At 52.5% G+C, this 69242-nt stretch overlaps 3 protein-coding genes and 1 long non-coding RNA gene across 12 annotated transcripts; 2 read left to right on the forward strand and 2 right to left on the reverse strand.

Moving 5' to 3' along the window:
* Nucleotides 1-14392: 14392 nt before the first annotated feature.
* LOC118920415 (uncharacterized) lies at nucleotides 14393-29688 on the reverse strand. Of its 3 annotated transcripts, XR_008998400.1 has the most exons (4): nucleotides 29594-29688; nucleotides 29410-29482; nucleotides 29148-29221; nucleotides 28213-28295 (listed from the first exon to the last, which is right to left on the reverse strand). It is a non-coding gene; the product is annotated as an uncharacterized LOC118920415 (long non-coding RNA). The 3 variants fall into 3 exon arrangements; XR_008998399.1 differs by lacking the exon at nucleotides 28213-28295 and adding an exon at nucleotides 14393-14994 and having other exon boundaries at nucleotides 29410-29664; XR_005027900.2 differs by having other exon boundaries at nucleotides 29410-29664.
* Nucleotides 29689-39713: 10025 nt separating this feature from the next.
* On the forward strand, nucleotides 39714-41001 carry OTOS (otospiralin). Of its 7 annotated transcripts, none has more exons than XM_057504348.1 (4): nucleotides 39714-39842; nucleotides 40107-40206; nucleotides 40321-40385; nucleotides 40741-41001. In XM_057504348.1, exons 1-4 carry the CDS (start codon nucleotides 39740-39742, stop codon nucleotides 40923-40925), a joined length of 453 nt encoding a protein of 150 aa, XP_057360331.1. In that variant the 5' UTR covers nucleotides 39714-39739; the 3' UTR covers nucleotides 40926-41001. The 7 variants fall into 7 exon arrangements, with proteins under 7 accessions (XP_057360331.1, XP_036756819.1, XP_057360332.1 ...); XM_036900924.2 differs by having other exon boundaries at nucleotides 40321-40350; XM_057504349.1 differs by having other exon boundaries at nucleotides 40324-40385.
* Nucleotides 41002-43574: 2573 nt separating this feature from the next.
* COPS9 (COP9 signalosome subunit 9) lies at nucleotides 43575-48175 on the forward strand. Its single transcript, XM_036901212.2, has 3 exons — nucleotides 43575-43719; nucleotides 45421-45493; nucleotides 47931-48175. Exons 1-3 carry the CDS (start codon nucleotides 43657-43659, stop codon nucleotides 47966-47968), a joined length of 174 nt encoding a protein of 57 aa, XP_036757107.1. The 5' UTR covers nucleotides 43575-43656; the 3' UTR covers nucleotides 47969-48175.
* Nucleotides 48176-66849: 18674 nt separating this feature from the next.
* On the reverse strand, nucleotides 66850-67955 carry LOC118920332 (olfactory receptor 12-like). Its single transcript, XM_036900970.2, has one exon. The coding sequence runs from the start codon at nucleotides 67953-67955 to the stop codon at nucleotides 67008-67010; it is 948 nt and encodes a 315-aa protein (XP_036756865.2). The 3' UTR covers nucleotides 66850-67007.
* Nucleotides 67956-69242: the final 1287 nt, after the last annotated feature.

Genomic DNA, 69242 nt, shown 5'->3' on the forward strand with positions numbered 1-69242 from the left:
GCTACAATTTGCACTTCTCCTAATTCTTGATTGAGTTCCAACAGTATAGATCCAGTCAAATTTGTTGTTTTACTGTATGCACAGGCCAGCTTAGATATCTCCTTCCTCATTCCCATGGCAAGTCCAGGAGCTGGTGGGATGAGTGCATCTACAGCTGTAGCAGTGCGTGGATCTTTGTTGGGGTTTTTTGATGATCATCTTCTGGCATGAGTCTTCCAGAGAGTGCTGATATTGGAAGTTCTTTTTCATACCGTATCTTAGTTCATTTTCGGGGTAGCCCAATTAGGCTTTGATCCTCTGTATAGACACAAACAGACCCTTTGCCTACACTTTTATATGCCCTTTATACCCTTGTGTAGAACTCGTTGGAGGTTACCACACAGGAACTGCCCTTTTTTTTTTTTTTTTTGCTTTGTTTTTCGTATCACTAATCTACACTTACATGACGAATATTATGTTTACTAGGCTCTCCCCTATACCAGGTCTCCCCTATAAACCCCTTTACAGTCACTGTCCGTCAGCATAGCAAAATGTTGTAGAATCACTACTTGCCTTCTCTGTGTTGTACAGCCCTCCCTTTTCTCCTACCCCCCCATGTATGTTAATCTTAATACCCCCCTACTTCTCCCCCCCTTATCCCTCCCTACCCACCCATCCTCCCCAGTCCCTTTCCCTTTGGTACCTGTTAGTCCATACTTGAGTTCTGTGATTCTGCTGCTGTTTTGTTCCTTCAGTTATTCCTTTGTTCTTATATTCCACAGATAAGTGAAATCATTTGGTATTTCTCTTTCTCCGCTTGGCTTGTTTCACTGAGCATAATACCCTCCAGCTCCATCCATGTTGCTGCAAATGATTGGATTTGCCCTTTTCTTATGGCTGAGTAGTATTCCATTGTGTATATGTACCACATCTTCTTTATCCATTCATCTATTGATGGACATTTAGGTTGCTTCCAATTCTTGGCTATTGTAAATAGTGCTGCAATAAACATAGGGGTGCATCTGTCTTACTCAAACTTGATTGCTGCGTTCTTAGGGTAAATTCCTAGGAGTGCAATTCCTGGGTCAAATGGTAAGTCTGTTTTGAGCATTTTGATGTACCTCCATACTGCTTTCCACAATGGTTGAACTAACTTACATTCCCACCAGCAGTGTAGGAGGGTTCCCCTTTCTCCACAGCCTCGCCAACATTTGTTGTTGTTTGTCTTTTGGATGGCAGCCATCCTTACTGGTGTGAGGTGATACCTCATTGTAGTTTTAATTTGCATTTCTCTGATAATTAGCGATGTGGAGCATCTTTTCATGTGTCTGTTGGCCATCTGTATTTCTTTTTTGGAGAACTGTCTGTTCAGTTCCTCTGCCCATTTTTTAATTGGGTTATTTGTTTTTTGTTTGTTGAGGCGTGTGAGCTCCTTATATATTCTGGACGTCAAGCCTTTATCGGATGTGTCATTTTCAAATATATTGTCCCATACTGTAGGGATCCTTCTTGTTCTATTGATGGTGTCTTTTGCCGTACAGAAGCTTTTCAGCTTAATATAGTCCCACTTACTCATTTTTGCTGTTGTTTTCCTTGCCCGGGGAGATATGTTCAAGAAGAGGTCACTCATGTTTATGTCTAAGAGGTTTTCGCCTATGTTTTCTTCCAAGAGTTTAATGGTTTCATGGCTTACATTCAGGTCTTTGATCCATTTTGAGTTTACTTTTGTATATGGGGTTAGACAATGGTCCAGTTTCATTCTCCTACATGTAGCTGTCCAGCTTTGCCAGCACCACCTGTTGAAGAGACTGTCATTTCGCCATTGTATGTCCATGGCTCCTTTATCAAATATTAATTGACCATATATGTCTGGGTTAATGTCTGGATTCTCTAGTCTGTTCCATTGGTCTGTGGCTCTGCTCTTGTGCCAGTACCAAATTGTCTTGATTACTATGGCTTTATAGTAGAGCTTGAAGTTGGGGAGTGAGATCCCCCCTACTTTATTCTTCTTTCTCAGGATTGCTTTGGCTATTCGGGGTCTTTGGTGTTTCCATATGAATTTTTGAATTATTTGTTCCAGTTCATTGAAGAATGTTGCTGGTAGTTTCATAGGGATTGCATCAAATCTGTATATTGCTTTGGGCAGGATGGCCATTTTGACGATATTAATTCTTCCTAGCCACGAGCATGGGATGCGTTTCCATCTGTTAGTGTCCCCTTTAATTTCTTTCAAGAGTGACTTGTAGTTTTCAGAATATAAGTCTTTCACTTCTTTGGTTAGGTTTATTCCTAGGTATTTTATTTTTTTTGATGCAATTGTGAATGGAGTTGTTTTCCTGATTTCTCTTTCTGTTGGTTCATTGTTAGTATATAGGAAAGCCACAGATTTCTGTGTGTTGATTTTGTATCCTGCAACTTTGCTGTATTCCGATATCAGTTCTAGTAGTTTTGGGGTGGAGTCTTTAGGGTTTTTTATGTACAGTATCATGTCATCTGCAAATAGTGACAGTTTTACTTCTTCTTTACCAATCTGGATTCCTTGTATTTCTTTGTTTTGTCTGATTGCCGTGGCTAGGACCTCCAGTACTATGTTAAATAACAGTGGAGAGAGTGGGCATCCCTGTCTAGTTCCCGATCTCAGAGGAAATGCTTTCAGCTTCTCGCTGTTCAATATAATGTTGGCTGTGGGTTTATCATAGATGGCCTTTATTATGTTGAGGTACTTGCCCTCTATTCCCATTTTGCTGAGAGTTTTTAACATGAATGGATGTTGAACTTTGTCAAATGCTTTTTCAGCATCTATGGAGATGATCATGTGGTTTTTGTCTTTCTTTTTGTTGATGTGGTGGATGATGTTGATGGACTTTCGAATGTTGTACCATCCTTGCATCCCTGGGATGAATCCCACTTGGTCATGGTGTATGATCGTTTTGATGTATTTTTGAATTCGGTTTGCTAATATTTTGTTGAGTATTTTTGCATCTACGTTCATCAGGGATATTGGTCTGTAGTTTTCTTTTTTGGTGGGTTCTTTGCCTGGTTTTGGTATTAGGGTGATGTTAGCTTCATAGAATGAGTTTGGGAGTATCCCCTCCTCCTCTATTTTTTGGAAAACTTTAAGGAGAATGGGTATTATGTCTTCCCTGTATGTCTGATAAAATTCCGAGGTAAATCCATCTGGCCCGGGGGTTTTGTTCTTTGGTAGTTTTTTGATTACCGCTTCAATTTCGTTGCTGGTAATTGGTCTGTTTAGATTTTCTGTTTCTTCCTGGGTCAATCTTGGAAGGTTATATTTTTCTAGGAAGTTGTCCATTTCTCCTAGGTTTCCCAGCTTGTTAGCATATAGGTTTTCATAGTATTCTCCAATAATTCTTTGCATTTCCGTGGGGTCCGTCGTGATTTTTCCTTTCTCGTTTCTGATACTGTTGATTTGTGTTGACTCTCTTTTCTTCTTAATAAGTCTGGCTAGAGGCTTATCTATTTTGTTTATTTTCTCGAAGAACCAGCTCTTGGTTTCATTGATTTTTGCTATTGTTTTATTCTTCTCAATTTTATTTATTTCTTCTCTGATCTTTATTATGTCCCTCCTTCTGCTGACCTTAGGCCTCATCTGTTCTTCTTTTTCCAATTTTGATAATTGTGACATTAGACCATTCATTTGGGATTGCTCTTCCTTTTTTAAATATGCTTGGATTGCTATATACTTTCCTCTTAAGACTGCTTTTGCTGTGTCCCACAGAAGTTGGGGCTTAGTGTTGTTGTTGTCATTTGTTTCCATATATTGCTGGATCTCCATTTTGATTTGGTCATTGATCCATTGATTATTTAGGAGCGTGTTGTTAAGCCTCCATGTGTTTGTGAGCCTCTTTGCTTTCTTTGTACAGTTTATTTCTAGTTTTATGCCTTTGTGGTCTGAAAAGTTGGTTGGTAGGATTTCAATCTTTTGGAATTTTCTGAGGCTCTTTTTGTGGCCTAGTATGTGGTCTATTCTGGAGAATGTTCCATGTGCACTTGAGAAGAATGTATATCCTGTTGCTTTTGGATGTAGAGTTCTATAGATGTCTGTTAGGTCCATCTGTTCTAGTGTGTTGTTCAGTGCTTCCGTGTCCTTACTTATTTTCTGCCCAGTGGATCTATCCTTTGGTGTGAGTGGTGTGTTGAAGTCTCCTAGAATGAATGCATTGCAGTCTATATCCCCCTTTAGTTCTGTTAGTATTTGTTTCACATATGCTGGTGCTCCTGTGTTGGGTGCATATATATTTAGAATGGTTATATCCTCTTGTTGGACTGAGCCCTTTATCATTATGTAGTGTCCTTCTTTATCTCTTGTTACTTTCTTTGTTTTGAAGTCTATTTTGTCTGATATTAGTACTGCAACCCCTGGTTTCTTCTCACTGTTGTTTGCTTGAAATATGTTTTTCCATCCCTTGACTTTTAGTCTGTACATGTCTTTGGGTTTGAGGTGAGTTTCTTGTAAGCAGCATATAGATGGGTCTTGCTTTTTTATCCATTCTGTTACTCTGTGTCTTTTGATTGGTGCATTCAACCCATTAACATTTAGGGTGACTATTGAAAGATATGTACTTATTGCCATTGCAGGCTTTAAATTCGTGGTTACCAAAGGTTCAAGGTTAGCCTCTTTAGTATCTTACTGCCTAACTTAGCTCACTTATTGAGCTGTTATATACACTATCTGGAGATTCTTTTCTTCTCTCCCTTCTTGTTCCTCCTCCTCGATTCTTCATATGTTGGGTGTTTTGTGCTGTGCTCCTTCTAGGAGTGCTCCCATCTAGAGCAGTCCCTGTAAGATGTTCTGTAGTGGTGGTTTGTGGAAAGCAAATTCCCTCAGCTTTTGTTTGTCTGGGAATTGTTTAATCCCACCGTCATATTTGAATGATAGTCGTGCTGGATACAGCATCCTTGGTTCAAGGCCCTTCTGTTTCATTGTATTAAATATATCATGCCATTCTCTTCTGGCCTGTAGGGTTTCTGTTGAGAAATCTGACGTTAGCCTGATGGGTTTCCCTTTATAGGTGACCTTTTTCTCTCTAGCTGCCTTTAACACTCTTTCCTTGTCCTTGATCTTTGCCATTTTAATTATTATGTGTCTTGGTGTTGCCCTTCTTGAATCCTTTCTGTTGGGGGTTCTGTGTATTTCCGTGGTCTGTTCGATTACTTCCTCCCCCAGTGTGGGGAAGTTTTCAGCAATTATTTCTTCTAAGATACTTTCCATCTCTTTTACTCTCTCTTCTTCTTCTGGGACCCCTATAATACGGATATTGTTCCTTTTGGATTGGTCACACAGTTCTCTTAATATTGTTTCATTCCTGGAGATCCTTTTGTCTCTCTCTATGTCAGCTTCTATGCGTTCCTGTTCTCTGATTTCAGTTCCATCAATGGCCTCTTGCATTCTATCTATTCTGCTTATAAACCCTTCCAGAGTTTGTTTCATTTCTGCGATCTCCTTTCTGGCATCTGTGATCTCCTTCCGGACTTCATCCCATTTCTCTTGCGTATTTCTCTGCATCTCTGTCAGCATGTTGATGATTCTTATTTTGAATTCTTTGTCAGGAAGACTGGTTAGGTCTGTCTCCTTCTCTGGTGTTGTCTCTGTGATCTCTGTCTGCCTGTAGCTTTGCCTTTTCATGGTGATAGGAATAGTTTGCAGAGCTGGGACAAGTGACGGCTGGAAGGACTTCCCTTCATGTTGGTTTGTGGCCCTCCTCTCCTGGGAGAACAGCGGCCTCTAGTGGCTTGTGCTGCGCAGCTGCGCGCAGACAGGGTTTCTGCTTCCTGCCCGGCTGCTATGGAGTTAATCTCCGCTGTTGCTGTGGGCGTGGCCTGGCTCGGGCAGCTGCTCCAAAATGGTGGAGTCGTTGGAGGGGGAGCTGCTGGGAGGCTATTTATCTCCGTAAGGGGCCTGCCTGCTCCCTGCAGCCCAGGGGTTAGGGTGCCCAGAGGTCCCGGATTCCCTACCTCTGGATTAAGTGACCCGCCCTGCCCCTTTAAGACTTCCAAAAAGCACCCGCCAAAACAAAATGACGACCACAAAAAAAAAAAAAAAAAATTTTTTTTTAATTAAAAAAAAAAAAAAAGGTGGTCGTTCGTTTTTCTTTATTCTCCGGCGCCAGCCTCAGGCCTCTGCTCACCGGTCTTGCTACCCTGTTTCCCTAGTATTGGGGTCCCTATCCCTTTAAGACTTCCAAAAAGCGCTCGCCAAAACAAAACAGCAAAAAAGCAAAAAAAAAAATGGTCGCGCGCTTTTTTTATGTCCTCTGTCGCCCAGCCTCCAGTGCCCGCTCACTGTTCTTGCTGCCCTGTTTTCCTAGTATCGAGCGCCCTGCGCTCTGGCCCGGATGGCTGGGGCTGGGTGTTCGGCAGCCCTGGGCTCCGTCTCCCTCCCGCTCTGCCTGCTCTTCTCCCGCCGGGAGCTGGGGGGAGGGGCGCTCGGCTCCCGCGGGGCCGGGGCTTGTATCTTACCCCCTTCGCGAGGCGCTGGGTTCTCTCAGGTGCGGATGTGGTCTGGATATTGTCCTGTGTCCTCTGGTCTTTATTCTAGGAAGGGTTGTCTTTGTTATATTTTCATAGATATATGTTGTTTTGGGAGGAGATTTCCGCTGCTCTACTCATGCCGCCATCTTCTGCCCCTCCAAGTAGCTTTGTTTTAAACAACCGTATTGGTGTATTCACTTTCGGATGCAGTATGGACAGTCCTTGCTTTGGATGGTAAGTTTATCCTCCTAAAGGGGATTTCTATTTCAAGGACTAGCAAGGAGGTCTCTCCTGGGTGGGGACCGTCTTTGCTCAGAGCAATGCGCACATGCACCCCTTGCCATGTGGGGTGAGAGTGGGCTCCTTGCATGCTTCCCCCAGCTCACCCCTTGCACCCGCCCTGGGCTCCCCTTGAGCTATGTGCAGGTACGCCACACACAGAGGCCCCTGCCCTGGCGTTGCTTGTGCTTCTGCCAGCACCAGGGCCCTTGCGAGGGCAGGGCCAGCGTGGGGAGGCCCCAGGTGGTTATCACCATCCTAGTTACAGCCTGGGTGTTCCCTGGGGGCTCTCAGAACCAGAGGTGCTGGCTTACATGCTGGGCACACGTAAGGAAAGGTTGGTGCTGGCTGAGACTGCTCCTGCACAGTGTCTGGGGGACTGTGGTGGGGATGGTGCCCGCTCTTTCCCTCCCTCTCTCCCTCCCCCTCCCTCCCTCTCTTCTCTCTCTGCCTCCCTCTGCCCCCACACCCACTCCTCTCTCTGCAAACGAGTGCAGCCAGTAGAGCCCAGGAGGGGTGACCGGCTGTGCACGCCTCACACAGCATGGCTGAGATGCGCTGCTCTGAGCAGGAAAGTCCCTTCTAGAGGAGGAAGTCGAGTTGGCCTCTGTTTCGGCCACCCTGCAGGGCCAGTGTCCAGCAAGCAGTGTGGGGAGAGGGGCTCCTGCACCCATGCTAGGGGAGGGTGGCTGTCCTAGTAACGCCTCAGCCCACCAACCCTGCAGCACCCCACCCACAGGGGAGGCAGGTGGGGCCTCAGGTGGGCTGGTAGCTGGACCCTGCCAGCCCTGGGTGTGTGCAGATGGCCAGGGCAGTACACTGTGCTAAGGGCTTATTTCATCCCCAGGAGTGGCGAGGCCTTGAGGAATGTTGAGCAGGACAGGTGAGTGACCGCATTTCTATGTAAAAGAAATGATGAGAGGAAAGAGGCCAGAGCTGGGAGAATGGTGGGAGTTGTGGATGGGGAGCAGGTCTGAGTCTGGGATGGTGAGAATGGGGTGAAACCCGGTCAGTTTGGGAGCCAAGACTGGCAGTCCCAGGCCAGGAGCCCAAGGCCAGGAGAGAGCCTTGCACAATCCCAGCCGTTCCTTCCCCAGCGGCCCAGAAGGCGCGGACCAGTGTGCGTCTGGGGGTCGGGGGGTGGCTGACCCCTGGGTCGCAGATTGCAGGAGCCCTGTGTGAGCACCCAGGGAGTGTGGCACAAAGCCTTTGGGCTGCTGCCTCCCGTGCCACCTGGGGACACCCGAGCACACAGGGCAGCAGGGAGTTCCACTGGCACGTGGTGCACAGAACATTCCGGAAATCACACACACCCCAGATGGCAAGCAGGTTTCCAGGACCCAGCCTGGCCACGCTGCAAACCAGCTCCAAATGACAGGAATTCCTGTGCCCCCGGCACTGTCCCCAGGCGTCTGCCCCAGCAAATGGCAGGTCTGGTTTGACCATTTGTCTGGGCTTTGAAGGTGCAGGTTTCCCTCCTCACTTTTTGGGAAGAGTGAGCCTGGGGCTGAGCCAGCGAGCTGGGAAAGGACAGACAAAGGGCAGGACGCCCTTGGTAGCCCCTGTGGGGGGTGGCGGCTCTGGGGGGACAGGACTTTTGCATGAGCTCCCGCCGCAGCCTAGGTAACAGCAGCACCCGCCCGGTGTGGTTGGCGTGCTGGCCGCCTCTCCATGACCCTCTGGGGCTGCCTTTGGTAGACTTCCCCATCCACCCAAGGGCGTCACGAGACGGATGGCATGCTTTCGGAGAGATGACAGCAGTCTGGCCCTTGGCACCCAGCAGAGGGCACACCGACCCCTGCCAGGCCTCCTCTGTGCCCAGGTGGGAATTCCTCACTGGCGGAAGCCCCCATCACCCAGCACAGCCAAGGTTCTGGGTGGACCCCTCTCTGTCCTCAGCACACATGGCCCAGGGAGGCAGGGGCATCTTGACCACCATCTCCCCATAGCTCCTGATGGCCACGCAGACCCTGCCCTGTGCTGAGGGGCTCGTGAGTACCGTCCGTGAATTGTGAGGAGGCCCCCACGATTCCCAGGGTGGCCATTGCTGGGAGCCACCCACCAGCCACACCCCTGCCTTCCTAGTCACCCTGCTGGACCCCCGTGCAGGCCCCCACCCACTCTGCACCCCCACAGGCCCCGGCACCCTCACTCACCCCAGTGACCCCCGGAGACCCTCTGGCCCTCCCCTCTGGCGTCCTGTCACCCTGGTGTCTCAGGCTCTGCCCTGCACGGTGCCAGCCCTCGGCAAAGAGTCACGGGGCAGAAGGGCCCAGCTCTTCCTGCCTTCCAAAGGTCTCAGTTAGGGCAAGTGAGCTCGCTGGGCTGTGGACGGATGTGGAGGCCGTGGTCAGACATGGGCCATGGGCAGATGCCTGGTGGGGGGTGGATGCAAAGGACAGGGTCCCAGTGGACACTGGTGGCTTGACCCCCAGTCTTCTGTTCTCAGATGTTGGCTGAGACCACAGAGGCAGCCTGGAGGGCCAGACAGACTGAGGTCAGTAACCTCTGGACAGCAGAGGGGACTGGGCACAGCTAGCCCACTGTACCACCACTGCCACCAGGGCACAACTTCCCTGATGCAGAAAACCCTCCTCACTCAGCTGGTGACGTTACCAGGCTCTCATCACTCCCGTTTACAAGAGGTCCTTTGAGAAAGAGCTGTGCCTTTTATTAAAAAATAATACTTGCTCATCATGATTTTTAAAAAGTCACAAATTTGGAAAGTGCAAGAAAAATGGAGAAGGGATGCACTGACCTCTCACAGGCCAGAGAGACGAGCTCACTGCCTTTCAAATCTTTGCACTGAATATATGGAGATGGGATTTTTTCAAGGATGGGGTTGTGTTTTATCCCATCTTTTCTGCCAATTAATGTTTGCATTTGTGCTTGGAAATTATCTTGGATAATTTTCTATGTTGATAAATGTAGATGCAACTCATATACATGTAATATATAAAAAATATATAATTGATGTAATATATAAATATATTATGTGTGTGTATTTGCATATACACACAACATAGATATATGCAAACACATATCATGTATTTCCATCTGTTTTAATGGCTGCATTGAATTATGAATGTGTAGTGGTTTACTTAACCAATTTCATTTTGATGGACACTTGGCTTGGTTTTATTTATTCAGAATCAAAAATAATGCTACAATGAGCATCTTTGTATTCTTGTGTGAGGGTTTGTATGGATAAATTCTGGAGGTGGCATTGCTGGGTCAAAAGCCTGCATAATTAAAGCTTGATAGGCATCTTCATGTTGTGTCTTCATCAGTGGCCCACGAGCACTTGGGGCCTCTTGCCCTGCAGGGATCAGAGGACGCGGATCTTTGTCATACAGACCAATCTTGGGGGCAGGAAACGCCTACCCCTTACTTCAATGAGAGTTGTTAAAATTATGAGTGAGACAAAAATGTCTGCATATGTTTGCTGACTGTTTTATGGCTAAAGAAGTAAATAAAATGCTTGCTACCTCACAGAAATTAATTTCAGATGGATGAAAGATCTGTATATTAAAAGCTCATAAAAGTGATGCTTTGTAACATCACAGCAGGAGGGAAAGCCCTCCTAGCACACCTTGAGGCCAGAGCCTTCATGGAAGACACAAATTCGACTGCATTTTTTAAGTCACTAAGGTAAAGGACACCACGAAGAAGGTGGAAGGGAACCAGCAAAATGGGAAAATGGGAAAACACAAAATACAAACTAATATAAACCTACAAGTTTAGAAGGAAAATATTAAAAATCACCTCTAGATATAGAGGTGAAGGGCATAAGCATCACGGGTGGGATAAAGTAGCCCCCGTGCCCCTCCTTCCAGGGGCCCCGGGACAAAAGCCACCCAAGCAGGAGAGGGCCAACAGGAAAGTGGGCACCGCAGACCTGGCTTGGAGGACCCCTGGGGTTACGGGCATCCTGGGGGGCTGCTCTGGAGGGAGGCTGGGAGGATGGCGGCTCCAGGAAGAGTGTGACGCAGAAGCAAAGCGTCTCCCATGTGTCCCCACGGGGGGTGCAAAGGCTGGTCAGAGCTGAGGAGGCTCTGGTCTGGGAGCCAGAAAAGCACAGAAAACTAAGCAACAGAGCAGACTCCGGCAGGCAGGCTCAGCGGCGAGGAGGATTCAGCCCTGATGGGGCGCACTCGCTGAGCGCGGAGGCGATTCCTGGTGGGACACGGCTCCACGGAGTGGGGGGGCCTGGCGTGTGGGAAGGAGGGCGGGACGAGGTGGCCAGACCTCCAGCCTCCAGAATGACAAGGTGCCAGGCCACGCTTGAGGTCAGAGCTGCCGGCACTGGGTCATGGGCAGGGCTGGGCGGGGGCAGCTGGGGGTAGGCAGGGGTGGGGAGGCCTGGGCAGAGGGCTGTTTCCTGCCACAGGCTGTGTTTCCCTGGGTCTTGCCTCCCCCGGGGTCCCATGCAGCTGGGGGGCCCTGTGTGGGACTGCGGTGTGGATGGGGTGAGGCTGCCAGACACTGGTGTGGTCCCACCACCTCCCCGCTCCCCACCTCGGAGCCAGTGATACCCGTGCGACCAGGGAGGAGATGAGAATGGAGAGGGTGAGAGGGAAGTGGGCCCTCAGGGTATAAAGATTGTCCTCTAAGAAAGAAACAGGAGGAAACAGTTCATTATGTTAACAGCATGAGAAAAAGTGTTTTAGCAGAAGTTCCAGAGGTATTTGGTAATAGTTGACGACCGTATTAGCTATCAACAGCTGCGTAACAAATCACCCCTGACTTAGCAGGTTACAACAGGAGGCATTCATCATGCCACCCGGGCAGCTCAGCAAGTGCCTCTGCACATGGTCTCAGGAGGCTGTTACCGGGCACTGGCCCGGCTGCTTCCCCTCTGCAGGGTGACTTGGGGGGGCGTCTCCTTCCCAGCTCACTCACTGTTGCCTGTGGGCCTCGAGGGCTGTTGGCCGGCTGGGGTTCTTCAGCCTTTCTGGGGACCACAGTGTGGCTGCCGGCTTCCCCCAGAGCAGGAGACCCGAGAGAGTTGCCCAAGCTGGCAGCTGCAGGCCCTCTACCCACCGGCCTAGCAGGGGCGCCCCGTGGCTGCTCGTCAAACCCCCGCACCGGGGCAGCCCCCTCGTCAGGGGACGGGCAGCAGAGAGCGTGGACACACTTTAAAGCTGCCACAGCAGCTGTGGGTGGCCGAGCCTGGGGGAAGCAGGAAATGGGCCCCATCCCCAGCATAGTGTGGGTCACATGTCACGTTACTGGGAACCAGCAGGAAGTCCTGTCCTAAGTGGAACGTGGAGTGAATTATGACGGCAGTTAAGACAAATTCCTGGGAAGTTAATGGAACTTGATTAAATTAGTTATCGTTAATTAAAGTTGTTGCTTAAATGACTTCACTACGGCTTTTGTGGTCACATGTGGATGGGAAATGACACTCTGTTCTGGGGGAAGGCCTAGCCCCCCCTGGTGCCCCTGCTGTGTGGGTTAGGGCCCCACAGCTACCTGGATGTAAAGCCAGGCCTGTCCACTGCTCCCAAAGCTGGCCACCGAGGGTGTGCACCAGTGACCCAGCCCTCCCGACACGGGGCCCACGGTGCAGACTGGGGGTGTGACAGAGGCCCCCGGGTTCAAGCCACACTGTCCATCCAGCTTTGCCAGCCACTGAGCCCACACCCAGATCCTTCTCATGGGTCATTTTGAAGTCTAGGGTGGGAACAGGCAGGAACTCAGAAACCCACGCATTACGGAAGCACTTCGAAGGCCTGTGACTCGAGACAGCACCCACGGTCAGGGCGGCCGTGGGTGCTGCAGAGCGGGCTGCCTGGCCTGGCATTGGGGGTGCTCTGGGACAGATTGTCCTTTGTTGTGGGGAGGACCTGTGTACCCCTGCCCTCTACCCACTGGACCCCAGAACCCTCCCCCCAGTGGGACAAGCACAGGTGGGTCCAGGCACTGCCAAAGGCTGAGGGCCACTGCTTTCCAGGCAGTGAAGTCCGCCTGGTGTGGAAGTGAGCAGAAACTCCTCCAGGCTGAGCCTGGCTCACGGCCGCCTTCCCTGGGTGGCCAAAGGCTGTGATCAGGAAGACATCCACACCGCGACTGGGATTTGATATCAGTGGTAGGGTGTGGGGGTGCCCCGACCTCTCTTGCCTTCAGCATAGGGAGAGTTCTGGGGATGGGAGGCTTGGTGAGGGGCCACTCTGTGCTCACCTCCGTGGTTGGCCAGGCCTGGTGCTGGGCAGGCTGTGGCAGAGGGGGCTTGGCCTAAGGGCTGCAGGGCACGGAGCAGAGAAAGACCCAGAAGCCAGCGGCCCAGATGACCCAGAGAGCAGGCTGAGGCTAAGGGGCCAGCTGGTCATGCTCCGGTCAGTAGTGCGGTGAAGGGGGAGGCCCCCTCATCCATCAGACACTTTAAAGCAGAAAATCAGACAGGATATGAATAACTTCCAAAATTCATCAAATTCATAGGCACATGAAAATCTATCCCACAGAAAAACTCATTTCAAATCCCTTAAATTTTAACTGTCACACTCAGTGAATTTCCAGGAGACTAAACACTGAATGTCAATAGCACTTCTAGTGTGAGCAATCCAATCTTAATTAAATCTGTACCACCCTGAATTACTTTAGCTATGATTTTCCTGCAAAAAGTATTGTGGATAATCTATTCTCTCTTCTTGTTTTAATCAGATTTCACAATTTTCCAGGCGATGTGCTGGTGGAAAGGTTCTGTTTGCTCGGACATAGGGCTGGGGCTTTCCAAGGCCCTCCCCGGCCCAGGAAAGGAAGGCAGGCCATCCCTAACAAGACCCAGTCCGGTCTACAGGTTAGCAAGGGAGCGGTAAGCCAGCGGAGAAGACGGGGCCGCACCTCATGGCAAAGAACACAGAGCAGATCAGTAACACATCGCCAGACAGCCCAACAGGAAAATGGGCAAAACACCTGAACAGACGCTTCCCAAGGGAGAGGTCCAGTGGTTAATACGTGACGAGGGATCTCTCTGGTATCCGACCCCTGGCTGCGGCCCACGCTGGCGCATGACTCAGAGCTGCCCCTCTGCTGGAGAACCACCGGAGGCCAGGCAGAAGCCACCTCAGCCCCAGCGGCCGAGGGCAGTGGTTGGCTGTAGGGAAGGGCGGCCCTCACTGGCCCGAGGTGGAGCCGACTCTGGGATGTGGTTCACACTCCAGGTCCCCCCGTGGGGTCAGGCAGGGTCTGATTACTGCTGAGACCACCTCCTGAAAACCACGAGATTCACAGAAGGCTCTGCTTCCAGGACACCTGCCCTACCACGCACGTAAAAGCAGCATGTCCGTGAGGATGGCCAGTGTCAAAACAACAGAAACAAGTGTTGTGAGGCTGTGGAGAGACTGAGGGACCCTTGTGCACTGCTGGTGGGACATGAAACAGTGCAGCTGCTGGCCGGTGGGTCCCCAAAAGTTAACCATGGAACTGCCATATTATGCAGTATTCCCCTTCTGAATATATACCCCCCAAAAGTGGAGGCAGGGTCTGGAACAAGTACTTGCTCACCGTGCTCACCGCAGCACTAGGCACAACAGCCCAGAGGTGGAAGCAGTTCCGGTGCCCACCGACAGAAGGACGGGTGAGCACGACGTGGCCCGCCCACGCGACGGGGCCACACGGCCTCTGGAAGGGAGGAGATTCTGACCCAGGTGACAGTGGGCGAACCTTGAGGGTGTTATGCTGAGTGGAATGGGCCAGGCAGGGGACACACGCTGTGTGACCCCATGGATCTGAGGCCCCTGGAGTCGCCGGAGCATAGAGACAGAGAGTAGCATGGTAGGGGCCAGGGCTGGGGGGCAGAGAATGGGGAGCCAGTGTTTAAAGAGCACAGAGCTTCAGTTTGGGAGGATGGAGAGGTTCTGGAGGTGTGGGGACGGCTGCCCAACAGCATGAGTGCCCAGGGTGCCCGTCTGCTCTGACGGCAGGTCCCTTGGTCGCAGCACCAGCTCTCGCATCCTTGGCCTGCAGACTGAGCTTCTGGGGTCGCCCCTGATGTCACCTCCGGAGAACGTCCCGGACACGCCAGCCGCCGGGAGTGCCTTGAGTCCACGCCCACACGTTGCTGGCAGGAACCCCGGGGCACAGCTGTCAGGAAGACCATCTCTGTTATGAAGTGGAAAGGCCTAGAATGCCCCCAGGGAACAGACACCAGGCCGCAAACAAACGTAGGAGGATGTTCAATGCCGCATGCTTTATAACAGTGGAAAAGTGGAAATGTCTTGTGTATTTAATACTCCCCTCACCCTGTAATTGAAAAAAATAAGTAAACAAAACCAGTAAGGACATAGAGGACCTGAGCATCGCCACCGAACACGTGACTCAGCTGACATTCTGGGAACCCTCCCCCACAAGCAGCAGCACACGCATTCTTTCCAAGTGCACTTTTGAATCGAGATTAGACCATATGAAGGACTGTAAAGTGAGGCTTTGTGAGTTTAAAAAGATTCAAGGAATACAGAGCATGTTCCCTAACAAAAATGGAGTTAAAATAGAATCCATAGCAGGATATCTGGAAACGTCACAAAAATTTGGGAAAGAGAAAGCACATTTCAATGACCTGTGGTTCAAAGAGGAAATCAGAAAGGAAATAAGAAAATTATTCGAGCTAAATAAAAAACAAAAATACACTGTGTCAAAACTTGTAGGATGCCTCTGTAGCACTAAACGCTCTTTTAGAGGAAGGGCTCACACTGTTGACCTCGGCTTCCGCCTTAAAAGACTAGAAAATGAAGAGGAACTGACCCAATGTTAGTAGCAGAAAGGGGAGAATCACGGTTAGAGTGAAAACCAATGACACAGAAAAAAAAGGAAAAAATCTAGGAAATCCATGAAATCAAAAGCCAGTTCTTGGAGTAGATCGATAAAAGTGATAAATCCCTGGTCAGACTGATGAGAAAAAAAGGGAGAAGACACAAATCATCAATATCAGGAACAAGAAGGTGACATCATGACAGATTCTACAGATATTAAAAAGGAATATTATGAACAACTTTGCGCTAATAAACCTGACACCTTAGATGAAACACACAAATTCCTTGAAATTACCAAAGCTCATGCAAGCAGAAACACGTCTTAATAACCACATATCTATTAAACGAGTTGAATTTGCGGTTAAAAGCCTCCCCATCAATAAAACTCCAGGTCCGATGGATTCACTGATGGGTTCAACCAAACATGAAAGGAAGAAATGAAACCCCCCCCAAAGCTCCTCCAGCACACCAAAGTGTGGGGGGGGGCGCTTCCCAGCACCCAGGAAGCCACGTCCCCTTGCTGCCAAAGCCAGAGACGTTATGGGAAAACTACAGGTCATTGTCTCTTAACCAAACTTTATCCAGGCAGACCCGATGCTATGACAAAAAAGTAATTCAGATGACTAACTGTAGCTTATACCAGGCATGTTAGGTTGGCTTAACATTCGAAAATTAATATTAAACGAAATGTTTTGTATAAGATTCTCTTAGTAGGTGTTAAAAATGCCTGTGACAAAACCCGACACCCATTCTTGATTAAAAAACAGAGCAAAACAAGCAGCCTCTGAGCAAATTACTAATAAAACAAAGTGTCCCAGCCTGGTGGAGGGCACCAATGGGACGCAGACGTCATCTTGAGCAGTGAGGAGCACAGTGAGAGGCCTGTGCTCACCACCGCTGTTCAAGGTCTGGCGGTGCAGTACGTCAGACGAGAAACTAAAGGGTCTAGATTGGGAAAGAACGTAAACTGCGCTTAGGTAACCTGATCGTCCACGTGAGAGCCCCACGTGTGCACAAACAAGTCCCCGGAGCTACCAGTGGAGTCTAGCACAGTTGCAGGGCGCCAGACCAACCTATCAAAATAAACTGTATTTTTATATCCTGGAAACACACAATTGGAAGTTGACATTTAAAGAATAGCATTTACAATAGTACAGAAAATACAAAATATTTAGGAACAAATCTTTCAGGGTACAAAACCTGTGCTCTGAAAACCATGGAAGTGACATTTCAAACTCATGGGCCAGAAGACTCGATGTGGTCGGAACACCAGCTCTTCACACTGTGATGGGTGTTGTCTGTGCATTCCCGATCCAAAGCCCCAGGAGGGTCTCGAGGAAAATAACAAATTGATCCTAACATCCATATGGATTGTAAAGGACCTAGAATAGCCAAAACAACTTTAAAAAGATGGACAAGTTGGAGGACTAATACGATCTGGTTTCAGAACTTATTATAAAGCTACAGTAACCAGGATGGTGTAATACTGGCAAACAGACAGATTCAGTGAAACAGACCCACACATATATGGACAACTGATTTTCCACAAGGTGCAAAGACAATTCAGTGGTGAAAGGAAAGTTTTCAAAAGCGATCCTGGAACAATCGGATAGCCACTTGGAAAAATATCTACACCCAGCAGTGGGGGAGGTGGGAAAGGTTGCAGGGTCACTAGGAGCCCCAGGTAACTTTTAGCAGTGACGGATATGGGCCATGTCTTGATTGTCATGACAGTTTTAGGAGTTACATATGTATTAAAAATGATCAAGTTGTACCCTTTGCTTATGTGCAGTTCACTGTGTCAAAAATTGTCTTAAAGACGTTATGTGGTCAGTCCTCATTTACCCTTTGACCTTCACTCCTACAGCTGACCCTTGCACAGTCCTCCCGACCATGGAGGATGCTTCTGTTTCTTGGCCATGTCCTTGCCCCAGGGCCTTTGCACACGCTGGTTCCTGTGCCTGGAATGCTTTTCTCCAGCACCTGCTTGACTCACTCTCTCACCACCACAGCCCTCAGGTCCTGGCCCACATGTGACCACCCAGAGGCTTTCCCCAACTGCCCTATTTAAAACCAGCCCCCTCCCTCACCCCCAGTGCTTGCACGCATGGACACCCTACGCACTGTGTTTGGTCGCCTGCGCACACTGACCCCAAAGTCCCACAAGAGCAGACGCTTCACCCTTTGGTTTCCTGCTGCATTCCCAAAGCTCGGGTCAGGAATCGTCCCTTTTAAGGCTCTCGCTGCATGTGTGCTGCACAAATGAACAAAACAACTTGGTCGTCCTCAGTCAGGAGGGCTAAGGACGTGCCTTCACTCAGCAGGACATCAGGCAGCTGCTGAGAAGGGGCCAAATGGGTTCACTCACACTGCTGTCCCCTCAGGCTTTACTCTAACAGCCTCTCCTGGGCTCTGCTGCTGGTTCTTAGTGGCCTCCTCCCAAGGAGGCCTCCGGACATCCCACCACAGGCCAGATGCGTCTCCACCTGCAGCTCCCCCTCTGCGCCTGGTCCCCGAGCCCCCGGCCATGCCTCTTCCCCGAGTGATGGAGGAGCGGGCCCCCCCATCACCCCCTCATCCCTCTGCTCCCCAAACCTGATCCATCAGAAATGGAGGAGGTGAGGGGAAGTGGGAAGGGACAAGTTACTATTATTTCCAACCCCACTGATTTTTTTAGAAAATTGAGGCAGGATTTTTTTTTTTATTAAAAATTTTTTTTTATTTGTAAGTAATATGATCAGGAAATAAAAGCAACTTGATTATGGTAAAAAAAAAAAAAAATTGAGGCAGAAAAGTTTAACAAGTCAGAAATTATTCTGGCTTACTTGAGTTTTGAGTCAAACTGAACTCTGAACATTAGGAAGAAGAAGTAAAATATAAAGAAAAAGTTCCCACAATTAGTAAAATCAGTTAAAAATCCATTCCCTTAATTTTTATTTCAACTCCAAGTTGAGTTAGTGCTAAAATGGAACCTTAAGACCTATGTCTCTGCATATAGAAAGATGTCCAGGGTACAGCAGGTAAATCAAGCAGGTCATAAACAAATCTGGAGAGGATTTCAGAGATATCAAGTAAATTACACATATGCAAAAGAGTATGTTGACACCTGTTAACTGGACTTCGCCAGATGGGGTGGGAGGCAGACTGGCACTTTTTTATGTCATACACTTCGGTGAAGTTTGAATATTGCTCCTTAAGCATGTATTTATCCTCACTGAATGATACCTGTGCTTGCATTTGTTTATTTTGGTGGGGGCGGGGCAGGGGATGGACACAAAATGGAGGAAGGAAGCATTTGTCATTATTCTGGGTATTCTAAATATTTCAAGTAGGCTACTTAAGAAGTTAAATAAGAACTAGAAAATTCTTAGTGTTTTTCCCTTCAGTGACTTGGGCTTCCCTTCAGGCTTGGGGATCGGAAGGGAGTAGGCGATGTGCTCTGTCTTCACTTGAAGAAGCCTTTTATTCTGTCCTGTGTGACAAATTCATCAATAATCTGAGAAAATAAAATGTTGGACACAGCTTTGCGATTGGACTGCCGCCTCACCACTGTGGCTTGGAGGTCAAGGGCACGAGGCTCCGCCTCCACCATGGTCGGCTGTGTGATGTGAAGCCTCTTGTTTTTGTGTCTAGCACCTCTTTGTTATTTTGGAATGCTTGAAAATATGTATTGCAGTCATCCCAGTTTCCCCTAAATCTCCCATTTGGTATGCATTCTCTTCCTCCTGGCAAATGCCAGGGGACAAGTGTGTGGATCAAAGTTAAGCTTGGGATCAGAAAGAAAGCCTGTTTTCTCCCCACTGAGAGCCCAGCAGGAAAGAGTGAGGGTGCCAGAGACAGTGGAGGGCACCTCTCTGCGTCTGTGGCAGGAACGCTTCGTTAGTGGAAGCTGCCCCTGGAGGTGCAGCCTGCCCTGGGGAGCAAAGAGCACGAGGCCCAGGCTGTGGGCTGTGCTGTGGCGGGAATTTCTGGAGACCCCATGAACCTAAACACTTCCATGGTGGTGGGGGGTGGCAGCGCCTGAAATCTGCCACAGAAGCCTCCCTGGGCAACAATAAAACACTGTCCCAGAAGGCCTAGAACTCAGCTGCCAGAGCCTGATCAGCCTGTTTCCTGGAGCCGTGGGTGCCCAGGGAGTAGTTTGAAGCCATGGGCACTGCTCCACCATGACACCTGCAGGAACGTGTGTGGCCCGTGTGGGACAGCCGTGGGAACTGCTCGGCACCTTGGGGCCAGCCGGGCTCCATGGGCAGGGCTGGAGGTGGGGCAGGGCGGGCTCACCCTTCCGAGGTTCCCGAGCCTGAAGGAACTCAGGTTTCTGGCCCAGCCCACTGTCTGCCTGTCTTCCTGTTAACGCTCAAAAAACAGTTCAACAGCAATGGTTGGCTCCCCTGTTTGTAAAATGAAGTCAGTCCCCAAGCTGGCACGCTCAGGTTTCTAGCCTCACTTACGGCTGTCCCTGGGACCCCCTGCCCTCAGCTGCTGGTTTGCTGGCAGGTGTCAAATACTACCTGCTCCTGCTGACCGGAAACACCCCTTTACTCAAACCCACCTCCCCGTGTGTCACACACCCTTGCATGATCCCCTTGACTTGGCTGTGCCTGGAGCTGTGGCCTTTGCTCCTAAGCTCACACAGGGTGGCAGAGCTGACGGGGTCACTGCTCCTTTGACTGGGGGCATGGAAGACTCGGGTCTCAGCAGACCGGGGTGAGAGTCTCCCACTGGGCCTTGAAGCAGCCGCCGTGGACCCTTCAGCCACAGGAAATGAATTATGCCAACAACCTACATCAGGTGGGAGGAAATCCTTCCCTAGTCAGGCCTCCAGATGAGAACACAGCCTGGCCGATACCCTGGTGAGACCTGGTGAGACCTGAGCGGAGAACGCAGCTGGGCTGGGGCTGGACCGGCGACCTGCAGGCATGGTGAGTGGGGTCGCCTTGAGCTGCTGCATTTGTGGTGATTCATTAGGCTGCCGAGAAAACCAATGGGAACCACCCACCCATCGGGCTGTTAGTGCTCAGCCCCCCAGGAGCACCCCCCACCATCAGTGTCCCCAGTGCTGGGCACACAGGGGAACTTCAGTGAGGTCCTCACCAACCGACCTGCATGAGGCAGACCCTGGCAGGAGGGCACAGCATGGGGGCGCACAAAGTAATACCCATTTAAGATGCAAAGAGATGGCAGAAGATTCAGCACGGATGATGCCAGCAATAGGAGAATGGCCTCATCATCCTCTGATGAAAGTTTTCATCTGAAAGACAACTCACGTCTGATTCTATGGCCCTCAGACCTCAGAACACCCCCCAGGTCTCCATGAAGGCAAGTGGGGCCGAGCAGCCCAGCGTGGGACGCACAGGACACACGCCTGCCGCGGGTACCCTTTGTGGAGTGATTTAGTATTTCATGCCCAATTAATAGCATAGTTTTCTTTTAATAACCCAAGTGAAGCACCAGTATTTGATTTACACGGCACAAGTAAAGAAATCACTACCCAAAGCCAGGCCAGGAACCAAAAGGCAATTTGATCATAGTTGAGTCTTTCATCTTTTAACCAAAACTAAGTGCATGAAACTATGTGGATAACGGAATCACCTTTTTCATGATTAACTTGGTCATATAAACAGGCTTCTACATCAGGCCTGAAAATCAAATTCTCAATTGACTCGATAATGTTGACTTAATAAAGCAGCAAAATACAGCTCAACTTAATAAACAGCCCTGGAATCACATTGTTAAGCACTTGCCACTTGAGACTAAAGAAAACTAAGCATTCAGCCTCTTCGGAAAATCTAATCTCCCAGCATTTCTACTCGGAGCAGAAAAAGATCCACAGCTCCCAGCAGGCACGGCTCCCAGCAGCGCCTGGCACAGAGGCAGCTTGTCTGGGTGGCTGCCGCCTACGGGCTCCTCAGGGAATCAGAGCTGGATTCCGGGGAGGGTGGAATGTCCTGCACACGAGGCGAGGGTGTGGCTGGGGGTGTCCGGGCTGACCCCGCGGGCCTCTCACCTGCTCGGCGAGTTCAAATCCCAAATCCCAGGTGCCCAGGGCCTCAGGACGCCATATAGGGTCCCACACGGCCAGTGCACTTTTTGAAGTAAAAGAGGGACACTTAATAGTCATGCCAGGGCCACGGACACTCACAGGCTGCCTTGGGAGTCGGGGTGCACGGTCACTATTCCCATGCCGATGAAGGGTATGCATCCCATGTCCTCCCTGTGCCCGCTAGTCACACTGGCTCCTGGCAGGCGCCGGGTTCGAGCTGGAGCAGAGGCGGAGGAAGGCAGAGTGAGCGGAGAATCCCCTACGGTCAGCCCTGGTCCCTGCACTTGCCAGGCGGGGGCCCCCAGGCTGATGCTTCCTTGACCGCAAGACAGAGCCCCGAGTTTCCAGGCCGCCCTGCCAAACACCTGTGTTTACAGGTGGGCATTCCAGGCCAGACGGGAAATGAGGGGGCCTCAGGCCCTGGGACAGTGTCGGTGACCCAGCTCCCAGGCGGGATGACCCAGGTCCTCTGACAGTGAAGCTGGGTGGGCTCGTGACCAGGGAAGCATGCGAGTCTCTCCAGGGTGTGAAGTGACCTAGGAGGTCAGCCACGTTTGAGCCTGGAGGTCATGTGGGGTCACCACCAGCAGGTCTGGTCACAGCCGTGTCCTAAGGCCAGACACCAAGCTCAGGGTGGGGTGGCGGGCCTCAGGAGGAGAGAGAGCAGACACCAGAGAGAGGAGGACGGGGGGCGGGTGGCAGCCTCTGGTAGCCTTCCAGGGCCCCCGGCGGGCTGAGTCCTGCTGCAGATTCCGGCGGCGCTCCAGAGGCTCTGGCTTCCTCCAGCACTGTCCTGGCACCCACGCTCCTCTGAGGGTCTCTCACTCTTGCAGGTAGCACCCAGTTCCTCTTTGTCCTGCCGCAGACTGCTGTTTTTAAGGGGCACACAGCGTGCCAGGCCTCTCTGATCCTCCCACCTGGGTGCAGGTGAAGGCAGGCAGCCTGCCTGAGTCCTGCCACTGACACATGGAGGAGCCAGGACTCCCACTCGGACTCGGGCCATGTGCTCTGGGGAGCCCATGCCCCTCCATGCGTGACTCTGCCCTGCCAGCCCGCCCTTGACAGATCCCAGCAGGGTCAGCTTCCAGGGTGCCCCAGGCCGGACTCTCGGGGCCCCGCCCGCCACGTGGACCACGCCCGGGAGCCCACACTGGGAGAGGCTGTGTCCCGACCTCTGCTGGCTGGTGCGGTCTGAGGTCAAAGCCACACACTGAGAAGGCAGGAGATGCTCCCTGGGATTTAGGGGCACTGGTTCTGAAGCGCTGATTCGAGGCCTCATTGATCTAATGCCCATTGATTCGAGTCCTGGCTTCCTGAAGAGACGTGTACCCGAGACACCCCCTAGTGTGACCTGGCAGGGAGCAGCCCCTTCCACAGGCCCTCCCTCCTGTGGATTTATGGCATCTGCTACCCACAGGCCTGGGGCAGGGACAACAGTTTCACGGTGACAGCATTTGTTGCACTTGGGGCAGCTGGGGGGTCATTCCCTCAAGTCCACACTGCCCATTGGCGGCCCTGGATTGCAGGGCTGAGCTCTAAAATGCATGCCCGGTGCAGAGGGCATCACAGACGGCTCCTGGTGGAGCAGGACGGCTCAGCCAGGGCAACCAAGGCCCCTGGAGTGCCAGGCCAGCCCCTGGCCACAGGTGGGACACAGCAGTCCCTGAAACTGGCCCCTGACCAGCCCTCCATGCCTCCCACCCTGGTGTTGGGGCTCAGCCTGCTTGCTGATCCCACCTGGTGGTCACCACCCTCCTCGTGCCTGCCCAGGGAGCTGCCCAGAGCCCTGTAGCAGACATGGGCTTGGATGAAGGTTGGGTGCAGGCTGTGCCCCAGCCGTGCTCTCAGAACAAGATGAGCAGTGGTGAGGACGGTCCCACAGGAGCCACCCCATCAGGACACCAATGTTGGGTCACTACTGCCACTCTAACCTCTCACTGTTAAACTTGCTGCCATCCCCAAATGTCCCTACAGCCAAAACCATGTGTCCATTCAGCTGTCAGGCCTCCTGAGCCTCCTTCCACCAGGCAGGGCTTCCCGTTGTCCCTTGGCTGTGCTGACCTCTCTCCAGGCCTGCAGGCGGGTCATTTTGTGGCCGCCCCGTGTGGCCTGTGGATGTTCCCCCCTGGACCTCGAATCCAGGTGCCCGCACTGGGGCAGGCATCTCACAGTGGGACCCGGCCTTCCTGCTGTGTCCTGTCCACTGGCACATGGTGCTGGGTGCCTGTCACTGATGGGATTCACCTTGATCGCCTAAGTTGGTGTCCACAGGCTTCTAAACTGTAGTTACTGTGTTACTATGTAACTGTAAAGTGTCATGTAATTAACACACATTTTGAAGAGGTTTTTTGAAACTGTGTGGGCATCCATCCGTCATCAGACTTACCGTGAGCTCACCTGTTCAGGTCCGTGAGGACTCGGTTTCCTGCCTCTCCACGACCCTCACCCACGGCTGCTCACTTGGGTGCCGAGCGCTTCCAGGCTTGGCCGGGTGGCCAGGGCCAGCTGCACCGAGGAGAAGGCTTGAGTCGCCTCTTGAAGAAGAAGCGTCTTCTGGGCCGAGCCCCCCCTCAGCCAGCTCGGAGAATGCTGCACACCTGAGGAGGGGTACAGCCCCTAAGCGCGGGACTCCCCTGGGGACAGGAGGGGCATCGATCTCCCGAGGCTGCTACACACAGGCGGGGGGCTGAGAGCGACCAGAAAACATTCTCCTGCAGTTCTGAGGCCAGAGTCCAAGGCCGAGGTGTTGGAAGGACCCTGCTCCCCCCAGAGGCTCTGGGGGGTGGGTCCTTCCACCTCTTCCACCTTTAGATGGCCCCGGGCATTCTGTGGCACATGGCCACATGTCCCCAACCTGCCTCCATCTCCACATGGACCTCCCTCTGTGTATCCTTGTCTAAAGGTCCTTCTTCTTGAAAGGACAGCAGTCATATTGCATTGGCTCCCCCACATCCCAGTAGCCCCATCTTACCCTGACTAATTACATCTGTAATGACCCTATTCCCAAAATAAAGCCCTGGCCTAGGAGCTGCGGAGCTGGGGCTCCAGCGTATCATGCTGGGGACACCACTCAACCCTAAGCGGGAGGCACTATTTTCTGCCCCATGCTCGACCCTTTGTTCCTGCAGAGGCCTCTGGGGCATGGTCACCCACGGGTCGGGCAGGTGCTTGGCCTGGCAGCACAACGAGGCTCAGCATCCCGCCCCTCTGCACCAGGGCCTGCGCAGCCCCTTACCGTCCAAGGCTGGCCTCCTCCCTTAAAAATCCTGCTGTCCTGACCCCAGGCCCTTTCCTCTGCTGCCCCTTCCCACAGCTGTGCCCAGAAGGTTCTGCCTCTGTGGCTCTGACCTGCAGTGGCCATCTCCGCAGACCCCCTCCTGTCTCTGGCGTCCACTCCCTCTCTGCTCTGCGGCTCTTCCAGGGCCCAGCCTCGGCCCTCACTGGCCCCGCTGACCCCACCCCCAGTCCTGGTTCTGTGCGTGACCACCCGTGACTCACATCAAAACCGCTGCGCACAGCCCTGGGGTGGGCCTGGGCACAGGGTGCTGATGGCAGCCGGGCATGGAACCTCCTGCCATGGGTGCCCCCAGCCCCAGGCCCCCTTCTCCAGCCCTGCCTGGTCACTCCAGGAGGAAAGCCAGTCTCAGGCTTCATTAAGAATGAGGCCATCAGTCACCATGCCACCCGCTAGGCAATTCACCAGAAATCAATTCCCTGAAAGCCAGTTTGTTGAGGCCCAGTGAGCCATCTCTGAACACCACCCACGACCCCCGCAGGAGGCAGGACACCTGTCACAGGAGGACAAAGAGCAGCAAGGAGCTCAGGAGGGGGCTGCACACGGCACGTGGGTGGGAAGCAGCTCTGTTCTCCTGAGCTGGGGCTGGGGGCTGGCTCGCGGGGCAGTGCCCGGGTCCCTCTGCATGGGACAGTGGGGCCCTTGGCTTGTTCTGTGCCCGAGGACAGGGCCGGGCGACGAGGACACTCTGGCGTCACTACATGGAAGAATCAACTGATGCAGGGGAGGCTGGGCTCTTCTTGAGGGGACAGGTGGGATGGTGTGTGTGTGTGTGTGTGTGTGTGAGCATGCATAGGTATGTATGTAGGTGTGTACATGAGTATTTCTGTGTTCAGGAGCGTGTGTGCGAATATATGCACAAGTGTGTATATGTGCAGTCATGAATTTGAGCATGTGTGTACACGTGGGTTCGTGTGTGTGTGCATTTGCTTGTGTGCAAGTACACACACACTCTAGGCAAGGACAGTGGGGGGCAGGCTGATTCCCTGCAGCACACTTCCAGCCTTGGCCATTGAGGACCCTCCTTTCCCTGCGCACCTGAACCTTGCTCCGGAAGATTCTATCACCTGAGGATACACTGGTGGCTGGTTCCGTGGGTCCTCCCCTGATCCTCCAGAGCCTGCCCGTGTGCTCGGCCCCAAAGGCACGGCTGCTGCAGGCTCGTCCTTCCTGTCAAAGAGGATGAAACGTCCCCTGCCCCGGCTGAGCACACATGCAACGTCTCTGTTGCTCCCCGTGGCCCACGCGCTGAAGTCCTACTTCTGGTGTCCTCGTGGCACCCTGAGGTTCCGTCTCCTAAGAAGCCTAGACTCTGCAGTCACTCCAACGTGAGGGACACCTCGTGTGCCCTGGGGTCAGCGTGCCCACCTCAAGGGGACCCAGAGCGCCAGCCCTGGTGCTCAGGCTGCCCCCCCTTTCCTCCTGCCCGCCCGTGGCCTCGTCCTCACTGTGGTCCATCACTCACTCCACGCTGCCGTGGGCAAGCCAAGCCCGGGCCCATTCCCACAGGGCTGACCTTTTGGGGGCAGACAGTGGCCAACCCCCCTGGAGGAACAGGGTAAACAGAGGCTGAGCAGCGCAGAAGGTGAGGATGAAGACAGACAGCACCTGGCCGCCTGCAGGGGCCGCCTTGGCCAGAGGAGGCAGGTGTGGGCAGCCACCCCGGGCCGGGGGATGGCTGGCAAAGCTGGAGGGTGGCAAGGACGTGTGGCCGCACAACCTGAGGTCACCAGTCGTAACCAGTTTTATTGCCAAGGGACCTGTGCACATTTATCGGTCCTAGCGCCCCAGCAGCCGCGAACAAGCACTGACAGGCAGAAGCACGTATTCACGAGGCGGGAGATGCCACTGCGGCTTCTGCAGACTGGCAGCCGGGCCCTCCCGAGCCAGGGTGCCCCTGAGGTCATGGATGCCCACTGCATGTGAACTGAGCAAAAGACGGCATGACTTCAATAGAAATGCAACATGTGATAAACAATTTCTTACCAAAAAAGTCACAAATTAGACCAAAGTGCTTTACAGCATTTACTACAGACACCATGAAAACTGCCTTCACTGATGCTCTTCCTGTGTGCACTGAGCCTCGGGGTGTTTTCAGGCACAACGGGGCTCCTGGTGCAGATGCACACAGATTCATGTCTCCAAATAACCCCCAGCACGTGCCACCAGCCTCCCCAAGACCCCATGGTGGCTCCGAAACCCCAGTCGGTTTTGGGGTCCTGGGCCATCCACTCACTGACCCCTGGACCAGACACATGGTCAGTTCTGTGCTTGAGAGGCTGGGTGGGTCTGGTGAGCCTGGGAGGCACTGAGGGAGGGGAGAGGCAGGCAGGGCAGAGGTTTGGGGTTCTATCCCAGACCCTCGCGCGTGTAGAGGTTCAGGGTGGGGAAGGGTGTTTGTCAGATTGGTGGAAGGCACCCGGGGAAAGTGAGGTGCCCTCTAGGCTACAGGCTCTGTGCGGGGTTGGGGCAGGAGGGGCAAGAGCCACTGGATTTGGGGAACATTCTGGGGGCCGACTCTGGGACTCGGCATAAGTGCCTCTCCTAAGACACCTGCACTGGGGTCCTCACGGTGGATTATGTGATGTGTGGCCTGACCAATGATCCCCCAGCACCTTGTGCACTGTTTTTCGTCTGCAGCCACCAGGCTGACCGGGCCGATGTGCGGGGTAGGCCAGGTGCGGTGCTGGGATGGCCGTGTGCCCACAGAGCATAGGGGGCCCTGCCTTTGGAGTCCCATGATGAGTTTGCTCTGTGTGTCTGCCCTGCGGACCCAGGCCTCTGCAGTTCTATCCTGCCCTCTCCCAGTGGAGGAGGAAGTGGGTGGCGGGTGTCTAACTGAGCCCCAAGTGCATCAGTCAGAGGCCTGCGGGCTGGGAACCAGGAATGCCGGAGCTGACATTCAGCCCAAGTCCGCAGCCTGAGAAGCAGGGGCCCGGTGACCAAGGGCGGAGCTGGGGGCTGTCCCAGCCAGCAGGGTGCAGATGCTCCCGGGTGCACCTCCCTGCTCTGGGGGCCCCCCGTGGATGGCATGCCGCCCCCACCTGCGTTACTCAGCCCAGCCATGCAAACGCGGATCTCCTCTGAGGCGACATTTGCCTGCTCCCCTCCTCCCTGGCCCAGTCAGGGCTGCACAGAAATGAACCATGACACCTCGTCTGTGGTTGGAGAGGGCTTGCGTTTTGCCAGCCCAGAGGTGGGGATGGAATCCTCCACTGGGAGCGGTTTTCCGGAGCAGCTTCTGGCTGTGTGCGTGCCCAGCCTGCCTCTGCTCCTCCACCCACACTTACTTCCGGTACCAGGCGCCGTGTGGTGCCTTCATAATGGGACGTGACCTCTGGTCCTGGCCCCTTCTGTCGTTGGCCCAGGAGAAGCAGTGTACTGGGGTGGGACTATTCCTCCAAGCTCATCTCTTTCCCAGGACAATGACTGATGCCGTACCTCTGCCCGTAAGTGGCTGTAGACCCCATAAAGTGTCCTGAGCACCCATGCGGGAGGTCCCCTGCACAGTCCCCAAGTCCCACAGCCAGCCCACCATGCCGCTTCAGGCAGCAGAGCAGGCGATAGGCTTGACGGGTTGGCAGTAAAATCATCAGGGTTTGTTTTGTTTTTTTGTTTTCTGCAAAATGCACAAAACCAGGTGACTATGTGAGCAAACGGCTAGGGCCTTCCAGAGCTCTGGAAAAGTCCACACAGTTCTGACCCTGCAGCTGCAGGAATTCAAGTAAGTCTACCTTTGTGGCAATCAATCCTATAAAGCAAAACCATGAATATAAGATATGGTTTAAGATGTTTGCCACATTGTCGCACAGACTCACAAGGTCCCTGAGACACCGGGATGTTCATCACAGTTGCTGATAAACGTGGCTCTGGGCAGAGCAGGGGCCTCAGACTTTCCCAGTTTGGACCCAGGGACATGCGACAGTGGAGACATTTGGGGGGTCCTGACTCCGGTTGCTCCTGGCACCTGAGGGGTGGAGGCCATGCTGCTAGAGGTGCCCCGCTGCCAGGCTGGCCCCCGTGCCAAGGCTGAGAAGCTCCCTGCTAGAGGATGATCGGCTGTTGGAAGGGATGGATAGATCTGATCTAGAGACCTGGCCGTTGTGCTGTGTCATCAGTGAGTCATCAGTGAGGAGTTGCAGTTTGGACAAACGTGTGGGGTCTGAGCCTGTTCACGCAGCACCGAACATCAGCGCACCCTGGGTGGGAGTCGGGGCAGCGGGAGGGTCTGTCCATGCCGGGCTGTTCATGCTGAGGATTTGCTCAGAGGAGGGGAGGGGACGGGGTATCATCTTTTTTCTTTTCTTACTTTAAAAATATTTCTCAATTTGCAGTGTGTGCTCGTTATTCCTCCTGCTTATCTGGGGAGTGGCTGACTTCTCCCTGGGAGCAAAGCGGGAGGTGAGGCTCTGCTCTGGAGGCTGGCGGGCTGCCTGCAGCCGTCCAGGGAGACAGATTTAGCGCATAGTTCAAAGGCACTTCCAGCCCTTTAATTCTGAGATGCCATTCTTGGCCCAGCTGGACACCTGCCCAGCGCCAGCCTCCTGGCCCCACATCACCGTTCATAATACCTGCTTCTTAGATGAACCAGCGAATCCAGGACAACCAGCCAGGAGTGAAACAGGCACGGGCTCTTTCATCAAGCTGTTTGCACCGACACCGGGGAGGGGAGAGACAGAAAGTCGGGGGGAGGCCAGGTGGGCGGCCCGCCAGAGGAAGCGGGCGGCTGGTGCCCAGCTCCCCGCAGACACTCACAGGCACGTGGGGTCTGGAGCCCCGAGGGCGGTGGGCTGGGCGGTGCTGCTCACATGCCTCTGCCAGGCTGAGAAACACGCGAAGCCGCGGTTCCCATAAATCTGGCTTTTATGTGGCAATGAATAGGGGTAAACAATGGATCTATTTCAGGCGCAGGGAACCCGGCCCAGCCTGGGACTCCCTCCCGCAGGCAGGAGCCTCAACAGGCCAGCCCTGAGTCCCGCCCAGCCTCTGCGCCCAGCATACACAGATGCCCTTGGGTTTGGGGAGGGGAGCCACCTTCCCCGGGGATCTGCTGCTGGCGGGACCGCAGGAGGAACTGCTGGTGGTGCCCCAGCCGTAAGCACAGCGCTGAGCCTCGGCCTCGGGTGGTGGTTCCCAGCTGCCCCCTTGACCCTCATACATGGGGCAGCCTCCACCTACTCGTCCGCCCTGCAGAATCCTCAGGGGCAGCGCCTGCTCTGTTGGCCCCCATGGCTTCCCGGCTCTGCCTGTGGTGCTCAGCCTGCCCTACCCGGGGGGGACACGGGGCATGTGGGGAAGCAGGCAATGGGGGTGAGTCGGCCATGTCTACACAGTGGCCCTCCCAAACTCCAGAGGCCAGGGTGGCACAGGGACCCTCCCCACCGCCCAGTCTCCCCACCGGTGGTCAAGTGTCCCTGCCAAGCACATGCTCTCCAGCCTGCTGTCAACCTGCCCTGACCCTCCCCCGCCCCCACCAGGTGAGGACTTCAGGGGGGACAGGTTTTGCGGAGGGCCTCAGCACACACCTGCGCTCCCTCAGCTCCAGCCCGCCTGGCTCCCTGGCCCCTGCTGCCCACCCCACACCCAGAGCTGTGGGGAGAAACGCTGGCGGCTGGCCTCCCACCTCCCTGCCTCACCTCCCGGAAGCACCTGTGTTCAACTCTATTAGCTGTGCGTCTGGGCTTCACCTGGGTGTTTCCAGAGACTAGGTCTACACCTTGCGATGGTTATTTTTTCTTTCTGTGGGGGTTTTAATACACTGATTAAAGGCCATGTCTTGCCAAGAGGACTCAGCCCCGGGCAAGTTCACTATGTATTCAATGAGACCAAAGAAATGACAATGGAACATTCTTGGGGTGAGAGGGTTTATACACAACTTTATTCCCATGGTGGCAGGTTAACCACTAGAATCCCTTCCACTCAGAACGAGTCTGCATGCAGCAAGCTGGTCTCTGCCCCTGGGGCTCTCCACCTGCACAGCCGTCTCAGTCTCTGTTCTCAGTGCTGCCACCCCTCCAGCCTCTCCTCTGCTCTCCTGCAGCCTTGCAGCCGTGCCACCATGTTGCCCAGAGCACTGGGCAGAGCTCTTTACATAGAGTCAATAACGATGTATTGCCCACACGTGTGTAGTGAGCTAGCCGACCAGGGCCAGGTGAGAATCCCGGCCACAGGAACCTTCACTTTATCCACACTGGCCATTAGCTATAAAAGGACCGTATGTTTAGCTCTTAGTGGGTTAGGCTATCTTCTTGAGCCAGTCGTACCCAGTTACAGGTTTCTAGGAACTGGCCCACTTCATGTATGTCTGCAACCTTACTAATAGGTTCATGGCACTCAGTCACTGCCCTACACCCAGCCCTATAGCCAAGTCTGGGTTTGTTTGGTGTCATTTGTGTCTTGTCTTTCCTTCTGCTCAGTCTTGCCAGAGATTCATAGGTTTTATTAATGCTTTCAAGAAAACAACTTTTTGAATTACAGCACTTTTTGATTCAATCAATATTTGTCCTTATCTTTATCTCCTTTCACTCCCTTTGGTTTTCCTGGGGTGTTATTTGACTTTCTGGGTTGATGTTTCATTCATTCTTTTTTTCAAAAATTGAGGATAGTTGACATACAATATTACTATGGTTTCAGGTGTACAACACAGTGATTCGACAATTACACACATTACAAAATGCTCACCACAGATCTGTCAGCAAAGTTCGGACAATACTATTGACTATATTCCGGGTGCTGTACTTTCATCTCCAGAACTTATTTTTTGGAAATGATGGTTAGTTCTGTGTGTCATCTTGGCCAGGCCCCAGTGCCCAGCTGATTGTTCAAACACCAGTCTAGACATTATTGTGAAGACACTTCTAAATGAAAGCAGATGACTGTAGAGAAAATGGGCGTTCCTGTGGCCAGGATCCTCCCCTGGCCCTGGTGGGCTTGCTCACTGCACACGTGTGGGCAGTAGGTTATTACTGACCCTATATAAAGAGCTCAACCCAGGGTCCTGGGCTGCACCGCTGCAGGAGAGCAGAGGCTGGAGGGGGGGCAGCGCCAAGGACAGAGACTGAGAGGCTATGGGGCAGAGGGGCCCAGAGGCAGAGACCGGCTTGCTGCCTGCAGACTCGCTCTGAGTGGATGGGATTCTAGTGGTTGACCTGCCACCTTGGGAATAAAGCTGGGTGTAAACCCTTTCACCCCAAGAATGTTCCACTGTCATTTTTCAGTCTCATTGAATCAGGAGTGAACTTGCCCCAGGGCTGAAACCCACTGGTGAGACAATGACCCTCCATAATGTGTGTAGGTGGGCTTTGTCCAATCAGTAGAAGACTTTAAGAGAAAAGGCCAAGGTCCCCCAAAAAGAAAACCTGCCCCAAACTGTCTTTGGGCCTAAAACTGCCACATTACTCACTTCCTGCATCTCTGGCTTGGCCATCGGCCTGTGGTTTTTGGACCTGTGGCCTCCACAATTTCGTGAACCAATTCCTTAAAGTAAATCCACCCCCCCCACCCCCCGCTCACTATACACACACCCTGTTGGTTCTGTTTCTCTGGAGAAGCTCTTTAATGCACAGCCCTGTGTTCCCAGTGGCCCTTGGCGCTCATGCCCTGTGTCTCCCCCGGAGCATGGGGGGCCCAGCAGTGGGTCCCAGCACCGAGGCACAGCAGCTGGTGGGGCACCAGATCCAAGGTCAGGGCGCAGAGACCCCCATCCGCCCGCCCTCTCTCGTGCTCTTTCTGGGCTCAGAGCCTCGCTCTGGGGGAGCCCCAGGTCTGCAGTGTGGACTTCCCTCTGGAGAGGCCCGTGTGGCGAGGAGGAGAGGAGGCTCCAGCCAGCAGCCAGCAGCATCCTGAACGCCAGCCACAGTCACATGGGTGAAGGGACCCCTCCCCAGTCAGCCTCCTGCCCTGCTGAGAGACCCTGAGTCAGAGGCTGGATTGCTGACCCACCCAGGCTGCGAGATGAGGGGCGTCTGCAGAGCAGGGCTGTGGTTTGGGGTGATTTGTCACGCTGGGGTAGGTGCCTCACAAAGCCGTCTCTCTGTATCGATTTAGACCGTGACCGTTGCATCCTTGCTGTGGCCTTTCGCCTTCCTGCCAGCACGGCCATATCAAAGTTTGGGTGGAGTCCCCAGCACCCACCTCACAGCGCTGTGACCCGCAGAGAGGACCCACAGCCGAGCTGAGCAGGGCGCTCTGATGCTGGCTCTGGCTCTGTGCCTTCCCCAGAGGGGGGTATTCCTTGGATTTTGTTTTATTGTTTTTTTAAAAGCTTGGTTTTCCATGTACCTATTTATAATCCAAATGCTTGAACACAATTGTCAAATGCCACCAAGACTTCCAATGCTCAGATGCAGCGGGTGACCGACTGTCTTCATGTTCCTCCCCCGACGGCCTCCCCCCGGGGACCCATGGTCGGTCCTCGGAGTCCTGGCTCCCTAGACCGGCTGCACACCTGTCACGGGGGGCCCCCCACCCCTCTGTGGAGCTTGGAGGAGGGGGACCTGAGAGCTGGGCAGGGGCCTGTGAGCCAGGCCGGAGGAGGGGGAGCCTGTCCCCAGGGACCCCACCAGCCCCGCCTCCCCTGCTGCTCCCCCTCCCCCTGCTCCTCCCTCCCTCCCCCTCCCCCTGCCCCTCCTTCCCTCCTCTTCTCACTGAGGCAGGCCTGGAAGTGGGCCCCATGGCCTGTTGCCTCCTAGAACCCAGAGTGGGACAAATTCAACGTGGTGACTCTCCAGGAAGCTGCTGTCCTCACGGCACAGCCACTGTCTACACCCTTCAGGTGGTTTCAAAGCCATGACTTACAAGCCCTCTGGGCCGTGTGAACGGACACCTGGCAGGGTGGCCTGCGCCACTGCAGTGAGTCCCCACAGCACCTAGGAGCACGGGCTTCCCAGGAGGGGCCGGCGATTCTCTCTGGGCAGCCTGCTGGACGCAGCAGCTCCTTGGAAGACCAGTGGCATGGCGATGCCCGGGGTGCGTCAGGAATGCCAGAGCCTAGGCCAGCCAGGACCTCTGAGCAAGACTCTGAAGAGGGGACGGGTGTGCACCCTGGTCACAGCGCGTGATGGCACAGGAAGGAAGGTGGTCTGACTCTCCCTGCAGGGTCGCCCCTGGCCCCCGCCTCCCTAACCTGGAAACCTGTTTTCTCCCCTGTAAGATGGGCTCTGACCACATGGGGAGCCCTGGGTTTCTGAGGATGGGCCGCGGAGGGACCTGGCGCAGAGGGACTGCTCGGAGAGCACTGGCTGTGACAGTGCCAGGCCCGGAGCGGGTGAAGCAGGTTCCGTGGGCGGAGGACACTGGGGACAGGATCGTCTGGGAGGGCGCCCCATGTGTCACTGCACACGGGGGGCACGGGACGCCCCCTGAGGCTCCCTGTGCTCTGGCCCACAGGCCGCGGCAGTCTGACTTGGGCAGAAGTGTAGACTGGGTTCTGCTCCGAGTCGGCCCTGGAGCGCTGGGCTTTGTGCCCTCAGGGGACACGTGGGCCTGCAGGACGGAGGCACAGCCAGGTCCCGGGCAGCTCTGAGCCCACCTCTCTTCTCCACCACCTAAGTCAGCTTCAGCCGAGGGCAGGGTGACAAGCCCCGAAGCCCCGCTGCTCTGCACCCCGTGCCCCTGTGAGACCTGGCACCGGACGCCTGCAGGACCCGGTGGGCACCCTGCACCTGGAGTGGGGCAGTTGGCCCCCTTGGGCCACCCCCAACCAACGGGGGCAGAGGACAACATATAAACACTTTTCCTTCTGGTCTGAAGATGCCCAGGGAGGGGCACGGGCTGCGCAGCAGAGCCACAGAGCGCTTCCCAGGGAGAGAGCGTGCGCCCTCACAAAGACAACACCGATGAAGCCTGTGTTCCTGGGGTGTCACCCTGGAAGGAGGAGGGGGGAGCGAGGGGCTCTCCTGAGTGGGCACTGGGGCTTCTCCCTCTGGGTCCCTTTCCTGGTCCCTTCCCCTGCCCCCAGTCCAGGGCCACACCTCTGGCCTTGGACGTGATTCCTGCACCATGGTGGTGCTGCGGCCCTGGGCTGCCTTCCCAGGGAGTAGTTCCGGAAAGGAGACCCTGGTTCTCAGACTGGGACCCTAGTGCGCTGTTGTCCAGCACTGGGTGTGAGGTGGGATCCAGGCACCGCCTACATCTCCCACGTCCTGCCCCAAGTCAAGGGCCTTTGGGGCGCTGCTCCCTCCCCACACGTCCCCATCCCTGGCTCCCAGGTCCCCAGGCCCCAAGCCTGTGAGAAGGGGTCTCTGCCAGCAGTGGTCTGCCCTGCTCTTGGCTCCACCAGCTTCTCTCTGTGACGAGCCCAACTGGGCCAGGCGCCTCGCTGGCCGGGGAAGGCCAGGCCACAGCCTGCCTGCCTGTCCTGCAAAAGGACCACAGCCCTTTAGCTTCGGGAGGGAGTATGGAAGAGGCCCTGCTGTGGACTCCACTTCCAGGGCCACCACCCCATCTCACGCCAGCCTGTGCCCACAGCCTCGGCTCTTGGCTGGAGCCTGGGTGTGGGTGTGCCAGGCTGGGCCACCAGGCACTGCGCTGCACAGTATGGCCAGACTCAGCAAGTAAAAACGCAGGTCACTCAGTGAGATTGGGATTTCAGATCGTCCATGAACATATTTTAGTTTTAGGGCACCCTGCTGCCCTGGGCTATAGGTGGGCCTCCACTGCCCTGCCGGCTCCCTCCACCCAGACCAGGGAGAAGCCTCCTCGTGGGTGGAACTGGAACCTGGTCAGAAATTCCCACGATCAGCTGGAGAAGGGAGTGATGTTCACGAAGAATCACAGGGGCCTTAGACGGTTCAGCCTGCAGGCCTTGGGCCAGCTGTTCTTCTGGCGCACTGGCCCTCCGGGCGCAGGTGCACGATTCCAGTGGGAAGGGCGCCCCCTGGAGCCCGCTCCCTGGCGGCACCGTGGTTCCGCTTGGGATCCCTGACCAGGTCGAAGGGTGGGTCCGGTTCTTAGACTCTGGCTCCTGTCTTCAGCGGTGTCATGCTCACATCTAACCTGACAGCAGTTTCTAGTAGTTTCACCTTGAGGGGGTCTTTCCAAGACAACTTACTTTCATCCACAAAACTCTGTTCACGTTCTTTGCATTTCATGATATATAATTCAATCCTTTCCTTGAAGTGACGAGAACAGTGAGAATGTGTGGGTTTGGGAAAAAGATGGGTGGCTGTGAGAGGCCGTCCCCTCCTGCTGCGGGAGCAGAGGGGCAGGCAGAGGGGAGCTGCCGGCCAGCAGGTTTGTGGGCTGGAGGACAGTGCAGCCAGGGGCTGGCTTGGACACCCCAGGACAGCCGAGGGGGTAGCCTGCAGGGTGCTAGCCTGACCCGTGTTCCGTCCATCAGCACCCTCACCAAGCACACTCGCCCGGTGCCAGGACTCATTCCAGGCCTGGGACACTTGGGTACAAGGAGACACAGGCTCAGAAAGGAAGTGGCCAGAACACAGCCAGGCAAGAGGGCGGTGTCCCTGCTGGGACTGAGGACATGGGACCGATTGGCCACCGTGGCTCCAGAGGGGGCAAAGTTCCGGGGCTCAGGAGGGGGCAGCAAATGAGGGTGAAGCCGCTGGGAAGGCAGGCTGGCCAGAGGAGACCCCAGCAAGCCAGCAGCCAGGGCTGAGGTTCCCAGGCTGCCCCGGGAAGCATAGTGCAGGGGAGCAGTGTGTGGGAGCCCCTATGGCTTTAGGACTTAACGGTGAGCAAGGGTCCGGCTGTTGCGGGGACAGCGGAAGGGCTGCGACCCAAGGGGCCCTGCCCAGGAGACTGGGGGTGGGCGGGGTGCCCCCTCTCCGGGTCCGGCCCCGGTGTCTGCTGGTGACCGGTGACCTCAGCCAGAGGCTGCGCTTGGCGTGCCCCGCACCGGGCAGCAGGGGGCGCCCCGAGACCTCCTAAAGGGAGTATCTTCGCGGCTGGCTGGGAGACCTCCCCCTCCTCTCCTGGTCTAGGTGAGGCAGCTGCGCCGGGAAGGCTCCCAGGCCCGCCGCCCTGGCTGCCTCCCTCCCGCCCCTCTGCGCGGCCAGCACCGGAGGCACGTGGGGTGCGTTGCCCTGTCTGTGCACAAGACCGCTTTGTGCTTCCACGGCTTCTCATCACGGACAGGAGGGGCCTTTGGGGGCCTGCAGGGGCCTCCAGTGCGGCCACAGGGAGGCGTCTGTGCGGGGCGGGGGCGGGTCAGGCTCCAGGGTGCTGACCCACCACCCAGGCAGCGGTAGTCAACCAGGCCACAGAGCAGAGCCCCCAGAGGCTGACAGACGCTGGCCTGGGCCCGTCCCTGCAACTGGTCGGTCGCATCAGAGTCCCAGCTTGGGAGGGGGTGGCTGGGAATTCTGCCCACCTGAAGGCTCTGCAGGTGATCCTGACATGCAGCCGGGGCTGAGCCTTCTGCTTTGGACAGTGGCTCTGAAAACCAGGCCCTGCTCCTGCTCACCAGCCCTGGTAGTGTGATAGAAGTGCAGAGTCCCAGGCCCACTCCTGAGCTCTTGAATCGTAACTCTGAGAGGTGTGGGCCCAGGAATCTGCATTCTAACATGTCCCCTGGGTGATTCTGACACTGTCCAGGCTGAGGACCTGCCCATGCCTTGTTACCCTAAATGTGCTCTTAGGGCCAGCAGCATGGCATCCCCTGGAGCTTGTCGGGAATGCAGATTCCCAGGGTTGCTGGGGGAGGCGGTGAAGGGGCGGTCCCCAGGGGCAGTGGGGAGGGTCTCCAGGTGGGACCAGGGAAGGTCTGTGTGCAGGCCAGCGAGGGAGGGCGGCAGGATCAGGAAGAGAGAAAAGGTGTGGGGGCAGCAAGGGGCCGGTAAGGTGGCTACGGAAGGCCCGAGGGGCGGATCCGGGACTGGACATCTGGATGCTGAATAAGGCGGTTGCCAATTTTTTCCCTCTACATAAAAATAACAAATTAAGGAAACACACACACACACACACACACACACACATATATACACCCAGAAAGAAGAAATATACACACCCATTGCTCTACCACCCAGCACCCTCACTGCTCATCACTTGTGGACTTTTTCTAGGTATAGATTTTTTGTTGAGTAAATAGTTACAAAGATACAGTACATGTAATTTTATTTCATTTTCCCTAACATGGGAATAATCAACTGTGCATCATCTTCAAACACGGACTTGTGCGTAATGGACGACTGTTCGGTGAAGCCTGGTGGTGGCGTCCAGCTGATCCTTGCTGTCCTGCACCCCCTGTCCAGCCCCACACCTCCCCTGGTTACCGAAGGAACCCGTCCTCTGGCCCCACAGAATAGGCTGTTTGCAGGGGGGCACTGCAGCCCACAGCATGAAGTACAAGATGGGGTTACAGAGCCAAGCCCCTCGGAGGCCTTGGGCAGCCAGGAGGCAGACGCTGTTGGCCACTTAGTGGACATTCACAGCCAGGACTGTGGAGCTGGCTGGTCGCACCCAAGGATGCTGGAGAATCTGGGAAAAGAAAACCATGAGCTCAGAGCTTAAAATCCCTGCCCAGGGGACAGATAGGGAGCAAGAAAGCTCCCAGGCTGTGCCGATGTGGGTGACAAGCAGGCCCACAGCTCCTGGGCAGGGCCCCTGTGAGGTGGCGTCTCTGGCTGCAGTCCTACATGGAGGAGCAGCCTTGCTGTGCCTCCAGCTGGAGCAAAGCGTGGGGGTGCCGAGTGCCTGCTTCCTCTGGGGCATCCGGACTCTTCCCAGGCAGAGGGCGCCCCACGACCGGCCCCAGTACACTCTGGGTCTGCATCTCTGATGGGCTGCCCCGGGGGACTGCACCCATATGTGGGAAAATGAGGCCAGTCCCGCGTGACCCCAGGGGAGGGGTTCTGGAAGCTCATGCCCTGTCTCCCAATCTCTCCCCAAGACCTTTCCCTTTGCCGGGCTTTATGCCATTTCTGCTCCATCCCAGTGAGTCCTGGGAGCCCCCTGCAAGCCTGAGGTGGTCCTGGGACCCCTGGCACAACTGCCCGAGAAGGCCCAGTGATGTCCTGGCACCACATCCCACTTGTGTTGTCAGAGACCCAGCGCGTGTGTGGGGCAGGCCAGGTGGAGATGACACCATTAGGGGTCAGCCTGAGGTGCTGGCATGGGCCTACTTGGCAGAGTCTGGGTTTTCAGGGTGATATGGTGGGCTCTGACCGTTTGCCAGGAGGTCGCTGATGCAGAGGGAGGCTGAGATGCCAGACCTCTCCATCCCAGCAGAGGCAGGCGCCCAAAGGCTTGGAGAGGCTGGGGTGTTGGATTGGTCACGTAAGGCCTGCCCTCCACACCAGGTCCCCAGACAACCGCCAAGCGCCAGCTGTGAGGGGCACGTCGGTGGGGAGGTTCTGGAGCCCCCGAAGACCCCACGGTGCCCGACCCTGACAGTGGGGCTGCCCCGGACATGCCCCTGGATTCGATGGGCAATGGGAACCCATGGGGCAGGGCCGAGAGGCATGATCAGAGTGGCCTTACCCATGGGACCTCAGTGTCCCTGTGGAATCCGGGGGCTGGGGACACCCAGTCACTGAGTAAGCAGGAAGGCTTGGGGGTGCAGATGGGGAGTCGTCTGGACGCCCACACTCCCTACTCAATGGTGTCCTGATGGCAGGGGCCACAGATCCAGGGCCTGTGGCTCCCTGAGGGTCCCATCCTGCTTGCCCGCCCCAGGGCAGCTCTGCGGTCCCCCTGATCCCGTAAGGGGCTCTCAGCCCCAGTGCAAGCTTAGAACGTCTTTCTTTCCTGGTGGAGATGAGTCCCAAAATTGAATTCAGTCCTGAAAGCCGTGGACATGGGCTGGGCAAACATGTTTTCCTCCCAGCTGGATCTTCGGATCGCATTCCAGAAGGCGACTCCTGTGATTCTGCTGCCAGCAGGGCCCCAGAAGCCCTCGGTCCTCCGCTGGGGATGAGACGTTCAGCCTGACAGCTCACGTAGGTGATGTCTGCATCCACGTCCCTGGCCTTTTATAAAGAGGAGCCTGTGTGCTGGCAGCAGACACCCCCGGGCTGCACGGCTGGCGCTGAGCAGACAGGACTTGAGGGTAACTTCTGGGGAGGCAGACCTTGCCCTCGGGCAGGTGGGGGGGCATCGTTTTTAAAACTGTTAAAATTAAATGAGGACTGAAGCCTGGGTTAGCCCCCGAATAATGATCTGAGGCCGCTGGGACTGAAATTGCTGTGAAAACACTAAGCGCTGTCTTCCCTCACCCCCGGCTGTTTCCCCAGGACTTGCCCCTGGGCAGGGGGTGCGAGGAGGCCAGGGCTGGAGGGAGGGGGCCTCACCCTCCGGGTTCCTCCTGCTGCAGGCACACTTGAGGCCCCTGAGTCGTCGGGACGCACCCGGGAAGATGAGCCCCTGCTTGGCACCTGGGATGGCCCTTTGCCTCCTGCTGGGGACTCTGGCAGGTGAGGGCAGCTCTGTCCCCGCCCCCCCCCCCCACTGCCTCCTGGCCACTTGGGAGCTGGGTTGAGGTGGGCCCCGCCTTGGGGATCCCCGGGGTGACTGCTCCCTCTTCTCAGCAGGGGCCAAGCCTGTGCAGGAGGAGGGAGGTATCGTATTCTTCCTTCTTTTTGTGGTGTGTCCGGTGAGTCTGGGAGAAGAAGAGGGAGCTGGTGGGAGCGGATGAGGCAGGAGGCCTGGCATCAGGCAGAGGGACTGGGGCCCCTTCCGAGGCCTGCCCGCTAGCCACCGGGGGACACACCAGGCAGGAGGGGCCCTCCGAGCCCTGGCTTGGCGTTCCTGCCCCCAGACTGTATCACCTGGGGTGCTCCCTCCAGAGCCTACCTCAGTGCAGGAGAGCCCAGACTCCAGGGCGGGGGGCTGTGGCCTCCTCTGAAATCCCACTGGGTTGCCTACACCCTCCCCGCGGCGCTGCCTCCCTGCGCAGGGTCTCCAGGACCAGCTGGGGCCCCTGAGGCAGGCTGTCGCGTGTCTTTCAGACCCCTATGCCGAGCTGCCCGCCATGCCCTCCTGGCCTTTCTCCACCTCTGACTTCTGGAACTATGTGCAGTACTTCCAGACCCTGGGGGCCTACCCGCAGATGGAGGACATGGCCCGCACCTTCTTCGCTCACTTCCCCCTGGGGACCACCCTGGGCTTCCATGTCCCCTACCAGGAGGAGTGAGCGATCCCCCCGCCTGGTGCCTCCTGGGGAGCTGGGCCTGGCCTCACACTCAATAAACTCCTGACTTAAAATGCACAACAGACACTTGTTGTTTTCTTTCAAGACACAGCTGTGCTCGGGACCCGTTTTTTTCCTTCCTTGACATTAAATTAGTCTGGCTCCTTTTGCCCACTAGTGCCCCCTTCTGAGCACACGCGGTTTCTGCCCACAGAGCATCGACCACGGCTCTGGCTCAGGACTCGCTGCTTTGCCTGTCACCTGGCATCTAAGCCTCGCAGCGCCCCAGGAGGGGTGCTGCAGGCCCCCTGGAGTGCAGGTGGGGAAACTGAAGCAGACCACCACGAGGTAGTTGCCTGCCTTGGGGCAGGGATCCAGTACGCCATCCCAGTGCCCACACCCCACAGCCTTGCTCTTCACCACTGGACTGGGTGGCAGCCGGTCTGCAGCCACCACCCTTCATGCTTGGCACGCTCTTGAGGGCAGTTCACATCAGGGGAGCAGGAGCCCCGTCTGTGAGGGACGGCAAGGGGCCTGGGGCACTCGGTCTGCAAGGGGAAGGCCCCCGATGCAGGAGCACCAGCACTGCCCGCACAGGGACTACGGGAGGAGGCGGCCTGCTGCCAGGGGTGCTCTGGAGGGAGGGGGAAGGGCTGGCAGGAGAAATGGGTGGTGTCTCGAGGACCAGCTAACTGGGATGGCCAGTTTGCTGGCAGAGAGCCCCCATGGGCAGGGTGTGCAGGCTGGACACCCTGCGTGCCAGACCTCATCAGATGGTGAAGAAGTTGGTTGAATGGCTGCAACCAGCTTTTCCTTTAAAATAATAGAAGGTACTCTCTACTTAGACATAGATACTTGTATTTGAACCAGCACCTACCTAGAATAAGAAATACATAGGGTTTTGTGGAACTAATGTGTTACACGTTGTACTTGGGTAGAAATACGTGACGGGAGATGGATTTCATCCTGTGAGTGCCTGGAGGTTTGGCAGGCAGTCATTTAAGTGACAGGGGCAATTTCTGCTGAGGAGCGAGATTCATGCTGGTATGTCAGGCAGGAGGGATGGTGTTTAGGAGAGGTACCCTAGGGACAAAGGGACTCTCAGGAGGGCCCAGACACCCCACTGGGCTGGGAGGGACCTGGAAAGGCAGCCGCACCTCAGGGGGTTGCTCTGCCCCCTCCAGCCAGGCTTCCCCTGACTATCTGTCCGGTCGCCCCCAATCTGCACCCTCTCTCCAGTGCCCCACACTGAACTCTGCAGGGGAAGTATTGGGTTGGCTCAGCCAGTCACTTTAGGAAAAGCCAATACATTCTTTGTCTCTTTCTTTGCCTCCCTTGAGGTAGTTTGAATTTGGTTTCTGTAAATAAACTGTCAAAAAAAAATTTCCTGATTCGTACAATGGCTGGGCTTGAGGATTGTCTTAAATTCCCACTGGGGACAATTGGGACTCGACCAAACATACCGGACGAAAGACAACACAGCAGGATTTCAGGGGGATTAAACTGCACGTTGATTGATGTGCGCATGTGAGCATTTATGTACCACTGGGATTTTCATGCTCCTGGTTAGGGAAAGCCTTCAATTCAAGGACAAAGCTCAGCTGTCTCTCTGTAGGCTCCTCCTTCTCACATTCTTTCTAAAATTATGGTAAAATACATATAACATAGAATTTACCATCATCTATGTTTAAGTGGCATTAGTGCATTCCCAGGGTCGGCAGCCATCACCATCCATCTCAGACTGTCTCATGGTCCCCACCTGACACTCGGTGCCTGTTATCCACTGACTCCCCAAGATTTGTCTTTTTGTGGCTGGCTTATTTCACTCAGCATAACGTCCTCAAGGTTCCTCTGCATTGGAGCACGGGTCAGAATTTCATTCCTTTTTAAGGCTGAATAGTATTTCACTGTGTGGACAGACTGCACTTTGCTCATCCACTCAAATGTGGAGGGACATCTGAGCTGCTTCCCTATCTTAGCTACGGTGAACAGTGTTGCTCTGAACAGGTGTGTGTTTTCGGCCCTTTGGGGTGCAGACCCGGGGGATGGCTGGGCCACACGGTGATTGGTTTCTGAGGCCCGCCACACTGCCCTCCACCCGTGCACCCGGGCTGCCGCGCTCCACGTCCCCGCCCGTGCACCAGGTTTGCAGTTTCCCCGCCTCCTCCTCGAGACCACGCCGCGCTAGCAGCGGCCCGGCGGCTGTGGGGTGGCGGCTCCTTGTGTTTGACGAGCGTTTCCCTAACGACCGGGGATGGTGAGCATCTTTCCACGGGCTTAGTGGCCACTCGTGGGTCCGCTTCGGAGAAACGTCCCTGAGCCCTTCGCCCAGTTTTGACTCGGCACGTTTGTCTGGCTGCTGAGGTCTTCAGTTCTCTCTCTGGACATCGGCCCCGTACCAGACACACACCATCCGGATGTATTCTCTCCCGTCTGTGGGCTGACTCTTCTCTCTGTCCGTTCGCTTCCGTATTGGGTCTTCTGGGGCCCCTCCGTGCGCAGGCCCCGTGGGCCGGCCTGTCCGCCGCTGCGGACGCCCACGGGGTCCCCGCGCAGCCTCTCTAGCTGACTGTCGGGCGGCGGACCTGGCCGACCCGGCCGGCGCTGGAGAGGGGGAAACCATAGAGTCGGCGGGCCTCCGGCGTCTAGACCTGCCGCGGCAGGGCTCGCACCGGAAGGAGCGGCGGCGGCGGCCCGGAAGTGAGCCAGGACGCCTGGGGCGCCGCGGGAGGAGATGAAGCCGGCCGTGGACGAGATGTTTCCTGAGGGCGCCGGGCCCTACGTGGACCTGGACGAGGTGAGACGGCGGCTGCGGGCCCGCGCCCTCCTCCCGCGACCCTGACCTTCCACGCAGCGGAGGCGGGCCCGAGCAGCCGGGGCGGGGTGGCGGCGCTGTCCGCGGGCGTGGGGCTCCCCGGTCGGGCGTCGTCCCCCCCTGCGGGAGCCGAGTGCGAGGCTGGAGCGGGGGCTGCGGGGGCGGGCGTGTGGCGCCTGTGCGCGTGGCGCGGGGCCCTGTTCCGCAGCCACAAGAGGCTGCGAGGCGCCCTTGCGTTTTTCTCGGCCCGTCCCGGGCGCGGGTGGTCCCTGGCGTCGGTGTTCTCGGGGCCGGTGCCGCCACCGCGCGGGGCGTCGGGCCTCCTTTCCTCTCTCTCCAAGCCCAGCGGGGGAGACCAGCGCGCCTGCCGCCGGAGATCGCGGCGAGGCGGGGCCTGAGCGCTGCGGTGCTGAGTGTGGCGGACGGTGGGAGAGGCCTTGGCAGAAGCGCCCTGGGGCCCTGGGGCCGCCCGCTGCCGCCCAAAGCCGGTGTCTGCCACGTCCACGAGGGTGGAGGAAGGCCGGGCAGGGGCGGGGTCCCCTTAAGGGAGGGGCTGCCGTGGAGTTTAACACCGCGGGCCTTAGGGGGCCGAGGCGAGGGGGCGCCGCTGGAGAAGGTGGCAGGGGCGCCCAGGAGGCAGTCCCGCCGCGCTGCCCGGAGGGTGCTCTCTGCAGCCCGCTCCGGAAGGCCGTCCGCTCCACCCCGGCGTCTCAGCCCGCAGGCGGTGTGGAATGGCTGGAGGGCTTCACGGCGGGGGGAGACAGGCTCCGGTTCGCTTCAGAGCGGGGTCGTTCTGGAGAGCTCGGGGACTGGGTTCGGGGGCAAACAGGAGAGCAGGAGACTTGAGGGGCTGAATGAAGGCAGCACCTGGAGGTGGAAATAGGACCAACGCAGCAGGATATGGAAACGGCGGGATCCGCATGGCTCTCTATGGTAATGGGAGCGGGGAGGGAGGCTGGGGGGACAGGGAGGGGTCTGAGGCCCTGGGCCTTCTCTGAGGTTGCTGAGAGCAGACATGAAAGGGAACCCGGGAAATGCCCGGCCACTTGAGAGCAAACAGCCCCGGGGAATATTGGGAGTCGGGGCCGCCGCAGGGACCCGTGGGCCTGCGTTCCAGGGTGGTGACCTCGGAGGACCCTGCCTGACCATCACCGGCTGACCGTAAAAGACTCAGAATCCGGAGCGCGTGAGGTCGCCCAGCTTGGCTTGTGGCATGGTTTTGCTGCCTCCAGCTTTGTGGCAGTGCGAGCTCCTGCGTTGGCGGCCCCACCAGAGCCCCCGGTCAGCAAGGGAAATGGTTTAATTCTCAGGAAAGCAGGAGCAGTGCGCGGCAGAGAAGTCATCAGGCTGCTACGCCTTCATCCGGGGCCTCGGCGGCAGCATCCAGCAGGGAGTTAGGGCTCTACCAGAGGTTTCAGAGAAGTGCAGGGCAGTGGCAGGACTCTACTGAAAAGTCAAGGAGGGATCCAGGAATGTAAGACCTGGAGACTGCAGATAATCCAAGTGCCCCTCCTCCACCCCCACCCCACCCACTTCCTCCCCTGGAACCAGAGTTTGGCTCTGACGTGGGCCCAGAAAGTCCCTCCCCTTCCTCTGCCACGGAGTGTGGGGGCCCCATGAGGCTCTCATCACGGCCGTCTCTGAAAGTGCCACTGACACAACCTTGCCCTTTCCCTTCCCCAGGCCGGGGGCAGCACCGGGCTCCTGATGGACTTGGCAGCCAATGAAAAGGCAGTCCATGCAGACTTCTTTAACGGTAAGGATGCTGGGATTGGGGATGCCAGTTTTAATCCGGATGTTTCTTCTACAAGTTAGCCCTGTTTTTCAGGAGAAAGGAGTAGCATGAAACGCTCCCAGCCTTACACGCGGTAGTTGAGTCTGAGCTGCAGACACACTTCTGGGCGCCTGACACTGGCAGGGTCTGGTCCATTGCCACAGGGACAGGAGGCCTGGGCATAGGAGCCCCTTGGCTTCCTCATCTCCATCTCCCCTGGGTGGCTGGTTGTCTTCCCTTTACCCATTTGCCCCCTGGGTTCTTGGCCGCTTGGCCGCCTTTGTAGAGTAACAGCCACTGTCTAACTTTCCTGACCCTTTTCTCTGAAACCAGCACCCTTTTGAATTTAAGAGCTTTAATGCTAGTTACCAAGAACATGGGTAGAGTTTTACCAAGTAAACATTGTAAAAGTAATTTCACATGAAGCCTTCATACATGCTGCGGGTATGTGCTGTCTGCCATTTGACAGGGCCTTGCCCTACAGGCATGTCGATCTTTACTGAGGGTTCACATTGTAGGTAAAACCCAGGGTGGTCTCAGGAGAGCTCAGTGCAGTTTTCTCCCCTTGGCGTCCTTCCATCCGAGGGACTGTGCTGCAGAGACTCTCCGTACTGGTTAGAGGCTGCTAGGCTGCTACCTGGCCGCATTGGTTACTGTTGCACCCCAAGCCTCCAAAGCCTGAGTCCCTGTTACTGTATCTGTCGTCTCCTCAGCCTCTTGTTGCTCAGAAAGGAAGTCAAGCTGCTTCAGTAGGTGCAGATTTCCGGGGAGCCCAGCTGCTGCCCTCAGGCACATCCTGCCTGCCACCCACGTGTGTCAGAAAGGAGGGAGGTGGCACTTGAACTGGCTTGAGAACGAAATGGCATTTCTCTAGTTCTCTAGGCAATATGTTGCTCCCCACAGAGGCACGTGTGCTGTTCAGAGCTGCCCGTGTGAGGACACCAGCTCACGTGCCAGGCTGTGTGAGCCCCTCACCAGCACGATCCGCTCACATGTGCTAATGCCCTCTGTCAAAGCCCCACTCTCCCTCTGCCAGCCCTGAGGGGCGTGAGGCAGTTGCCTGTGCTCTAGTGTTCAAGTGCTCGTGATTTCCAGAAGGAGCCCTGTAGTTCTATGAGGAGGAATCCGAGAGGCCCCAGCTGCCCTGTGGGGGCACTTAGTCACATGGGCAGTTTAGGCCCTTTTTCCCTCTGAGTCGACTGACCAGCAAGGGGCACCGGAGAGCTTTGCGCCTGGGTCATCCTGCCCCCGACCCCCTGACGGTTTCCGGGGCGCTCGCTGCCCTGTCAGGGTGTGACAGTCCCATGTGAAAGCTGCCTGGGCTGTGGGTAGGACTTCTCCTGGTGCTTTGTATCCCCTGCGCAGAGGTGCTGGCGCCCTCTTTTCCCCAGATATCAGGGCCCTTGCCACGAGCGAGGCTCGCCCTCTTCACTCACTGTGTTTCACAAAGGGACGGAGTGCTGGACAGGGCAGGCAGCGACGTTCTGTGGCCAGAGCCGCGATGAATGGGGGCATCCCTGTTCTCAGGAGCACATCAGAGGGCAGGTTTCTTGGGAGGTGTGAAGGCGTGAGGAGTTAGCTAGGGATGGGCCTGGAAGACAGCGCTAAGAGCTGCAGGACCGCAGGCCGGGCCACTGCGGTGGAGCCAGGACCCCTGGCCAGTAGAGGGGCATCAGTACCCCACCTTGCCCGGGCGTGGAGATGTGGGGCAGCTGCCACTTCCTGTGCCCACCCACACGCTCCCACTCACCACTCACCCTGCACAGATGCAGGGCAGGTGCCTGTGGGTGCGGCTGTTCTTTTCCCCTTGTGCAAGCAGTGCGTGCCCACTGTGGGGAATTCAGAAAACACACCTAGAAGTGAACGGATAGAGGACTGTGACCTTGACCGTCCATCGCCGGTGGTGGTTCACCCAGCGGGTGGGCGGCTCAGACCGTGTCTTGAGTCTGACCCTGGGCTGGGCCCCTGTACAGGGAGCCATTACCATGGGGCACCGTCCTTCCTGGCACGTTCTCCCACCCGCCCTCTGTGCTGTTCTCCCGGAGGGGCGGCGGCTCGTCCTGCCTCCCTCCAGGGCAGCAAAGCGGAGCCTCGGCCTCGGGGCGCCCACAGGTGCAGGTCCAGCACCAGCACGTCGTGCTTAGTCATGGCTGTGAGCTCACCGCCCCTGGGGTCCGGAGCACACCTGCATGTGCTTTCTCAACACTGTCACCCGAGTAGGAACAAAGTGAAAGGTGCGTCTCTTCCAGATTCCTCTGTCACCCTGGACTGTCTGAGCCCCGTTGGCTGACCTGGAGTCTCATGGGGAAAATCCTGCATTAGATTGTTTATTGTTTTCTCTCTTCTGTGAACGAGCATATAATTCAGTTACCTTCTCAGTCATTTTCCTCATTAATACGTGGTTCTGTTCATTACATAGATTTTGAAGACCTCTTTGATGACGATGATATCCAGTGAGGTACCGTCCAGTGGTGCCTGTGTTCCGTCGTGGTGTGGATCTCCTGGAAGGACAATTCAGATGGTTCTAAAGAACTTGCGGAGTCAACTTGAAACTAGGAGATGGTTAATCAGGAAAGGTGGTTTTGACCATTGGTATGAGGCCTATTAATCTGTGAAAGTGACTGGCTTTTGTCCTTGTTTCAATTAAAAAGGGATGTCACCTTTTGCAGGGTAGCTAATTCTTGCCATTTTGAATGGACATTACGGTTGCTCTGAGTCTGTGCATGTGCGTGTGGGCATGCTGAGAGAGACCCGTTGGCCAGCGTAGAGAAGCACGTAGGGCCCTTTTGTCAGTATTAAGTAGTCCTAAACCTTCCAGCTTGCTAGGTGGTGCTTGTGTCAGGCCAGTGAGCTGAGGGCTCCTGCAGGCAGCCCCAGTAGCAGTCTTAGACCCTTGACTCTGGGTCACCCTTACCCTGTGGGCAGATGCCCACCTGTGTCTTCACAGAACCCTTGTGGCTTGTCAGTGTCGTGAGGCCAAGACAGAATGTCCACCACCTCTTACTCACCTCCCTGGGCCCTCGCTGCCCCCCACCCCCGCCGCCCTCTCCCGGAGCAGTACATACCTCGGGCAGCAGCCTCTGCTGACCTCCTACCTGGGCCGATGCCTCTGGCTAGACTTTGGCTATTGTCAGTCATGTTTTCACTGATAGTGAAAAAACATAACGTTTCCTCAGTTTTTGTGCCCAGTTGCCTTGATCACAGACACCTGTATGCCAATCTCTGCTACACTTAGAAAGCCCACTCTGGGAGGAAGTTAGGCCACATGCTCAGCGATGGCCAGGGTGCAGAAATCAGGAAGGAAGCCTAGCTCTGGCTGGAGTGCCAGCCAGCTGCCTGGAGAAGAATGAGCTGTGGGTGTGAGGGAGACCTCGGGGGGCTTGGAGAAGACTTCAGGGAGAAAAGGCAGCGTTCGGCATCAGGATCTTTGGAAAGATCAGGAATGTGCTGGGAGGCCTCGGAGGGTCAGGCAAGCCGACAGCGGGCCCTGGACTCAAGGACCCTGCATGTAGGCCACCTGCCGCCTCTGCCCTTTGGCCTCTGTGCCCCCCGGGGCCTGTGTGCCCCATGCAAGCACTCTTCAGAAGGCCCCTCTGTTAGCAGTCCCCTGCCCGGGCCTGTTTGCCATGGCCACACTTTGGGCTGGGAAGGAAGGTGACAGCACCCATTCAAAGCCCCTGCGTCAGGATGGAGCCTTTCTGTGGCAGGGAAGGCACCCAGTGGGTGACCGCTCAACAGCTGTGATGGATTAGTTGGAGAATATTTTCCACTAACATTAAGTGTTTTGGGATCCTTGTTAAGCTTCTGGTTTCCAGGAGTGAGAATGCTGAGAAGGGCCCTTTCTAAGCTGTGGCAGCCACTCAGCTAATACGGGTTTGGTTCTTGAGTATGGGTTTGGGGAGGTATGGAGAATAAATGGTTTTGATGTTCCAGTCAAAGCCTTGGAAGGAACCACCTGCTTCCCTGCCCTGGCTTCTGGCCGGGGAGGCCTCCATCGCATGCTCTGCCTCCACGCTGGTCTGGCCGTGCGAGTAGAAGATGCTTGCGGCCTGTGTCAGGGCTCAGGAACCTGAAGGAGACAGGCCTCCGAGTTCTTGGACGGACACTGAGCAGCTGGCTTGGGGCACTTCCAAAACAAGCCACATTCTTAAAAGAAAGCATTACCAAGTTTAGAAATGCTGCTGCTGTGAGTTACTGGAGCCAAGACGAGAAAGCGCCGAGCAGAGTGCTCCCGTGAGAAGCTGCTCTGTCCCTCGGGGCCAAACGCAGGCGCTCAGGAGTGAGGCCTTGCCTCCCACCAGTGGGACCTGCGGAGTCTCGCCGAGTTCAGGCCCGAGTGCCTGCGCAGGGCTGTCTGCGGCCTCCCTGGACAGCACCCAGAGGAGAGGCAGGGCTCCTGCACGTCTTCTCCTGCGTCTCAGCAGGGTCTGCTGGGTGGGCCTAGCCCCCTGCAACATCAGGGTGCCTGTGTTTTGTGTGAGTAACTGTTACCTCCAGCGAGTCACAAATAAAGTGTAACTGTGGTTTAAATGGCTTTTGTCACTGTGTTATTCTTGAGGGCATGTGATTGCGTGGGAATGGTGAGGGCTCCAGTCAGATGGTTGTCCCTTGGACAGGGGCGGTGGCATGCAGCCCAGGACAGTCACTTGTAGGATGAATGCCCCGGAGGCCCAGCTTGTCCCTTTGTCCCCATTAAGTGAAGTGTCACATCAGAATCTTGGGCACGGGGTGCTGAGAACACCATTGACAGAAGAACCAATGGCCCATGGCAGTAAATGAACACTTAAAGGTTCCCCAAGTGACAAGAAGTTGGTAAAATGGCAGTTAAGACAAGACCTCCCTTTACTCGCCAGAGAGGCAGACAGTTTGAGAGGGAGGGACACCCCCTTGCTGGTGGGGCGGGGAGGACCCCCATTTGCTGCAGTGACAAAATGAGCTCATGTGCACCGTACACAGTGGGTGTTCGTTGGAGCAGTTTTTCCTAACAGCAAAAAACCATGGAGACCAGATGAATGTCCCCCAGCTGAGGAAGGATGGTGTGTGCATGCTGAGGGGGTCTGGCAGCCCCTAGACAAGAGTGGCTGCAGCTTTGACTGGAGAGGATTCCACAGGTCCTGTGGATGGGACGGTGAGGCGCAGAGAGGCGGGTGCTGTTACCTGCCACGTTTGTACCTGTTTGTCTATTAATACCTATGATTTTCCTTTGTTGTGTGTATATATAGATCTATACTTTTGGGGAGAGTCTATATGCGGTGTGTACGTGTGCATAGCCTTGCATACCTCCTCCTACACACCACTTAAGCCCCTGGTTATGATGACACACGTGTGTGTGTATGTGATCATATGTATGTGTGTGTGAATGCTTCACAAAGGACAGCTCACAGCCCCTCAGGGCAGGACGGTTAAATGAGCCTGAGAAAACGGTGAAAGGTGTGAAGGCAGGTGGCAGGCCCTGCTCCAGAGGAATAGGAAGGGGAGCGTCAGGAGAGGGAGAGGTGCACAGGGCAGGAGGGCGAGGGGTCCCCGCAGCAGAGCGGCGAGGGCGCTGGGGTTGGGGAGGTGCCCGGGCGGCTCTCTTCCTGTGTTCCGGGTCTGCCCCAAGCTGGTGTTCCACAACAGTGTCTTTGGTTCTCTTTGCAGCAGAAGCAGAGGAGGAAAGGCCTGGCCTTCAAGGTCAAGGACCATCAACTCCCACAACTTCAAAGGAGGGATTGATGTAACTGCTGAATCCCCTGAGTCTGAAGGGATTGTTGGTGTCAGGGCCTGGCCAAGGCCATCAGGCAGGTTGGGAGTCGGCCTGAAGGAGGTGCCCTGGGCTCAGACATGGGCCCTGTCTTCTGAGCTGGAATTTGCCCTTATGGCAATATTTTCTGCTCAGCTGAGAATCTATGTTGTAGCAATACAGGGATGAATTTGTACAATTTGAATCACTTGCGGGCTGGTAGGTTGAGGTTTTCTAAAGGAAGGGACCTGTGTGGGGACCCAGGATAATTTCTGCCAGCCAGCAGTCCTTGGATGGTGCTGTTGATTTGGATTTGTTTTTCCATTTTTCCCTTTTGACTCAACTTTGATTTTATTTTACTGAGACTGAATTTATCCTGTCTCTTGGAAGGCCCACTCTGTCCCCAGCTGTGCCAAGGGCAACTAAGTAAATGCTGAAAGAACCTGCTGGAACTTTTGCTAGAGACAGGAAGACCACCACGCCTGCCATGGAAATAATATTTGAAACAGTGAGCTGTATTTTTTCTTAGCATCTTGCTGATGATCATACTAATCTCAAAAGATGCCATTCATCGAAAGCCGGCCTTGAACATAGCGTGCATATTTGATAAGAGTCCCCAGAGCCTCCCAGAGGAGCAGGAGCGCTCAGCTTGAGGTGAAGGCTCGTCAAGCTGATGAACTGGCGCATTCAAGCAGTGGAGGTTTACTCAGCGGTGAAAGCAGGTGAGCTACCGAGCCATGAAGACGCATGGCGGAGACTTCCATGCATGTGACTAAGTGAAAGGAAGCAGCCTGGAAAGGCTACCTACTGTAGGAGTCCAACTATGTGACATTCGGGAAGAGGGAGAACTATGGAGAGAGTAAAAAGATAAGTGGTTGTCAAAAGTTTGGGGGTGGGGAAGGATAAAAGAAATATGTCATTTCAGGTAGTGAAAATACTCTGTGTGATGCCTTGAGGGACACATGTCATCGTACACTTGTCCAAATCCATAGGAGGAACAGCACCAAGAGTGACCCTAGTGCAAACTGTGGACTCTGAGGGGCGGTGATGTGTCCCTGCAGGTTGACCAGTTGTGACAAATGTCCCGTCTGGTGGGCGATGCTGACAGTACAGGAGTCTGTGCAGGAAGGGCAGGGGGTCCAAGGAAAATCTCGGTACCTTCTGCTCAATTTTGCTGTGAACCAAAAACTGTTTTAAAATATAAAATTTATTTTGAAGAGGGGCATGAAGAAGCTTTAGAATCAGTTTGTCCATGTCCACAAAATAACTTGCTGGGATTTTGCTTGGAATGGCATTGATGCCACAGGCCTAGTTGCGAAGAACTGGCATTTTGATATTGAGTTTTCTACCAGGAACATGGAACACCGTCCATTTGTTTACTTGATTTTTGTCAAGAGTTTTTTAGTTTTTCCCACATAGATCTTGTATATATTGTGTTACTTTATACCTAAGTATTTCATTTTGGAGGGGGTGCTAATGTAAATGATGTTATTTTAAATTTCAAATTTCATTTGTTAATTGTTGGTATATAGAAAATCAATTTTCTTTTGTATATTAATCTTGTATCCTGCAATCTTGCTATTGTTGCTTATTAATTCCAAGAGTTTCTTCATTGATTTGTTTGGATTTTCTACATAGGTGATCATGTCATCTGTGAACAAAGACAGTTTCATTTCTTCCTTCCCAGCCAGGATACCTTTTGTTTCCTGTTATCTCACTGAATTAACTGGGGCTTCCAGTAAGACCTTAGAAGGGCGGTGACAATGCTTGCCTTGCTCCCGCCCGATCTCCGTGGGAAAGCGTCATGTCTCACATGTTGAGTGTGAACTAGCAGCAGTTATCCTGCAAATACTCTCCATCAGGTGGAGGGAGTTCTCTCTCCTAGTTCACTGGTGATTTTATCATGAATCGATGCTGGATTTTGTCAGATGCTTTTTTACATCTGTTGATATGCTCATATGACTTTGTCTTTTGCCTGTTGATGTGACAGATTGTATTAATTGACTTTAGAATGTTTAACCAGCCTTGCATACCTGGAGCAAATCCAACTTGCTCATGATGTATAATTCTTTTTTTTTTTTTTTTTGAGAGGGCATCTCTCATATTTATTGATCAAATGGTTGTTAACAACAATAAAATTCTGTATAGGGGACTCAATGCACATCATTAATCAACCCCAAGCCTAATTCTCAACAGTCTCCAATCTTCTGAAGCATAACGAACAAGTTCTTACATGGTGAACAAGTACTTACATAGTGAATAAGTTCTTACATGGTGAACAGTGCAAGGGCAGTCATCACAGAAACTTTCGGTTTTGATCACGCATTATGAACTATAAACAATCAGGTCAAATATGAATATTCGTTTGATTTTTATACTTGATTTATATGTGAATCCCACATTTCTCCCTTATTATTATTGTTATTATTATTTTTAAATAAAATGCTGAAGTGGTAGGTAGATGCAAGATAAAGGTAGAAAACATAGTTTAGTGCTGTGAGAGGGCAAATGTAGATGATCAGGTGTGTGCCTGTAGACTAAGTATTAATCCAAGCTAGACAAGGGCAACAAAACATCCACAGATGCAGAAGATTTCTCTCAAAACGGGGGGTGAGGTTCTAAGCCTCCCCTCTGTTGATCCCCAGTTTCTCACCTGATGGCCCCCCTGCGACTGTGCCTGTCTTAGGTTGTTCCTCCCTTGAGGAATCTTACCCGTCTCTGGCTAACCAGTCATCTTCCGGGGCCATACAGGGAAATGTAAAGTTGGTAAGTGAGAGAGAAGCAATATTGTTTGAAAAGGTTAGCTTTTTACTTCTTTGCGGATTTATGCCCTGTGGCTTCTATGCCCAGCATTTGTCTTGAGGTATCTTTACCATTTGGAAGAATTATGATACTCGGTAATTTCGTTATGAGGCACGAATTCTACTTAAGGGTTGTAATTAGGAAGAAAGAAGAAAAACTATAGAAGTAGCAGATGGAAGAAAACATGGGAAGATTGATTATTTCTTTGACATATCTTCTTGTAGAGTAACTTCAGCATGTATAGGTTTTAACAAACTACTAATTAAATTGCGCACCCACATTAACATAATAGGAATACAGCTACATAACCAAAGCAGACCAACAATTACCAGCCATATCCAGTAAAACCAAGAAAACCAGTTAGGCACCCTAGCGCCCTAGGCATTTGTGAAAACTTATCAATGATATGATAGATATTGTCTAACTGAATTTGAATAGTTTGAGAAAAATCAGACAAATTAAAACAGCACATTCCTGGGAACTGTTCACATCTCACATGTTCTTTTAACAGTAGATAGTCTGTAGTCACAAGATTTTGGAGCACTGCAACTTGCACTTCTCCTAATTCTTGGTTGAGTTCCAACAGTACAGATCCAGTCAAATTTGTTGTTGTACCGTATGCACAGGCCAGCTTAGGTATCTCCTTCTTCATTCCCATGGCAAGTCCAGGAACCGGTGGGATGAATGCAGCTACAACTGCAACAGCACCAGGATCTTTGTTGAAGTTTTTTGATGATCATCTTCTGGAATGACTCTTCCAGAGAATGTTGATGTTGGAAGTTCTTCTTCATATCGTATCTTAATTCGTTTTCTGGGTAGCCAAATTAGGCTTTGATCCTCTGTATAAACACAAACAAACCCTTTGCCCACACTTTGATATGCCCTTTGTATCATTGTGAAGAACTTATTGGAGATCACCACACAGGAACTGCTTTTTTTTTTTTAAGAGAAAGGAATATTATCAGAAAAATGTACTTCCATAGCTGATCATCTGACACCCTTTAAATGATCAAAATTAAGGATATTTAAAGTATGCATTAATCGTTGATTTACAGTTAGTTTTATCCAATCAGGGAGTAATCCCCCTTTTCTTTATTTTTTTTTTGTTATCATTAATCTACAATTACATGAAGAATATTATGTTTACTAGGCTCTCCCCTATACCAGGTCCCCCCCACAAACCCCTTACAGTCCCTGTCCATCAGCATAGCAAAATGTTGTAGAATCATTACTTACCTTCTCTGTGTTTTACAGCCCTCTTCTTTCTCCCACCCCCCCATTATGCATGCTAATCATAATACCCCCTTTCTTCTCCCCACCCCCTATCCCTCCCTACCCACCCATCCTCCCCAGTCCCTTTCCCTTTGGTACCTGTTAGTCCATTGTTGGGTTCTGTGATTCCGCTGCTGTTTTGTTCCTTCAGTTTTTCCTTTGTCCTTATGCTCCACAGCTGAGTGAAATCATTTGGTATTTCTCTTTCTCTGCTTGGCTTATTTCGCTGAGCATAATACCCTCTAGCTCCATCCATGTTGTTGCAAATGGTAGGATTTGTTTTCTTCTTATGGCTGAGTAATATTCCATTGTGTATATGTACCACATCTTCTTTATCCATTCATCTGATGATGGACACTTACTTTGAGGAACCTCCATACTGCTTTCCACAATGGTTGAACTAATTTACATTCCCACCAGCAGTGTAGGAGGGTTCCCCTTTCTCCACAACCTCGCCAACATTTGTTGTTGTTTGTCTTTTGGGTGGTGGAGATCCTAACTGGGGTGAGGTGATACCTCATTGTGGTTTTAATTTGCGTTTCTCTGATAACTAGTGATGTGGAGCATCTTTTCATGTGTCTGTTGGCCATCTGAATTTCTTCTTTGGAGAACTATCTTTTCAGCTCCTCTGCCCATTTTTTAATTGGATTATTTGCTTTTTGTTTGTTGAGGTGCATGAGCTCTTTATATATTTTGGATGTCAACCCTTTATTGGATCTGTCATTTACAAATATATTCTCCCATACTGTAGGGTACCTTTTTGTTCTACTGATGGTGTCCTTTGCTGTACAGAAGCTTTTCAGCTTGATATAGTCCCACTTGTTCATTTTTGCTTTGTTTCCCTTGCCCGGGGAAATATGTTCATGAAGAAGTCACTCATGTTTATGTCCAAGAGATTTTTGCCTATGTTTTTTTCTAAAAGTTTTATGGTTTCATGACTTAGATTCAGGTCTTTGATCCATTTTGAATTTACTTTTGTGTACAGGGTTAGACAATTATCCAGTTTCATTCTCCTACATGTAGCTGTCCAGTTTTGCCAGCACCATCTGTTGAAGAGTCTGTCATTTCCCCATTGTATGTCCATGGCTCCTTTATCATATATTAATTGACCATATATGTCTGGGTTAATGTCTGGAGTCTCTATTCTGTTCCATTGGTCTGTGGCTCTGTTCTTGTGCCAGTACAAAACTGTCTTGATTACTGTGGCTTTGTAGTAGAGCTTGAAGTTGGGGAGCGAGATCCCCCCTACTTTATTCTTTCTTCTCAGGATTGCTTTGGCTATTCAGGGTCTTTGGTGTTTCCATATGAATTTTTGAACTATTTGTTCCAGTTCGTTGAAGAATGCTGTTGGTAATTTGATAGGGATTGCATCAAATCTGTATATTGCTTTGGGCAGGATGGCCATTTTGACGATATTAATTCTTCCTAGCCAAGAGCATCGGATGAGTTTCCATTTGCTAGTGTCTTCTTTAATTTCTCTTAAGAGTGTCTTATAGTTTTTAGGGTATAGGTCTTTCACTTCCTTAGTTAGGTTTATTCCTAGGTATTTTATTCTTTTTGATGCAATTGTGAATGGAGTTGTTTTCCTGATTTCTCTTTCTATTAGTTCATTTTAGTGTATAGGAAAGCCTCAGATTTCTGTGTCTTAATTTTGTATCCTGCAACTTTGCTGTATTCTGATATCAGTTCTAGTAGTTTTGGGGTGGAGTCTTTAGGGTTTTTTGTGTACAGTATCATGTCATCTGCAAATAGTGACAGTTTAACTTCTTCTTTACCAATTTGGATTGGTTGGATTTCTTTGTTTTGTCTAATTGCCATGGCTAGGACCTCCAGTACTATGTTGAATAACAGTGAGGAGAGTGGGCATCCCTGTCTAGTTCCCGATCTCAGAGGAAAAGCTTTCAGCTTCTCGCTGTTCAGTATGATGTTGGCTGTGGGCTTATCATATATGGCTTTTATTATGTTGAAGTATTTGCCCTCTATACCCATTTTGCTGAGAGTTTTTATTGTGAATGGATGTTGAATTTTGTCTCATGCTTTTTCAGCATCTATGGAGATGATCATGTGGTTTTTGTCTTTCTTTTTGTTTATGTGGTGGATGATGTTGATGGATTTTTGAATGTTGTACCATCCTTGCATCCCTGGAATAAATCCTACTTAATCATGATGTTCTTTTTGATGTATTTTTTTAACCCGATTTGCTAATATTTTGTTGAGTATTTTTTCATCTATGTTCGTCAGGGATATTCGTCTGTAATTTTTTTTGTGTGATATCTTTGCCTGGTTTTGGTATTAGAGTGATGCTGGCCTCATAGAATGAGTTTGGAAGTATTCCTTCCTCTTCTACTTTTTGGAAAACTTTAAGGAGGATGGGTATTAGGTCTTCACTAAATATCTGATAAAATTCAGTAGTGAAGCCATCTGGTATGAGGCTTTTGTTCCTAGGTAGTTTTTTTACTACCATTTCAATTTTGTTCTGCTAATTGGTCTGTTAGATTTTCTGTTTCTTCCTGGGTCAGCCTTGGAAGGTGGTATTTCTTTAGAAAGTTGTCCATTTCTTCTAGGTTATCCAATTTGTTAGCATATAATTTTAATTTTTCATAGTATTCTCTAATAATTCTTTGTGTTTCTGTGGTCCATAGTGATTTTTCCTTTCTCATTTCTGATTCTGCTTATGTGTATTGACTCTCTTTTTTCTTGATAAGTCTGGCTAGGGGGTTATTTATTTTGTTTATTTTCTCAAAGAACTGGCTCCTGCATTAATTGATTATTTTTATTGTTTTATTTTTCTCAATTTTATTAGTTTCTTCTCTAATCTTTATTATAACCCTCCTTCTACTGACTTTCGGCCTCATTTGTTCTTCTTTTTCTAGTTTCATTAATTATGAGTTTAGACAGTTCATATGGGATTCTTTCCTGAGGTGGGCCTGTATTGCAATATATTATCTTCTTAGCACAGCCTTTCCTGAATCCCACAGATTTTGTGGTGTTGATTTATTGTTGTCATTTGTCTCCATATATTACTTGATCTCTGTTTTTATTTGGTCATTGGTCCATTGATTATTTTGGAGCATGTTTTTAAGCCTCCATGTGTTTGTGGGCCTTTTCATTTTCTTTGTGTAATTTATTTCTAGTTTCATATCTTTGTGTCTGGGAAGCTGTTTGGTATGATTTCAATTATTTTAATTTACTGAGGCTCTTTTTGTGGCCTAGTATATGATGTATTCTTTAAAATGTCCCATGTGCACCTGAGAAGAATGTGTATCCTGCTGCTTTTGGGTGGAGTGTTCTGTAGATGTCTGTTAGGTCCATCTGTTCAGTACCTCTGTGTCCTTACTTATTTTCTGCCCGGTGGATCTGTCCTTTGGAGTGAGTGGTATGTTGAAGTCTCCTAAAACGAATGCATTGCATTCTTTATCCCCCCTTTAATTCTGTTAGTATTTGTTTCACATATGTAGGTGCTCCTGTGTTGGGTGCATAGATATTTATAATGGTTATATCCTCTTGTTGGACTAACCCCTTTATCATTATGTAATGTCTTTCTTTGTTTCTTGTTACTCTCTTTATTTTGAAGTCTAATTTGTCTGACACAAGTACTGCAACTCCTGCTTTTTCTCCCTATTAGTTGCATGAAATATTTTTTTCCATCCCTTCACTTTTAGTCTGTGCATGTCTTTTGGTTTGAAGTGAGTCTCTTGTAGGCAGCATATCGGGTCTTGTTTTTTTATCCATTCAGTGACTCTGTGTCTTTTGATTGGTGCATTCAGACCATTTACATTTAGGGTGATTATCAATAGGTATTTTCTTATTGCCATTGCAGGCTTTAGATTTGTGGTTACCAAAGGTTCAAGGGTAACTTCCTTACTATCTAATAGTCAAATTTAATTCACATAGTATGCTATTACAAACACAATCTAAAGGGTTTTTTTTTTCTCCTTTTTCTTCCTCCTCCATTCTTTATATATTAGGTATCATATTCTGTGTTCTTTGTCTATCCTTTGACTGACTTTGGGGGTAGTTGATTTCATTTTGCATTTGCTTAGTTCTTTACTGTAGTTTTATTTCCTCTGGTGACATCTATTTAGCCTTAGGAGCACTTCCATCTATAGCAGTCCCTCCAAAATATACTGTAGAGGCGGTTTGTGGGAGGTAAATTCTCTCAGCTTTTGCTTATCTGGAAATTATGTAATTCCTCCTTCAAATTTAAATGATGATCTTGTCAGGTAGAGTATTCCTGGTTCAAGGCCCTTCTGCTTCATTGAATTAAATATGTCATGCCACTCCTTTCTGGCCTGTAAGGTTTCTGTTCAGAAGTCTGATGTTAGCCTGATGGGTTTTCCTTTGTATGTGATCTTTTTTCTCTCTCTGGCTGCTTTTAATATTCTGTCCTTATCTTTGATCTTTGCCATTTTAATTATTATATGTCTTGATGTTTTCCTTGGGTCCCTTGTGTTGGGAGATCTGTGCACCTCCATGACCTGAGAGACTATCTCCTTCCCCAGATTGGGGAAGTTCTCAGCAATTACCTCCTCAAAGACACTTTCTATCCCGTTTTCTTTCTCTTCTTCTTCTTGTACCCCTATAATGCGAATATTGTTCCATTTGGATTGGTCACACAGTTCTCTCAAGATTCTTTCATTCCTAGAATCCTTTTTTCTCTCTGTGTCTCAGATTCTTTGTATTCCTGTTCTCTAATTTCTATTTCATTTACTGTCTCCTCTACTTTATCTAATCTGCTTTTAAATCCCTCCCTTGTATGTTTCATTTCAGATACTGTATTCTTTAACAATTGAATCTCACTCCTGAATTCTTCCCTGAGTTCTTGAATATTTTTCTGTACCTCCATGAGCATGTTTATCATTTTTATTTTGAAATCTCTTTCAGGAAGATTGATGAGTTCAGTTTCACTTAGCCCTCTTTCTGGTGTTTGTGGGATTTTGGTTTGAACCATGTTCCTTTGACATTTCATATTTGTATGTGGCGCCCTCTAGTGCCCAGAAGCTGTACTCTCTGGAGGTGCTCCGCCTCTGGAGGGATGGTGGGTGGGTCACAGGAGAGCAGCGCTGGCGCTTATGGGGAGGAGAGAGTTGTTTCCTGCTTCCCAGCTGCAGTGCCTGTCTCCACTGCCAGGGCCAGTAGGCCAAGTGGACAGGGAGAAGCCTCTATGCTTCGCTCTTGTAGCTGCCATAGGCAGGGCTTCCCTCTGGCTGGCCTGGTTCAATGGTGGGTGAAACCGGTTTTCGAGCTGGTGCCAGCTGGGAGAAAGGCACAGCAGGCTGTGTATCATGGTGGGGGGCCTCGGAGCTGCATAGCCAGCCAGGGAAATGGGGCACCTGAAGCTCCTGAAAGTTCCCAACCTGCTAGGCAGAGTGCACCCAGACAATTTTGTCCACCTGTCCTTTCTCCTGAGCGGCAAGCTCTGTGCAGTCCTGGCCCCTTTAGCAGCCCTCTGGCTGTGAGGAAGTCTCTCAGACTGCCCACCTTTCTTTTGTTCTAGAGCAGCCGGATGTGATCCCTGTTTTCCATAAGCGTCTGGAATCTCAGTCTCTCCAAGTATTCTGCCTGTCTTAGCTTTCCGACCCCACTAATCTCCAGAGCACCATGTAATGTCGTGCTTCCAGAGCAGACCTCCAGGGCTGGGTGTTCAGCAGTCCTAGGCCTTCACCCCCTTCCCCACTCCATTTCTCTTCCTTGCACTGGTGAGATCTGTTGTTTTCTCCAGATATGTGCGGTCTGGTGCATCCCTCTTTCCTGTTGTTCTTTCAGGATTAGTTGTATTAACTATATTTTCATATTATATGTGGTTTTGGCAGGAGGTTTCTGTCTCACCTCTCACACTGCCATCTTTAATCCTCTCCTCTCAGTGTGATTTTAATGGTGAAACTCGAACCACAGTGCGGGATTCCCTGTTTCCCCCACCCTTCCTCTTTTTGATAGGTGTTACATTTATGTCATTCTATTTTAATTTGCAGTTCCTAGCTGCTATTGAGTTCCAGTAACTAGATTTCCAGCCATTTGAGTTTTTGTATTTTTCTTTAAGATGCTGGTAGCACTCTGGTTTCTGTTGCTGTAGTGTTAAAGGGAGTCTGGGCTTTGCAGGGCATGTTCCACCCACTGCCGCTGCCTTTTCATAAGTCGTTTGGATTTTCCTTGATGTGGTGCACCTGACTTTAGAATCGATTTGGTCAAGAATGAATAAATTCAATGTTAATTTTGGAGGGGCAAGGAATGGAACGGGCATAAGGGGAGTGAGGTGTTTGAGTAAATTTCTTTCCTTTGACCTGAGAGGTGGTGAATTCCAGTAATAGCCATGACTTGAGTATCTTTTTTATTATGGAGACACAAACATTTATATCCACATGTTCACATTTCTGTCCTGTGACTAAAAATATACCAAGGCTAGAGTCTGGGTCATCCTTTGTCATGACAGTGTCTTCTGTGCCCTTGGTGTGATGGAGCAGGGACCCAAGGGAGCCCCTGCCCCTGAACAGCACTGCCGCTTTGGTCTCGGACCACCGACCTGGCTCCTCCACGAGGGGCACTGGGTGTCAGCGGCACCAACTCACTGTGGGGAACGCCTTGGCCGCGCATTCAGGTTATTATTCAAACAGTTTCCTTGGTGTTTCTGTTGAAGATGGGCTGAAAAGAGGCGACACAGAGGCAGGGGCCCTGTCAGCCGACACTTATGAGCAGCCGACGGGAGATGGCAGGGCCCACATCTCAGTGGTCAGGAGGGATGGAGTGCATTGTGCTTGAAAGTTACTGTGGATTTTTTCTGTGTTGAATTCGGGTCAAGATGATACAACACACCAAACACCTTTTTTATCATGGAAGAAAACCCTCTGAATGAGAACAGATTTCACACACACACACACACACACACACGGAGGGAGAAGGAGGGGCAGCATGGTAAGACAGGAGAGCATTAACGAGCTACTATGTAAGGAAGGACTATCAAGAGACTGTTTTTGAAAGTCAGTGTAATATACCCCATTAACAGAATGAATGGAAAAACCTCCACATGATCATCTCAACTGATACAGAAAAAGCATTTGACAAAATTCAACTCTTACATGATAAAAACAATAGCAAATTAGGAATAAAAGGAAGCTACTTCAACATACTGAAGGCCATATATGAAAAACCCACATCTAACATCATAGTCCATGGTGAAAGTATGAAATTTTCTCTAAGATCAGAAACAAGACTTTCCCCACTATTATTCAATGTAGCACTGGAAGTACCATCCAGGGCACTTAGGGAAGAAAAAGAAATAAAGACATCCAAATGGGAAAAGAAGAAGTAAAATTATCGTGGTTTGTGGATGACATGATCTTATATGTAGAAAACTCTGTTAAAACTAATAAACACACTTAGCAAAGTTGCAAGATACAAAACCAACACAAAAATCAGTTGCATTTCAGATATGATATGAAGAAGAACTTCCAACATCAACATTCTCTGGAAGAGTCATTCCAGAAGATGATCATGAAAAAACTTCAACAAAGATCCTGGTGCTGTTGCAGTTGTAGCTACATTCATCCCACCGGTTCCTGGACTTGTCATTGGAATGAAGAAGGAGATATCTAGGCTGGCCTGTGCATACAGTAAAACAACAAATTTGACTGGATCTATACTGTTGGAACTCAACCAAGAATTAGGAGAGTGCAAGTTGCAGTGCTCCAAAATCGTGCGACTATAGACTATCTACTGTTAAAAGAACATATGGGATGTGAACAGTTCCCAGGAATAGGTTGTTTTAATTTGTCTGATTTTTCTCAAACTATTTAAATTCAGTTAGACAATATCCATCATATCATTGATAAGTTTTCACAAATGCCTAAGGTGCTAGGGTGCCTAACTGGTTTTCTTGGTTTCACTGGATATGGCTGGTAATTGTAGGTCTGCTTTTGTTATGTAGCTGTATTCCTATTATGTTAATGTGTGTATGCAATTTAATTAATAGTTTGTTAAAACCTATACATGCTTATGTTACTCTACAAGAAGATATGTCAAAGAAATAAAAAAAAATCAGTTGCATTTCTGTACTTTAACAATGAACAGTACCAAAGGAAATTAAGAAAACTACCCCATTTACAATGGTATCAAAAACAAGAAAAATATTTAGGAATATACTTAACCAAGGAAACGAAAGACTTGTACACTGAAAACTATGAAACCTTGCTCAAATAAATTGGAATAATCTCCACAAATGGACAGATATCTTGTGTTCATGGACTGGAAGACTTAATAGTGTTAAGATGTCAATACTATCCAAAGTCATCTACAAATTCAGTGCAGTCTCTATTAAATCACAGAGTTATTTTTCTGTGGAAATAGAAAAGTGCATATGAAAGTTCACATGAAATTCATATGGACTCTCAAGGGACTCCAAAAAGCCATAACAACCTTGGGTTGGAGGTCTCACACTTCCTGATTTCATCAGGAAGCGCATTACAAAACTACAGCAGTCAGAAAATGTGGTACTGGCTTAAAAACAAACATACAGACCAGTAGAATAGAACTCAGAGCCCAGAAATAAACCTTTGTGGATATGGCCAAGTGATCTTTGACAAAGGAGCCAAGGCCACTCACTGGGAGAATGACAGTCTCTTCAATGAATGATGCTGGTAAAACTGGGTATCCACATACAAAAGAATGAATTTGGAACCTTACCTTGCATCATGTACAAAAATTAACTCAAAATGGAGTGAAGACTTAATGTAAGATAGAAAACCATAGAATTCCTAGAAGAAAACAGAGGAAATGCTCTGTTACTTTCTTGGCAATGATTTCTTAGATACGACACCAAAAGCCCAGGAAACAAAAGTAAAAGTAGACAAATGGGACTCCATCAAACAAAATCTGTGTGTTAGAGGAGGTAAACAACAGTGTGAAAGGCAACCTATGGGATGGGAGCAAATGCTTGCAAATACTACATTTGATAAGGTGTTTGTATCCAGAATACCCACAGAATTCCAACAACTTCAAAAACCAAACAGAACGACCCTATTGAAAAATGAGCAGAGGATTTAAATAGCTATTCTCCATTCTCCAAATATGATCTACACATGGCCAGCAAACACAGGGCAAGATGCTCAACATTAGGGAAATGCAAATTGGAACCAAAGAGGATACCACTTATAGTTGTTAGGAGGGCTGCTATGAACAAGCAGCTCTGAAGATAACCAGTGTCGGACTGGCCGTGGGTAAATGATGCCACTGTTATGCAAAACAGTATGAAGATTATTCCTCAAAAATTAAAAAAAAATTGTATCCAATAATCGCACTGCTGGGCATATAGCCAGAAGAATTGAAAGCAGTGTATCTAAGAGATATTTGCACGCCCATGTACCTGGCAGCACTATTCACAATGGCCAAAAGGTGGAAGCCACCCAAGAGTGCATCAGTGGATGAATAGATAAACAAAACGTGGTACACACCTATGATGGGATACTATTCAGCCTTGAAAAGGATGGAAATCCTGTCACATGCTACATTGTAGATGAACTGTGAGGATATTATGCTAAGGGAAATAAGCCAGACAAAAAGAGACAATTACTGTGTGATTCTGCCAATCAGTGACATCTAAAGTAGTTAAAATCATAGAGACAGAAAGTAGAATGGTGGTTGTCTGTGGCGAGAGGTAAGGGGAAATAGGGCATTATTATGGGGTCTGGAGTTCCAGTTTTGCAAGATGAAAAATGTTCTGGAGACATGTGACAATGTGAATACACTCAGCACCACAGAACTGTACACTTGAAACAGTTACAGTGGTAAATTTTATGCTGTTTTCCCCCCACAATTAAAATATTTTAGGTTTTTTAAAAGCTAGCATAGAATCAGAAATAAAAAGGAAAACATGGCGCTTGAATTTTAAGGATTTTATACCCCACTTAACCTCATGAACCTAACCAGAGCTATGCCAGGCATAGTTTGGACGTCAGTGACTAGTTAACACTAATCTCAAATTATAAACAGCCCAGCCAGTCCATAGGTGCTGAGAACTGACTGTGATGAATGAAGCAAAGTAAGCCACTTCCAGCATGGAATATCCATGAGCCTAAAACGTAGGTAATGTCAAGGTAAAAGTAATCCGTAGTCCTTAGTTTGCTTAGGGTTTTTTTTTTTGCCTTTTTCCTTCAGGCTTTTGGAGCATTCCTGTTCCATCTAAGTCAGACCAGCTCTCCTGCCTTATTTGTACCTTTAACTTCTACAGAACTAAGATAAGTCTACACTTCTGTAAGTAAAAAAGAAGAGAATGTAGGGTTATTTCCTCCTTTCTAAATGTTGATCAAGATAGTAGAAGACCCAGGAATATCCCCGTAAGAGTCCATGGGCTGACAGAAAGCGCAGGAGGGAGAGGAGGGTGGTGGAAGTGAGGAGGCCAATGTCACAACCCACGGAGGTGGACAGCGTGGAGGTGATGTGTGGGAGCTCCGCGAAGACCAGAGGCTGATACCGACGAGGACGGAAAGTCACGTCAAGGACAGAAATAATTCTGGAGAGCTCAACGTGAGACGGAACGTGTGACAGGAGGCCGAGGCTGCGGGTATCTCTCCGACCATCTGGGAAGCAGCATTGAGGGGGCTCGGCCATTAGCCCCTCGCAGTTCCCCCAAGCAGGAGGTCAGGGAGGCGGAGCGTGTGGTGTGTGAGGCAGGCCACGTCCCTCCAGCCTCCAAGGACCACTTTCCTGCCCCGACCATGGGAGTGGAAGACGAGGAAAGGGAGGCGAAGAGCAGCCAAAGGGCTCCGGGTCCAGGCCACAGTTTGGGGGAGCTCTGCATGGGCGGGTGGAGCCTGAGGGCCTCGGATCCCTGGGCGCGGGGGGCAGAGGGTCGGGGCTGTGCTCTCGCTGGGAAAGTGCACCTTCTCCGTCCATCCCCTGGCTCTCTGCTGCGGCCACCGGGAGCTTCCTCCTTACTCAGGGACATTTGCGCTGACAAAGCACCACAGCTATGGCAAAAGTAGTCAGGACGTTGGTAAAAATGTACCCATGCTGGGTGGTAAAGGGCCAGCAGAACGTGGATCAGGCACCTGTGTGGTTTTACACGGGGCTCCCAGCTGGCACTAAGGTGAGGCGCCCGGGACGGGGTGCACCCTGCCTTGTCAGGGCGGCCAGCGTTGGCGAACAGAAGGAGGAGGTGGAGGCGCAGCAGGGCTGTGGGGCTGACGGCAGGCGGTCTCTCTGACCTGCCTAATTAGCTATGGCGCCACCAGGCTATCACCAAGGAAGTGCAAAGGCCGGGAGGCCTAAGGCTCCTGGGTAAGTGCTTCAGGCAGACTGGCGGGCACACATTCACGTCACCTTAGCTGAAGAGGCTCAAGGGAAAGGCCCGGAGCTTGTTTCTCACATCCCTAAATGGGTAGGTGTTGAACTGGGACCCATATCTGCTGAAGAAGCCTCTGCTCAAGGCTCTGCCCCTGATATCACACACACTTTAAGACTGAGGTCCCACTGCATCCCTGGACATTAGTTTTCTGGTGGCAAAAAACATGCCTTATTGACCCTTACGTCTCACTTTGCAATGCAGAGTCCGTGATGTGCTACCAAGAAGGCTCGAATGAAAAGAAGGACCAGAGAATGAATGGATCAGCGAGGAGTGAGTTCCTTAACCCACACGCTGGGCGGTCTTCTCGGTCTTCTGTGCCTTCTTGTCCAGCCCCCGGGCACTCGGACTCCCTCCAGCCACATCCTTCACATGACCGTGAGTTTCTGGCTCAGCCTCCGCAGGGCCGCCTGCACGTCCTTGTTTCGCAGACTGTAGATGAGGGGGTTGAGCATCGGGATGACCAGGGTGTAGAAGACAGACACCACCTTGCCCTGCCTCATGGACTCCACAGCTCCCGGCTGGGCATACATGACAAAGACGGTCCCATAAAAGAGGGACACGGCCGTCATGTGGGAGCCGCAGGTGGAGAAGACCTTGTGTCTCCCGGCTGCCGAGTGCATCCTCAGGATGGTCACTGTGATGTAGCCGTAGGAGATGAGGACCACGAGTGTGGTGCCCACGATGATGAGCCCACAGATGCCAAACAAGAGGAGCTCGTTGAGGGCGGTGTTGGTGCAGGCGAGCTGCAGCAGGGGGGGCACGTCGCAGAAGAAGTGGTCGATGTGGCTGGCGCAGAACGGGAGGCGGAAGGTGGAGCTGGTCTGCACGATGGCGTTGAGGCAGCCCCCACAGTAGGTGCCCAGCACCAGGCGGGTGCAGGCCGAGGGGCACATGGTGACGGGATAGAGCAGGGGGCTGCAGATGGCCACGAAGCGGTCATAGGCCATGACACTCAGGAGGAAGCCCTCAGTGGTGACCAGCAGGGAGAAGAAGAAGAGTTGGGCAGCACAGCCCTCAAAGGTGATGACCTTGGACAGGGAGAGGAAGTTGGCCAGGGCGTTGGGGGCGATGACAGATGAGTAGCACAGGTCCAGGAAGGAGAGGTTCTTGAGGAAGAAGTACATTGGGGAGTGCAGTCGGGCGTCCAGGCTGATGAGCACGATCATGCTGAGGTTCCCCAGCACGGCCACCACGTACAGGGCCAGGAACACAGCAAAGAGCAGGGCCTGGATCTCCCGGCCACCCTCAAACCCCTCCAGCACAAACTCCTGCAGGGGCACCACCGAGAGGCTTCCATTGCTGTGGGGTGGCATGGTCCTGAGCTGGGCAAAGCAGGACAGGGGAGGCAGGTGGCAGCGAGGGGGAGCAGGTCAAGGTCACAAGGTCACACCTTCCATGGAACACAGTGACCCCCAGGCCCTCGATGCCCAGACCAAGAGGCCACCAGCCTCCCAGCTCTCCTTCCAGAGGAGCTCAGAGTGACCTGAAAGGGCAACAGTCCTCTGGTCAGGTCCATGGCTGTGCTCTGGCTGCATCCTCTGCTGGGGACCAAGCTGTGCTGTGAGGAGGGGCACCAGGAGGCTGGCAGGGCTGAGAGTCTGTAGCTGAGAATGGTGCCGCAGCCCCACCCCTCTTCCTGGATGGACCCCCGCCCCACCCCCAGTGCCCGGAGCCCTTAGTACCTGCTCAGGGACCAGCCCTGTGCTCCGGGCACCAGCTCCTTCATTCCAGAGATGCCGATCAAGCATCTGCTGCCCCCCAGGATGGGTTGGGTGGTGGCTGCGTCTCGAGGCCAGGCTGGGAGCCAAGCAGAGATCAGCCCTGCCAGGCCAGTGTGGGTGCCGCCTGCCTGTCTCCCCTGCAGCCTCTGAGCTCCCTCCCAGCACCGTCTCTGCACCTGGACCGTGGTGGCATGCGGTCAGCAGAGCTGTCTGTGTCCTTAAGGATCTCAGGGCGCTTCCTGGGAATGCCCGGACGTCAGACAAATGGGGAGATGACGGCCCAGCCCCATGGTCGGGGAAGGAGCGGGACAGGGACCGTGACACGCTCGGGGGGGGGGGGGGGGGGGGGGGACGGACTCGCCTGGCTCTTGTTCTCGCTTCAGGGTCCCTGCCCCCGACTCCTCATCACACCGTTTGCTGTCCGTTGCTCTGAGCAAGGGGAGCCCGTGTGCACCATCCCGTCTGCCTCCACCTCAGGGTAATGCCCGTCCCTGTCACAGCCCGGACGTCGCTTTCTGCTGTGAGCAAGGCTGAGCCCCGTGTACAGACGGGACCCTGGTAAACAGCAGTGTGTTAGGGCGGAGGAATGGTCCACCGAGGTGTGGCCACCCTAAGCGGGGGAGTCGGGAAGGAGCGAGGGAGCCTCGGTGCGTCCGGGAGGACAGCGGGAAGTGGGGAGCTGACTTCAGAGCAGAGCGCCCCTGTCCTAGCGGTGGGGTCTGTGGCATCACAGAGCCGCTGCCCTTGGAGGGGGTGAGCTTACTGGCAGTGAGGTGTGCGACGGAGGCCGGCGGTGCACGTGGAGGAGGCACTGCCTTGCGTTCCAGCTCAGCCCGGAGCTGACTTAGGAGGTGGTTCACGACAGCCCTGACACTGCAG

The sequence above is a fragment of the Manis pentadactyla genome, chromosome 6, assembly GCF_030020395.1.
Source record: "Manis pentadactyla isolate mManPen7 chromosome 6, mManPen7.hap1, whole genome shotgun sequence".
In the NCBI taxonomy this organism is placed as follows: Eukaryota; Metazoa; Chordata; class Mammalia; order Pholidota; family Manidae; genus Manis; species Manis pentadactyla.

Coding starts and splice junctions, on each gene's coding strand:
- OTOS (XM_036900925.2), top strand. CDS start 39,740: ATGTCTGCATCCACGTCCCTGGCCTTTTATAAAGAGGAGCCTGTGTGC. Junction 39,843..40,026: donor TGAGCAGACAGGACTTGAGG/GTAACTTCTGGG, acceptor CTGTTTCCCCAG/GACTTGCCCCTGGGCAGGGG. Junction 40,351..40,740: donor GCCTGTGCAGGAGGAGGGAG/GTATCGTATTCT, acceptor CGTGTCTTTCAG/ACCCCTATGCCGAGCTGCCC.
- COPS9 (XM_036901212.2), top strand. CDS start 43,657: ATGAAGCCGGCCGTGGACGAGATGTTTCCTGAGGGCGCCGGGCCCTAC. Junction 43,720..45,420: donor CCTACGTGGACCTGGACGAG/GTGAGACGGCGG, acceptor TCCCTTCCCCAG/GCCGGGGGCAGCACCGGGCT. Junction 45,494..47,930: donor CCATGCAGACTTCTTTAACG/GTAAGGATGCTG, acceptor TTCATTACATAG/ATTTTGAAGACCTCTTTGAT.
- LOC118920332 (XM_036900970.2), bottom strand. CDS start 67,955: ATGCCACCCCACAGCAATGGAAGCCTCTCGGTGGTGCCCCTGCAGGAG.